Genomic DNA, 72,089 nt, shown 5'->3' with positions numbered 1-72,089 from the left:
AAAGTAATGCCATGAGTTGCTTCTGTTCTCCCTGGTCTAAGCTTTTAGGAGATTTAATATTTCAAGAACAAGTCATTATTAGAAATGTATTAAGAATTTGATCCCACTGTTAAAATCAATCTGATTACCAATTTGAACTTTTAAGTGCTTTATTGTGTTTTTTCAAATCTACCACACAGAATTATAAAGATAGAATGAGATACTGTATGTAAACCATATAGCACAACACATAACATATGTTCAACAAAACATAGATAATATTAAAAGGCAATAATGTTCAAAACTTAGTACAAATAGTAAAAGTATTAATTTTATCTAACTTTAGAGCTAGATTTATATTCACCCTGAAAGCTAGCAAGCCAGTTTCCCTAGATTAGAAGTAGAGGTAGAAATTTGGTAACATCTAGCATCCAAGTACCATTGGAGTAAAGTTGAGATAGAGATGGAGGCAGGGTCTGGGACTGACCTTGGGACTGTTCTCTCCTGAATAACTGGCAGAAGCAGGGGAGCCAGTGAAATAGGAAAAAATTATAGGTCTATGGCGTTAACAGCCCTTTGATTTATTCATATCATTACAGACTCCTGGAATAATGTTCACCTATTGGTCAATATTATTATTGGAATTTGGTCAATGTTATTATTGGAATTCTATCTTCTTTGTACCTCAAGACCCACTCTGCCTGCAGGGTAACATTAATCCCACTGGTTAAAACCCTCGAAACAGTTGCTAAGGAAGCTTCTACCTTCCCAGCGTGCTTTTGCCTTTCTCCACCCCCTTTCCTAGCCATTTCCATTTCTGACTTGCCACTTCCAGTTTTATCCTATAAAAGCATTGGCTCTCTGATCAATAAATCCTTTTTGCATTAGCACACTGCCACGAGTTCCTGAGTCATCTATCTCCTGCATCTCAGAGTGAGTAGCAACCCAGGCTGAGTCCGGTTGAGTTCTCTCCAACCCAGAGAGCACACACCTGGGGAAGAGGCACCCCCATGCTAAGCCGGCATTTGGCACACCAAAGTGAGACCTACTCCCCACCACCCCCAGCTTCAGGCAGACGAATGAAGGTGCCCCAGCCCCCAGATAAGTATACGGCTGCTTGACTCTCTGTAGCCTCGTGTTTAAGGAAGGCACTGCAGTTCTTTTTCTCCCTCTTCTTATTTTCTTGAGACCTCTCTGTCATGGACAACCTTTCTCCTTATCAAGAGGATTCCCAAGCCCTCTACTCCTTTTTCTCTAGACATTTTCTCTGTCTCTGGGATATTTTGCTATGGGCCACACCTTGGTTCCTCTTGACTGTGATCGTAGTGCTTGGGAGATGCCCAGGGGCCCCATCCCATACCTCATGCAGAGAATGGCGACTCTAATTTGGGAAACAGCCTCAGTCTAAGGGACCTTGAGGCTGCTATCCAAGATTTAAGGGAGCAGATTATTCAGCTTGCCCAGAACCATACATACTTTCTATAGAAAGCAAAGCCTGCCCTGATCCACCCTAAGCCCTCTTCATTTCATCCAGTGACTCCCGTTTCGGCAGACACGTCTCTGGCTGTTGTTGCCACTGCTGCGGTACCCCCCAACCACTTTTGCCAGAAGCAGGATGTCATCCAAGACCCATAATGCGACATAGCGGGATCTGAAAAATCTGGTTCACAGAGCCCAAAAACAAAACCTCTCTACCGTTTCTCTCTTCCCCCCTTGTTCTCTTTGAATATCTTAAGCTAGCTGTCTGCCCCATCTGCCTCCAGTTGTGTTTTGTAAGAGTGATTTGAATGACTGATTTTTTTGTGCAACCCATTTTGCTCAGAGTACGTTGAAACTTAATTGACTTTATATAAGAATGCTGGCCATGATTTCTGAAGACAATCCTAAAAAAAATTTTTTTTTCTCTTTTGATTTTTTTTTAAGTCTTGGTATAAATGTGAACCATTTAGTCTTAAACTGTGTGAGTAAAAATGTTTCAATTAAGACAGTACAGATCTAAATTTGTGTTTCACTTGATATGTCTTCATAACAAAAGTTTTTCTCTTCCTGTGTGTTAAAGACTACATTCATGTTTATGTGTGTGTTTCAAGTTTGGTAAACATTAACTTTAAGGTTAAAAGTGTAACGTCGAAGCTACATTCTTACCAGGCAGAATTCAATGAAGGAGTTTTCAACATGATTCTCATAAAGATATGCTGGCACTCGCGTGGGTTGGCTCTCAGCTAGAAAGGTAAACTTTACTGAGTTCCCATTACCAGTTCAAGAGACTGCGTGAAAAGAAAGAAACTCAGGGAGGATTCTGGTATGAACACACTCGTTTATTGGGGAGTGGGTTTGGGTTAATCTAGAAGGCTAAACAGAGAGCAGTTTTCACATATGTCAGAATTCACAGGTTTCTTAAAGGTCAGCATGCCCCTATGGTAGGGGGCTGGTATGACAAGAGTTGGTACATAAAGATCAATACAATTGGTCTCCTGATGCAGGCATTTAATTATCCAAAGGCATTTGAGAGAAGAATAGTGGTCAAACCAGTAAGGGGAGATAGAGAAGGAAGAACAAGGCTTTAAAGACATCAAAAGGGCTCCAGGAAATAAGGTCTTGGGGGACTTTTCACTTGTCTAGTGTTAGGAGTGTGTGACAGGATGTGCTCTTCCTTTGTGATCAAAGGTGAAGTGGAATGTGTGAACTTTGAGTGAGTGCAACCATTTGGCTGACAGCAGGGACATAGGCTCTTTGTGAAGAGGGAGTCTTACAGAGGCAAGCTGAGTCTGATAGACTTTTCTCTCTTGGCTCATTTCTATGGAGAGAAGCTAACAAGAAAGGTGTCTTTTCAGAACTCCATCCCTGAAGATAAGAGGAGTTTCCCTAAGCTCTACCAAACTTCCACATAGTACCACAAAGATAAAATTAATTTTCTAAAATAACTGAGTATTTAAGGTAAAAGTCTAAATATATAATGTGACAATTCATCATCTCCAAAATTAAAATACAAATTCTCTATACAGGACATTTTTGGAGGGCCCCCAAAATACCCTGTGGAATTAATCCACAACAAATCTGGCATCAATCTGGCATTGTAAATGTTCTAAAAAAAAAAAAAAAAAACACTGTCACTAACATGTGTTAACTCTCTAAGTAACCTGAGTTTGTTTAAAGTCTAAGGTAAAAATTAGTTAAAAATCAATATATTTGAACTAAATCTGGTCTGAAGATCCTGCTGTACAGGATAGAGAATATGCTATTGATATGTAAAGCTCTCATATACCTTCTCAATTAAAGAGGTAGAACCAGCCGGGGTGAATGATATATTACACAATGGTTATGCAAATGATTCTCATGCTTGAGGCTTCTAACAATGGCTTTTCTCTTTACCTTTCCACATTTTATTGAGCTTAAATTGTTTAAACAACCTTAAAAACATACTAAAAAGGCCTTCCAAAATCAGAAAGGTACTTAAACCAATTATAATCATCTAGTTATCAATTGTAGTAAACTTCTAACTTGTTACAAGTTTTTTTCATCACAAATAAATGTTTACAGCTATGTCAAGCCTTCACATGAAGAAGCATCTGCTCATACGGTAAGGTATTAAACTATATAGAAGTCCCGCTATATACAACTTATGTAAATTAATGACAGCATTCATATATTTTTCTACACTTAATTGGTGTATCTCGTTTTGCCACTATACGCCTGCCTTTTTCAGCCAACAATTTAAAGATTTTTTTCTTTATAACATCACCCATACTACAGACATCCCTTACAACCCCCAAAGACAAACACCCCCCCAATATTTAGTTGTCTAAGGCACTAACTACATTAAACCTCTTTTAGTATTTATAAAAATTTGAATCAGATGTCCTGCTAAGCATGGGAAGTAGATTTTTATGTGTTTCTTTCACAGGAATCTCTGGAAATCCATTTGGACCCCTGCCTTCTGATATCGCCCACAAGATGACATGACTACAGTACCCCCCACCCCTGAAACCCCTGATGTGACCTGACACGATCTGGAAAACCTGATTCGAAGACTCCAAGGACAGAACTTTCTTACTGCCTTTCTCTTGCCCATCACTGTCTGCCCTTCCTGCTTCTGCTTCACCTGTCACCTTTTGGCTGTTTCAGCTCCCTCTCTAAAGCAAAATTCCAGTGGCTGTCCTCCACCATTGATATAGACATGCAGCATTTCTTCCCCCATTCATTGGCATTGGACTGACACTTCTATTGGACTTGCTGGTATATCTCTTGGACACTCCCTTTACACTGCTGGGCTTCTGAAGGACTGACTGCAGCAGTCAATGGACTTTGCAGCCAACTGTCTTGGGACTCTACAGTGCCAAATAGCCCCTTTTCCTGGCAGGCCACAAACCCCCTCGCCTGCAGACCCTGCCCCTGGGAGGCAGGAAACGCCCCCTCGCTGCTAGGCTCTGCCCCTTGGAGGCAGGAAACGCCCCCTCACCATCAGCCCCTGCCCTTTGTTGGCAGGAGATGCCCCTTTGCCTTTAGGCCCCACCCCCTCTGCCTGTCAGATAGCCTCCTCAGCCCACCAAGCCTGCCCTTTGACATCACACTAGCTCTTGCTGCTCTCCTACTTGTCCCTTCCCGTCTTGTTCCAGTTCTTTTGAAAAAGCCTGCACGATATCATTTAGGTTTCTGTCCAAAAGGTTTCTGTTCATCTCTGCACTGCTAATCCTCTGTCAGAGATAGAGTCTTTTATAGATATTGACCCATTTAAATATGGCAGTTAGATAAGATGATAGGGGAAGATGCAGGGAATTTGTGGGGAAGTGGGGAAGCCTGGCAGAGCTTAACCTGAGAGATGAGTCCCTCCAGGTAAGTCTCTCTCTCTGCAGAGGGGTTGAGCAAAAGGAGACACACATAAATCTCACAAGGTTGGTGGCCTTGTGAGTCTTCCCTGCCCCACAAAAATACATCTTCCTGCCGGCCCGACAGCTTTGCTAAACCTGCTTCTCCCTAAATTTCCTGATACTATGACCATTAGATAAAAGGAAAGGGGGAGATGTTGGGAATTGTGCAGATGTGGTCGAGCATGGCAGGGCCCACAAACCACCCTATTTACATGCTAGTAAGGCTCACCCATTTATCTACATACCAATCTTCTGTTTTGTCTTATAAATGATTAAAGGTCTCCCTCCTAAGTCCCCACAGGGTATTGCTAATTCCCACCAACTGAATCCCTGGCAACAGTTGCTAGGGAAGGCCCTACCATTTCCAGCCCCTCCCACTTATGGTATTATAAAATACACTTTCGAGATCGCTTTCTCTCCTCTCCTCTCCTCTCCTGGTTCAACTAGGAATACCAAAGGAGACCACCCGGGACCAAAACAAGACAGGACTAGAATGACCACAGGAACCCAGTAAATCACGGTGAGTACAAACACGTGTGGCTGGTGACAGGAGAGAGGAGCCTAAGGAGAGATTAAGTGACTGCTAACAATTCAGCAGTTTATCAGTTGAGACACCACTTCCAGTCTGCTCCACCAACAAGGGGATAGCTGAAGGGAGGAGAGGACTCCCCAGAGACTCACCAAGTGCAACTCTGAGTCTCCATTGCTACTACCCTCAGAATCTGGAGCAGTGACAGGGAGGGACACCAGGGGACAGAGATATAACCAGGAAACTCAGGAGAAGACCTATACCTCAGTGGCAAAGATGAGGGGCTGTGAAAGTCTCTTTGCATAACCACTGGATTATCTCTGCCACACCCTGCTTTATCTCTTGGTCAGGAGTCAGTGATTAAGCTGAAGCCTATTGATAGCTTAAAAGCCCTGAGGCTCCCATAGCCTACAGGGGGAAAAAAGAGGCTTTTAAACCACTGAGCTCCAACTCATAGATTTAAATACTATTGAAACAACTGTTAACTTCCACCACTGTGAACCCTTTAATTAACTTACTTAGACATGAGTCAATCCAGGCAATAGTGATCAATAATTTGAAAAGTACTGATAAAGGGAACTCATAACATAATATATAAAATGGTTAAAACAACAAGAAAAAATATTGGAGAATCGAACCAGGACAAGAGTACAGCTAAAAGTCCTCCAGAGGGTGAAGCACAAAACAACGAGTTCAACATCCAAACATTAGCTAAGGAAATAATAACAGGAGTGAGTAAAGAATTTGAAAAAATTGTAATCAGAAATACAGGAACAACAAATGAGAATATGGAAGAAAATACTAATTATCTCATGGTTATTAGAGAGCTGAAAGCTGAAATCGCTGAGCTAAGAATGCAACTAGCTGAACAAGCTAAAACAGTATCAGAGTAAGGCAACAAAATAGATGAACTCCAGAAAACAGTAGAGGGCAGAGAGAAAAGAATCTATGAGGCTGAAGACAGAATTAGCAAGATTGAGGATGAATTAGAGACAACTAAAAAAGAAGTAAGAGATCTCAAAAAGAGATTAATAGATGCTGAAAACAACAACAGAGTCCTATGGGATGACTTCAAAAGAAACAATATACGCATTATTGGCATACCAGAGGAAGAAAGAGAAGGAGAGGAAGAAAGGACTTTCCAGGTCATAATAGCTGAAAATTTCTCTAGTCTAGACAACATCAAAGACATAAAGATTCAAGAAGCCCCGAGGGTCCCAAACAGAATTAACCCAGACCTAAAGACACCAAGACATATCATACTTAGAATGGAAAGGAATAATGATAAAGAAAGGATCCTCAAGGCTGCAAGAGAAAAACAAAGAGTCACCTACAAAGGAAAACCCATAAGATTAGCAGCAGACTTCTCCATACAAACACTACAGGCCAGAAGAGAATGGCAAGATATCTATCGAGTGCTCAATGAGAAAGGTTTTCAGCCAAGAATACTGTATCCTGCTAGACTGTCATTCAGACTAGATGGAGGCATCAAAACCTTCTCAGACAAGCAACAGTTGAAGGAATCAACTATCACCAATCCTGCCCTGAAAGAAGTTCTGAAAGGTCTCCTATAAGTAATCAGACCACCACAAATAGGACATATATCAAAACACTCTAAAACTCTACAAGAATGGCGTTAAAATATCTTCAATCTTTGATATCAATAAATGTCAATGGCCTGAATTCACCTATTAAAAGACACAGAGTAGGAAGATGGATCAGAAACCACAACCCAACAATATGCTGTCTACAGGAAACCCACCTAACTCAACAAGACAAACACAGACTTAAAGTGAAAGGATGGAAAACTATCATACAAGCCAATGGCCCACAAAAAAGGGCAGGAACAGCTATTCTCATATATGACATGATAGACTTTAAAATAGATAAGATTAAAAAACATAGGAATGGACACTACTTAATGCTCAGAGGATCAGTCAATCAAGAGGACTTAACAATTATTAACATCTATGCACCCAATGAGAAGCCATCTAAATACATCAAACATCTACTGATAGACCTACAGCAATATATTAACAGTAACACAATCATAGTAGGGGACTTCAACACCCCACTCTCTCAACTTGACAGATCATCCAGGCAGAAAATCAATAAAGACATAAGGGAGCTAAATGAAGAGATAGATAAACTAGAACTATTGGACATTTTCAGAGTCATTCATCCCAAGAAACTGGAATACACATTTTACTCAAATCCACATGGGTCATTCTCAAGGATAGACCATATGTTAGGCCACAAAGACAGCATCAGCCAATTCAAGAGCACTGAAATCATTCCAAGCATCTTCTCAGACCACAGTGGAATTAAACTAACACTTAACAATCAACAAAAGATTAGTAACAGTCCCAAAATGTGGAAGCTCAACAGTACACTTCTTTTTTTTATATATATATATTTTTATTTATTCCCTTTTGTTGCCCTTGTTGTTTTATTGCTGTACTTATTATTGTTGTTGTTGTTGTTGGATAGGACAGAGAGAAATGGAGAGAGGAGGGGAAGACAGAGAGGAGGAGAGAAAGATAGACACCTGCAGACCTGCTTCACCGCCTATGAAGCGACTCCCCTGCAGGTGGGGATCCTTATGCCGGTCCTTATGCTTTGCGCCACCTGTGCTTAACCCGCTGTGCTATAGCCCGACTCCCCTGACAGTACACTTCTTAACAACTTCTGGGTCAAAGAGGAAATCAAGGAAGAAATCAAAATGTTTTGAGAGTTCAATGAAAATGAAGACACAAGCTATAAAAATATTTGGGACACAGCTACAGTAGTCCTAAGAGGGAAGTTCATAGCTATACAAGCACACATTAGGAAACAAGAAAAGGCACAAATAAACAGCCTTATTGCACATCTTAAAGAACTAGAAGAACAACAAAGGAACCCTAAAGCAATGAGAAGGTTAGAAATCACTAAAGTTAGGGCAGAAATAAATAACATTGAGAATAGGAAAACCATACAAAAGATCAACGAAAGTAAATGTTGGTTCTTCAAAAGAGTAAACAAAATCGACAAACCTTTAGCCAGACTCACAAAACAAAAAAGGGAGAAGACCCAAATAAATCAGATAGTAAATGAAAGAGGAGATATCACAACAGACACCGCAGAAATTCAACATATCATGCGAGGCTTCTATGAACAACTATATGCCACCAAGCTAGAGAACCTGGAAGAAATGGACAATTTCCTAGATACCTACCAACTTCCAAAACTAAGTAAAGAGGAAGTGGATAACGTGAACAGACCCATCACAGCTAATGAAATTGAAACAGTTATCAAAAATCTCCCCAAAAATTAAAGTCCTGGACCAGATGGTTTTACAAATGAATTCTACAAAACCTTCAAAGAAGAACTAATACCTCTACTTTTAAAAATCTTCCAGAAGATTGAAGACACTGGAATACTCCCTGCCAGCTTCTATGAAGCCAACATCACCCTGATACCAAAAGCAGACAGGGACACAACCAAAAAAGAAAACTACAGACCAATATCTCTGATGAACATAGATGCGAAAATATTGAACAAAATTCTAGCCACTGGATACAGCAGTATATCAAAAAGATTGTTCATCATGACCAAGTGGGGTTTATCCCAGGCATGCAAGGTTGGTTGAATATACATAAGTCAATCAATGTGATCCACCACATCAACAAAAGCAAGACCAAAAACCACATGCTCATATAAATAGATGCAGAGAAAGCCTTTGACAAAATCCAACAGCCCTTTATGATCAAAACACTAAAAAAATGGGAATAGATGGAAAATTCCTGAAGATAGTGGAGTCTATATATAGCAAACCTACAGCCAACATCATACTCAGTGGTGAAAAACTGGAAGCAATTCCACTCAGATCAGGTACTAGACAGGGCTGCCCACTATCACCATTACTATTCAACATAGTGTTGGAAGTTCTTGCCATAGCAATCACACTCCCAGATCTCAAGCTATATTATAGGGCTACTGTCATCAAAACTGCTTGGTACTGGAACATGAATAGACACACTGACCAGTGGAATAGAATTGAGAGCCCAAAAATGAGGCCCCACACCTATGGATATCTAATCTGTGACAAAGGGGCCGAGACTATTAAATGGGGAAAGCAGAGTCTCTTCAACAAATGGTGTTGGAAACAATGGGTTGAAACATGCAGAAGAATGAAACTGAAACACTATATTTCACCAAATACAAAAGTGAATTCCAAGTGGATCAAGGACTTGGATGTTAGACCACAAAATATCAAATACTTAGAGGAAAATATTGGCAGAACTCTTTTCCACATAAATTTTAAAGACATTTTCAATGAAATGAATCCAATTACAAAGAAGACTAAGGCAAGTATAAACCTATGGGACTACATCAAATTAAAAAGCTTCTTCACAGCAAAAGAAACCACTACCCAAATCAAGAGACCCCTCACAGAATGGGAGAAGATCTTTACATGCCATACATCAGATAAGAGTTTAATAACCAACATATATAAAGAGCTTGCCAGACTCAACAACAAGACAACAAATAACCCCATCCAAAAATGGGGGGAGGACTTGGACAGAATATTCACCACATAAGAGATCCAAGAGGCCGAGAAACACATGAAAAAATGCTCCAAATCTCTGATTGTCAGAGATGCAATAAAGACAACAATGAGATATCATTTCATTCCTGTGAGAATGTCATACATCAGAAAAGGTAACAGCAGCAAATGCTGGAGAGGGTGTGGGGTCAAAGGAACCCTCCTACACTGCTGGTGGGAATGCAAATTGGTCCAGCCTCTGTGGAGAACAGTCTGGAGAACTCTCAGAAGGCCAGAAATGGGCCTACCCTATGATCCTGCAATTCCTCTCCTGAGGATATACCCTAAGGAACCCAACACATCCATCCAAAAAGATCTGTGTACACATATGTTCTTGGCAGCACAATTTGTAATAGCCAAAACCTGGAAGCAACCCAGGTGTCCAACAACAGATGAGTGGCTGAGCAAGTTGTGGTATATATACACAATGGAATACTACTCAACTGTGAAAAATGGTGACTTCACTGTTTTCAGAGGATCTTGGATGGACCTTGAAAAATTCATGTTGAGTGAAATAAGTCAGAAACAGAAGGATGAATATGGGATGACCTCACTCTCAGGCAGAAGTTGAAAAACAAGATCAGAAAAGAAAACACAAGTAGAACCTGAAATGGAATTGGCGTATTGCACCAAAGTAAAAGACTCTGGGGTGGGTGGGTGGGGAGAATACAGGTCCAAGAAGGATTTAGAGGACCTAGTGGGGGTTGTATTGTTATATGGGAAACTGGGGAATGTTATGCATGTACAAACTATTGTATTTACTGTTGAATGTAAAACATTAATTCCCCAATAAAGAAATAAATTAAATTTTAAAAAAGCCACTTCCGTTTCTGGTTTCTCTTCTCTTCCAAGTCCAGACCTAGAGGAGGTCAGGCGTGTGGACCGGGAGGCAGACGCTGGCCATTGCAGCTGGCTCCACATGGCTTAACCTGCTGCACTCATGCCCGATTCTGTGGCTCTCACATGAATAAAGATTTGTATTGCTACCACCACAAACTTGGTTCCTGGATCATCTCTCCCTCCCGAGATGCTAGCCCAGCAGATCAAAAGGCAAGAAATAATATCTCATGGATGTGGAATGGAAACTCTTGTAGACCTTGAAGTTTCTATGCTGTAGTCTCTTTCTGTGTATGTCTCTTTGTCTCTCTCCATATGTATTTCTGAAAAAAGTAGGCTCAGGACAGTGAAGACTTAGCAATGATCAAAATATAAATAGGCACATTTTAAAAGGAGAACTCTCTGATGACAAGGAGCAATACAGAAGATTTGGAAACTGTATAATATTAACATATTTACAAAAAAGGAAAAGAAACTACATCTATGGGGGAAAACAGCAATCTGCAAAACTAAAAGCATCTAGAAAAAAAGTTCTTGAAATATAAAAATCTGAGAGTCAAACCTTTAAATATGCAAAATATAGAGAAAGAACAGCAGGGAAGTAGTGCCATGGATAAAGCATTGGATTGGAAGTATGAAGTTTGGGTGCAATCCCGGTAACTCATATGACAGAGTAATTCTCTTTCTCTCTTTCTATATGTATATGTATACACATATGTATATGTATATCTCAGTAATAAATATATATTATTAAGTAAATATAAGATTCCTGAAAAATTACATTTAAGAGAAGTATCTTTAAAAGCAGATCACAGGGGAACTAGCAAATACCTTGCCTAGTCAAGTGCATACATTACCATGCAAGAAGTCAGCAGGAGAGAAACTTCACCAGCAGTGAAGTGGTGCTACAGTTTCTCCTCACTGTGCCTCTCACCCTCTATCTAGAGGAAAGAAAAGAAATTGTCACCAAGAGAAATGGAGTCCTGCAGGCAATGAGCACCTGCTTTAACCCTGGTGGCAAAGAAGAAGGAAAAAGTTGGTTATATCGAACTAGCAAAATAGCTCACCAGGGAAGGTACTTGATTTGCCATGTGCATGACTTAGGTTCAGGACATCACTCTGAGGGAAGCTGTGGTGCTGTGGTGTCTTTCTCTCTGTCTCTGTTTCCTTTCATCTGAGTGTAACCCAGATTGTAAAGCCCTGGCAACACAACAGCAAAAGTAGAACACAGATAATATAACAAATAAAAGTTAGAAGATGAACATGAAAACTAAAGAATTAATTCAAAAAGTACAAGAGTTAAGAAAGACAAAATGATTTTCTTAAGTAAAAGATAAAATTGTCAAGAAAGTGCTTGAAAAAAGGTTTCACAAAGTGAAGATTCTCAGATTGAGAAAGTTCATTAAAGGGCTGGCATACAAGATGAGGAAAAAAAAAAAAAAGGCTGACTAAATCGTGGCAGTATTACATTTCAGATCACTAGGGAGAAAAAAAGACCGTAAAATTTTCCGGAAGTGGTGCACCTGGTTAAGCACACACAGTAGTACTATGCGCATGACCAGTGTAAGAACCCAGGTTCGAGCCCTTGCTCTCCACTTGCAGGCAGGCACCTCATGAGCAGTGAAGCAGGTCTGCAAATGCCTTTCCCTCTCCCTATCTCTCCCTCCTCTCTCAGTTTCTCTCTGTCCTACTGAATGGAAAGAAAGGAAGGAAAGAAGGAAGGAAGGAAGAAAGGAAGGAAGGAAGGAAGAGAGGGAGGAAGGAAGGAAGGGAAAAAAGAAGGAAGAGTGAAAGAAAGAAAGAAAGAAAGAAAGAAAGAAAGAAAGAAAGAAAGAAAGAGAAAAAAGCTGCTGAGAAAGGTAGGAAGGAAGTAATGAAGAAAAGAAAGAGAGAAAGAGAAAGAGGAAGGAAGGAAGGAAGGAAGGAAGGAGCTGCTGGGAGCAGTGCCTTCATAGTGCAGGCACCAATCCCTAGCAATAATCCTGGTGGCAATAATTTTTATAATTAAAATAATATTTATAATAATAAATCTAAACTTTATCTCCACAACTTCCCTGCTGACTAGACTAGTGGTCTTCAAGAACTTATTGAAAGCTGCTTTTCCAGTTTCATCTCTTGTTCAATGTCCTTTCTTAAGTCAAATATAATCCCTTACCATATTAAGATCAACTAGACTTGCCTTCTAGTCTCAGCAAAGGGCACAAAGGAAAAGATAAGAGGTGCCAGTGAATTTTTATTAAAATTGAGAAACCATAACTCAGTATTGGAGCTATCATGTACATAAAAGTCAAGAATAGAAGTATTAGAGTGAAACTAATCTATGCTAGAAATCTTGCTTTTCTGGATGAGGGAGACAGCATAACTGTTATATAAAAAAGCTTTCATGCCCAAGGCTCCAAAGTCCAGGTTCAACCCCCTGTACTGTAATCTGAGCAAAATTAAGTAACTTAAATTAAAAACAAATTAACGAAAAACACTTGTTTTCCTGTCCCTTACTAACTGCATCTCATTGGACCAAGTTACCTATTTGAACCACAATTTCATTTTGGCAAATTTCAAACAGTAATAATACCTACTTTCTTTTTTTTTTATAAGGATAAAATAAGTTTTTATTTATAGTCTTATAGTAAAGGGGGAAGCCTTAACTTGTAAGACAATTCTTCGGCAGTATGTACAACATACTTTTTATTTCCATGGAATGGAATCAAACACGGACTGAGACTACAGAGTATACACTAGAAATCAGCAAATACCAGAACAGAGTAGGAAAAAGACAAAGAAATGAGGCCTAAACACACAAAACCCTTCACTGGGATCTGCTGACCACAGCCAGAACCAGGGCTGGATCATATAACCGGGACAGGTTCCAGGGCAGTCAGAAAGGGAGTGGGATGAGGGCAAGGAAGGGTCCGCACTGAAGTGCGGGTTTAGTACCAGGTAAATCGCTCTTGGTATTTACATACAAAATCAGTTGGCTTTATTTCTTAGAAATACACACGGAAAGAAAGAAGATTTGATCATTACTTTATGAATCTGTCGCTTTGCAATAACCGACATCATCAGAGATAGGGACAATTCACTCGGATTCGAATTTCAGTAGCAGGAAATAAATATCAAAACATCATCACTGGCCCTCAATATAAAACTTCTACCCCACCCAATCCTCCCGCCCTGACCCAACCTCTTCCACCCTCTGGTGGCTACCGCTTCACTGCTGCCTTCTGTACCCATCGCAAACCACATGAGCATCATGAGGCCCTCCCTAAGCCTGGCTGAAGAAGCAGGAGTGAAACAGGCCAAAGCCTGCTGCAAATCTGTCCCCACTTCCTTTTACACAATAATGTTCTGCAAATCTGTCCCCACTTCCTTTTACACAATAATGTTCTTCAAGGATCTGGTCTTTCAAGGAGCAATAAACAGCTTTTCAGAAGGAAAAAATCCTGAAGAAGGGGGGCTATTCTGATCACGCCAAACTGGTTGTCTTCTTCAAGTAGAGCTGTCCAGATTCACAAAGTCTATCAAACAGAGGTGAGGGTGGCCCAAGAGGAGAGGTCTGAGAGGGGCAGGAGTCCTCCGGTCCTGTGCCCGGCAGCACAGGAGGAGCTGGTGGGTGGTCAGGACACCATGTGCTCAGAGGTCCGGCCGGCTGTCTGTCCTCCACAGAAAAAAGCTGCCAAGTTGGGGTGTTTTGGTTTAAAAATTCCTGGTGGGGACAGGGAATCCCTGAAGGGAAATTAAAAAAAAAAAAAGTGAAACATGGGAAGGAGAACGAGAGCTGTTGTCCAAGAGCTTCTATGTAAAAATAAAATTAAAAAGAGAGAGAGGAAAAAAAACCCAAAAAACAAATAGTCTCTTATATAGGTTTGAGGGTTCTAAGGATGAACCGAAAGGAGGATGAGACGACGGAGGAAAGAGAGAGGTTTTTATTGCTGGCCTGCCCCACAACTTAGCTGGCCTCCATCAGGAGCTTCTTCCTGCTTTGGGGCTCTTCAGGCTCTGACTCTGAGCTGGAGTCTGAGCCTCCATCAAAGGCAGAGATGGTGCTGCCCTTGGCGTTGGTGTAGAGGCTGTTGTCTGAGGAGGGGTAGTTGGTCTGCAGTTGGGCACTTGACCTCGCCTTCTCCAGTGCATGGACTTGCTGCTCTAGAAGAGCATTCTGCCGCTTGAGGTCGTCAATATCTTGCTGGTGTGTGTGGTTTTTCCTTCGCATATACTGGATATATTCTGTGGCTTTGTCTAGGATTTGGGCCCGGGTTGCCTTTTCTCCTTGGAGTGATGGGACCAAGTCCCGCAAACTGTGAAAGCTGTCTTTGATGTGGTCCCTACGTTTTCGTTCCAGTGCATTATGATGAGCCCGTTTGTCGCTCACCACCTGGATGTCCCAGGGAGCGGCCACTGCAGCGGCAGTTCTTCTTCTTCTAGCATTTGCCTCAGCAGCGGTGGGGGGAGAGGGAGGGGTGGAGGGGAGGGGGAAGTCCCCCCACACACACTCACTTCTTACCCACTCACTCACTCACTCACTCACTCACTCACTCACTCATACACACAACACGGGCGAGAACCACCTCCTCACTCAATACCTACTTTCTAATGCTGTTGTACACACATATGAAATAAGGTACATGAAATGTCTTTGGAATGTCTAGAATACATTGTATGCACTCAGTAAATGATAGTTTCTCTTTTTATTATCAGTGGCATTAAGTTGAATCAGAGAGATCATGGAAATTATTTTTTAAAATATGAGAGGGCCAGATGGTAGCACAGTGGTTTAAGTGCAAGTAGTGTGAAGTGCAAGAACCAGTGTAAGGATCCCAGTTGGAGCTCACGGTTCCCCACCTACAGGGGGGATCACTTCACGGGTAGTAAAGCAGGTCTGCAGGTGTCTTTCTCTCCCCTTCTCTTTCTTTCCCACCTCTCTCCATTGTTCTCTGTCCTATCCAACAACAGCATCAGCAATGGCAACAACAACAAGGACAACAAAATGAGAAAAATGGCCTCCAGGAGCAGTGGATTCCTAGTGCAGGCACCGAGCCCCAGCAATAATCCTGGAGCCAAAAAAAAAAAAAAAAAGATGAGAACACATCCAAACTCGTTGTACTAGGCCAGAATTAAATTCATGTCCAAGAAAGATAAGCACTTTACAAGTAAAGAAAATTAAAAGTCAGTCAGTACCCCCTGATGAACATAGATGCAAACATTTATATAAAAAGCTTAGCAAACTGAATTCAGTAGTGCACTAGTAAAATTATGCATGTGATGTTTACTCCTGGGATACAAAGATGACTCAACATACTCTAATAAATAATACATCCCAATAATAATAAAGGATGAAACAACTGATAATCAGAAGAAAAGAAAAGAGTAAATTATTGTTGTTTGCAGATGACATGATCTTACATTTAGAAAACCCTGAAGCATTCACTCAAAACTTTTAAAGTCAATACATAAATTTTGTAAAGTTTCAGGATAAAGGGTCAATATACAAAATTCAGTTACATGCTATACATTGACAATTGACTATCTGAAAAAGAACATAAAGTAAATCTATTCACAAGAAAATCAGTAATAATGAAATGTTTAGGATAATTTTAACCAAAGAAGTTAAAGATCTGTATCATAGAGAATCTATAAAATAGAATGTGAGCTCTTATCTACAGGAATGCAGAGGTCACATAGGCTCCTAAGCTGAATATGGACCCCAGATCACATCAAATCAATGGATTTTTTAGTCAACAATATTTACACCCCTTTCCCATATTTGGGAGCTACTCTCTTTCCTGATCCAGCTTTCTGGTCCTTCTGCCAGCCATGACATCATCTCTCCAGACAATAACTTAGATCCACCTGCATATCAGATGTCTGGTAAGGAAAAAAAAACCTAGTATAGTCATGGGCTTTTCAGAATATAACTAAAATAGTCCTACTAGTTATCTAAAAAACGGATACCCCTGCCCAACTCTTCATCTACACTATTCCAGCCTTTAGGTTTATGATTAGTCAACAATTTGGCTTTATATGTTAACTCTTCTTTCAGCCACCAGGTTCCAGATGCTAAGATGATGCCAACCAGACTTCCCTGGACAGACGACCTAACCAATGTGTCCTGGAGCTCTGATTCCCCAGAGCCCTGACCCACTAGAGAAAGGAAGAGACAGGATGGGAGTATGGATTGACCTGCCAATGCCCATATTCAAAGGGAAAGCAATTACAGAAGCCAGACCTGCACCTTCTGCATCCCATAATTACCTTGGGTCCATACTCCCAGAGGGATAAAGAATAGGAAAGCTATCAGGAGAGTGTCAGACTCTTCGGTGGGGGAGGCCTCTTTCCCAGGCACAAACTCCTGGCTTACCTGCTCTGTTGCACACCAGATGCAGGGGCCTAAGAGAATGTTCCAGTACAGCAGGGGTGGAGCCGTACACGTCTCTCTCTATGCCTGATGCTAGTGTCAAGGTGAGAGAAGACCTGGGGACTTGTCTCATGGGCAATCTGTTTATTGAACAGCAAAGCAGGGTTTATAAGGGGTAGCAGGAGGAAGTGGCATGTGTATACCATATAAGGTAGAGAGGAAGGGGTCACGGGAGGAAGTGACATACCATATATGGTAGAGAGGCAAAGGGTCAGGGGGAAGGTCAGGACTTTTCCAGTAATTGCTGAGCAAGAGGTTTAATCGGTTAAAGGAACAAGAAATCAAGATTATCAGTAACCAGCAGCCAGAGCGGGATCCTGAGGGCAGAGAGAAGATAGAGATAATAAAGGAGTGGGCTATTATAAGGCAGGGAGGTTGATAGGCGGGGCAGACCCTGGAGGCTGTGTCCTTCCTTGCTCAACCTCTTAGTAGAGAGAGACTGATAGGACTGGCCATGCCCTTCAGGCCCTCACTTCTCAATTGGGGGGGGGGGGGGTTGTCCCACCAAGCTCTAGTATATCCTTTATTCTAACAATTCCCTACAGGAGAGGATAGGATACGGAGTTCTGGTGGTGGGAACTGTGTGGAGTTGTACCCCTCTTATCCTAAGTTTTTGTCAAGTGTTCCCTTTATATAAATAAAATTAAAAAAAGAAACTCTTAAGTTAATGACTGAAGAAGACAAAAGCAAATGGAAAGATATATCATATTTATGGATTGGGGGGAAAAAAGCTATTTTTCAAAAAGCTATTGTCCATGTTATCCACAGCAACTAGTTTCAGTGCAATACTTATCAAAATCCCAATCACTTTTTACACAGATAGAAATAATATCATTTTTTCTTTATTGATAGTCTTAATGATTTAAAGTCAATAGTAAAATATAGTAGTTCGTATGTGTGTAACATTTCTCAGTTTTCCACATAACAATCTCACCACTTCTAGATCCTCCACCATCATGGTCTAGGTCCTGAACCCTCCCCACCACCCCAGAGTCTTCTATTTTGTTGCAATAGAAGTAATATCTTAAAATTCACACGTAACCACAAAATATCCTGAATAGCTAAAGCAGGGGCTGGGAACTTTTAATGCCAAGGGCCATTTGAATATTTATAACATTATTTGTGGCCCATATAAAATTATCAACTTAAAAATGAGTATATATATTGACATTTATTTCTTTATGTTAATGATTTAATTATCATTAACAAGATTGTGGGATAAGAGGGGTACAATTCCATATAGTACCCATCATCAAAGTTCAATATCCCATCTCCTTTACTGCAAGTTTCCCTTTGGTAGTATGAACCAGGATCATTATGAGGTGCAGGTGGGAGGTCTATCTTCTGTAATTGATTCTCCACTGGACATGGGTATTGGCTGGTTGATTCATACTCCAAGCCTGTTTCTTTCCCTAGTGGGCAGAGATCTAGAGAGGTGAGGTTCCAGTGTACATTGATGAGGTCATCTATCCAGGCAAATCAGGTTGATGTCATGGTAGCATCTGTAACTTGTTGGCTGAAAATCATTAAGGTATAAAGCAGAATATGTTGTTTAATAGTCAGGAACCTAAAGGTAAAAATATAGCAGATGACATTTAGGGTCTTCCTATTGAAAGAAGCTAGGAAGTCTATGTTAGATTTATTTCAAGGGACTCATGACTTTACTAGTTTTTGCCTGAGCCTGACAGCAGGTGGGTTAAAGGTATTGTCTGGGAAGATGGTGTCATAGTTGGAAATAGGACTAGAAACCTGGACCAGGGAAGAGAGTAGCTCCCAAATATGGGGAAAGTATATAAATATTATTAACTATAAACTCCATCTGACCTAAGGCCCATGTCTGTTCATATTCAGCACAAGAATCTGTATAACCTCTGCATCCCTGTCAGTCTGAGCTTGCATTCCATGGTCACAGCTAGGAACATTCTAGACTGTACTCATTTCAGGACCAGTCTTCCTCGAGTGGCAGAGTATGTTGACCCAGCCTCCCTTTGGAGAGTGGGGCAGTTTCTATCACTGTTGTTCCACATTGAGGGCAAGGTTCTGTAGAGACTCACAAGAAGATTTATGATGTTGTTCTTGATGGAGATGACCAGTGATGGTGGAGAGAGAGATCTGTTAGAGGTCTAGGCCCATCTTATCTATATGGAAATCCCAGGGTTCCTTGACTAGAGCCCCAGATATTGGGGTGGCCTAATAGTGACCAAAAGGGCCTTCATTAAAGTGGGCCATTTCTTGCCCTTATCAAGCTTTTGTAGTCCTTATTTCATCTGACAGAGTTAGACTTAGAGTGTTTGAGGGAAGTGAAATAGGAAGTAGGTGAAGACGGTATCTAGGTCTAAGAGGAGTATGGGATGATCCCATTCATAAACAGAAGTTGAGAAAGAACAACAGGGAAACATAAAGCAGAATTTGACTGAGTGGAGTATTGTACCAAAGTAAAAAAAATTCTGGGGTGGGGGCAGGTAGGCTTATAGCTTCACTGTAGGGGGGTGGGTGGGAGTAGGCACACAGACCTTTGGTGGTGAGAATGGTGTTAATACTTCCTATTAACTTATTATCTTATAACTCACTATTTAATCAATATGAGAGGAGAAAAATAGATTGAATGTCTTGAGCTGTTAAATGCATAGACCCAAGTTCTCAGTATATATTCATTCATTCAAAAAACTTAAGGTTTCAATTAGTAAACTGACTGAATTTTAACACTGGGATTAAACTGTTAATGCATTTCTAATAATAACTTTTTTGAGATATTAAATAACCTATAATCTTAGAACAGGGAAAACAAAAGGTCTTGTATGATACAGTAAAACCTAACCATAGGATTTTCAAAGTAAACCAAGCTCCCAAATAACCTGGTTATAATAATAATTATCTATTGCCTTCTTAAACTCTAAGACAGCAGGGACCTTCCTCATTCTCTATAAAACCCACATTTCTCCCAGTCCTGGAACCTATAGGGCTTGGCTCATTTTCCTTCATGCTTCCTTTGATCCTTGCCATTTGATACTGCATATGCTGAGCTCAATCTAATCAATGCAACAGTACCACGCTTCACTTTGGATGGTGTCCAGAGACACCATGCCAGGGATGTCAACCTTACAGCTCCATTACTTTAGTGAGACCATTCCTAGCTCATAGGACTTCTTAATTTCATTTTGGGTGGTGCACTCCCTAACAAAGCCACAGAACCTAGATATAGTCCAGGGCCCATGAGGTAGAGCACACGTATCCATAAGCTAGAGGAAAATATATACCTTAAAGTACAAGTGCACAATTGTCTGTAGTGACTCAATAAGTGCAGCAAACAAGTAGGAAGACCTAAAAAGACACCATAAAGTACTTATGAATATATTTATTATTACTGATTTAATAATAATCGAGAGGTTGGTATATTTATTTGTTTTTACCAGAGCACTGTTCAGCTCTGGTTTATAGTGATATGAGGGATTGAACCTGGGATTTTAGAGCCTTGGGCATGAGAGCATTTTTGGATATCCACTGTGTTATCTCCCCAAAGACATTTAGTTCTGCAATTAGGTTTATCTAGAGACAGCAAATAGATTAATTACTGCCTTAATGATTGCCTTAAGTATACTCGGTTGAAAAATATTGCTGCCTGAGAATTCTTGCTTATATCTTGACTTCTAGCAAGCAGTCCAGGTTCCAAGTTCTGCTTTTATATTCATGTGGTTTTTCCACAACTTTCCTTCTGTCTCTTGGAAATACATTTACTGTTGAATTTAAGGACTATTGAGGAATCTGGATTAATCTGACCACAAGTTTCTTAACTTTATTACATTGGCAAAAACATTCACAGATTGCAAGAATTCTCCATGTGAGCTTTGAGATCAAGAGTACAAGGATACAAAACTGTGAGAGAATAAGTTTCTGTTCTTTTATTTTATTTTAATTTTTATTTATAAAATGGAAATATTGATAAGACTCTAGGGTAAGAGGGGTACATTTCTACAAAAGGTTTAACACAGGGTTGTTAAAGCTTACTTGTAGCTACTGATAAAAATATCTTAGGCCCAGTTACTTAATCTGACTTTGACCTTGAAATATTTAAATGCTGACAGTGTGTTTGGAAACCTAGTAACAGTTTTAACTAGCATTTTCTAAGTAGTGTTGGATAAATAATTTGTTGTTCTTATTTATAATAGTTCTTCCTTTTGAGTAATCTTTGATGCATAAGCTCAAATATAACTGATAAAGAGATAAGGTATTTTTTCAGAAGGCAGATATATTATTATTTCCTTAATGATTAAAGTGTAATTACTGAACTCCATATTCTTCCAGTGTCTAAAGTAGCTCCTAATGAAGGATTAATGTTCCACCTTTGGAATCATTATCCTTAAGGTTTCTATTTGATAACAGTAAGGCATAATTTAAATCTATGAAGGAGTCAAGTAGTCTAAGTCTCAGAGGTCAACTGTAAATCAATCAAACATATGTACCAAATTCCTGTGGTTTAATAAATCCCTTGAGTGTATAAATTATACTTCTTCTATTTGTGGATTACAAATTATCTGGAATATACTAAGTGCAGTGACATGTCTTCAAAATTGTAAAAGCAGGATAAGAAAACCCTAAATTATAGATTATTTTAGTTTTGCCTCTTAAGTTTCTCTAAAAATATGTGTATTCCTATATAATAACTAAATATAAATAGTAGTAGAATTATACTAAAAATCATAAAATATAAAAGTATATACCTATATGTTATTAAATATATATGTGCTGTTTTCTTTTTTTCCCCACTTGAGTGCTCATGCTACAATACATAAGGACTAGAGTTCGTACCCCCTAATCACCACCTGTAGGGAGGATACTTCAACAGAGATGAAGTGTGCTGCAGGTGTCTCTTGTCATGTCTTCTCCATCCCCTCTTGATTTCGGCATCTTTTGCTTCCTTGGTGAAACTGTAACTGGAGGGAACGATGCTATCCATGTCAGCCAGCAGTATGTCTAATTCTGAATATATGTGCTATTTTCAAGCTAACTCATAAATTACATTTGATATGGATAGGTAAATAAATTTTTTAAAAAAACTTAGATAACATCAATGTGGTGTCCATTGTATATGTCCTCTTTTTTTAAACACGTTTGCCATAAAAGCACAACATGGAATATGAGTTAAAATAACATTGTAATAGCTATAGAAACATAAACTATTTAAAAATAAATTTAATGAGAAACAGTCTCTACACTGAAAATGACAAACATTACTTACAGAATTAAAGAAATCCTAGCTAATTGGAGTGATGTTCATGAATTACAAGGTTAAATATTAAGATATCAGTTCTCATCCATTTTTTTACATCATGTCAGAGTTTTATTTAAATGTTGACCCTTCAAACAGCAGAGTTATTTAAATCTGTTAGAAGCAAGCTTAAATAGGGTAATACAAAAGATCGTAAGTATATTTTTGTCTAGAAAGCAGAAAATCCTGCATTTCACTTTAGAACATATTTACCAACTTTATTCTTACAAAACCTTCTCAGTGCACGTTGTTTTGAGAGCAAATATAAGACTTTCCACCTGGCCTCTCTTTCCTCTTACAGTAAGATCCGTGTAATGTCTGTTCTCAGCACTTACTCCTCACTGATCTCTGGCTTGTGTAGAGACTGGGAGCTAATGCCCACAGCTAATTCCCACAGTCTCAGAGTCCACACTCCAGTGGGCATCTCACTTCTCTGCTACAAGCTTGATGAATTGAGCATGACTAGCATATGGCTGAGCTCATCATGATGTTCACCCATCTCACTTTTCCAGCTTCTAGTACAGGGATATCCGTTATCTCACCTGTGTCATTATGGTAGTTCACAGCTTCTGTCTCCATCGTTGCATTGTTAGTATTCCGAGGGTCATCAGCATTACCAGTTGCTCCTGGCTGAAGAGTTTATGTAATATCTCTAGATTTCTCTTCTCCACACTGCACTTCTATAAGGAATTGATAACTTCTTCACCAAATTCTCTTTTCAACATGATATATATCCCTCTCTAACTCCCACTTTCCTCTCCCTACTTCTGTTTGTCTCTAAGAAAATGAAAAACAAAAGGCCACCAGGAACAATGGAGCCGTTGTGTAGATACAGAAACCCCACAATAACCCTGGTGACCAAAAAAAAAAACTTATGAAGAGAAAAACAGTCTTATAAATAAGTGGAATTCGGTGAGTAGAACATTTGAAGGAAGCATATTAAAGTTGGCAGACTCAGAGATTTGCTCATTTGTGTTTTTGCTTTCCCCCACCCCCTTTCTTTTCTTTTTTCAAGAAAGCACAAACCTTCTAATAGTGATATAATATTTATTTACAAAATTATAATATAACAGGGGTATAATTCCCCCACCATTCCCACCACCAGAGTTCTATGTCCCCATTCCCTCCATTGGTATTTTAAAACAACAGAAAGTCATTCTCCCATAGTTCTGGAAGCTAAAAGTCCAAAATAAAGGTGTCATCAAATCCATACTCCTTTTTAAGGTTCTAAGGAAGAATTTTGCCTTAGGTATCCTGACTTATAACTGTACTACTCCAATTTCTGATTCCATTATCACATACCTCCTTCCTTTTATATGTCTTTATGTCTCTTCTTTTTAATTTTTTTTAAAAAAATTCATTAGTAATTTAATAATGATTAACAAGACTTGTGGGATAACATGGGGTAAAATTCCACACAGTTCTCACCATCAGAGGTCTATGTCTCATTGTCTCCATTGGAAGCTTCCCTATTCTTTATTCCTCTGGGAGTATGGACCAAAACTGTTTATGGGGTGCAGAAGGTGAAAGGTCTGACTTCTGTAATTGCTTCTCTGCTGGACATATAGGTGTTGACAGGTTGATCCATACCCCCAGCTTGTTTCTTTCTTTCCCTAGTGGGATAGGGCTCTGGGGAGGTGGTGTTCCAGGACATATTGGTGAGGCCGTCTGCCCAAGGAAGTCAGTTTGGTGTCATGGTAGCATCTGCAACTTGGTGGCTGAAAGGCAATAAGATATAAAGTAAAGAGTTCAATAAATAGGAACCCAAAGGTAGGAATAGAGCAGATGAAACTAGTGGGGAAAAAGGTGAGAAGTCTATTTTAGGTATGCTCCAAGGGTCCCATGACTTTAGTAATTCTTGCCTGAGCCCAATAGCTAACATGCAGGTAGACTAAAAGTATTGTCTGAGAAGATGATGTCAAAGTTGAGAATAGGACTAGAAAGCTGGGTTAGGGCAGAGAGTAGCTACCAAATATGAGGAAAGTATATAAATAAGAGCAAGGTCCTATAGAGGCCCACAAGAGGGCTTATAATGATGTTCCTGATGGAAGTGACCAGTGATGATGGAGAGAATAATCTATTAGAGGTCTAGGCCCATTCTATCTTTGTGGAAATCCAAGGATTTCCTGGTATTGGGGTGGCCTGGTATGGACCAAAAAGGCTATCATTAAAGTGTACCAGTCTCTTGCACTTAGACTTAAAGTGATTGAGAAAAGTAAGGTAGGAGGTATAAGAGGGTGCTAGGCCTAAGTAGCATTTGAATAGGTACTTTATGGTATTTTCTTTAGGTCTTTCTACTTGCTTGCTCAACTTATTGAATCTACTTACAGAAGACTACTTCCACTTTGAAGTATGTATTTTGATCAATTTTAGTTTGAAGTATGTATTTCCCCCCTAACTTGTGCACATGTACCCTGTCCCTTAGGCCCTGGTGTTGTATGCTTTACATTGGGTTCTAGTTCTCCCCCGCCAAGAGAATTTCGCGGGCCCGCTTGGCCCCGCCCCTAGGAAACTCGCCAGAGTTCCAGAGGGCCAGAGTTTCAGAGGGTTCCCCAGTACGAGAGTTGGAGAGAAAAGAGGGTTCCTGAGTTCGAGAGTAAGAGAGAGAGTGCTTGCGCCGCCACAAAGAGACAGCAGAGTTCTGTTTGGTGATTAGTTTGTCTTAGTTTATGAATCGTTGTTCCTGAATAAAGAAATACAGCTGCCCTGCCCAGCCGTTGTCTCCGCATCTCTGTTCACCACTGCGAAGCCAACCCGGCCGGCAAGAGCCTTCGGAATTTTAACAACACCCTGGTATATATCTAGGGCCTGTAAATTTGTTAGGGAATGCACCATTTGATATGGAACTGGGGAGTCCCATGTGTTAGGAAAGGTCTCACCAAATTATTGGAGGTGGAGAGTTGACATCTTAAGCTTGGCATCTCTGGATATAGTTTGAACAAAGTAAAACATGGCATTGTGGCACTGGGTACACTGATTTAGTTGAGGCCAGCAGAGGTCACATGATAGGGGAAACCTAAAAATAGATTTCCTAGCCTCTTCCCACTTAAGACCCTTAGTTTGATCTGCTCGATTTCTACCTTTGGATTCTTGTTTATTAAACATTTTGTTCTGCTTTATATATTACCACTTTTTAAAAATTTTTTCTTAAAATTTATTTTCCCGGGAGTCGGGCTGTAGCGCAGCGGGTTAAGCGCAGGTGGCGCTAAGCTCAAGGACCGGCTTCAGGATCCTGGTTCGAGCCCCCCGGCTCCCCACCTGCAGGCAGGTCCCTTCACAGGTGGTGAAGCAGGTCTGCAGGTGTCTGTCTTTCTCTCCCCCTCTCTGTCTTCCCCTCCTCTCTCCATTTCTCTCTGTCCTATCCAACAACAACGACATCAATAATAACTACAACAATAAAACAACAAGGGCAACAAAAGGGAATAAATAAATAAAAAACTATTAAAAAATTTATTTTCCCTTTTGTTGCCCTTGTTGTTTTTCATTGTTGTTGTAGTTATTATTGTTGTTGTTATTGATGTTGTCATTGTTAGGACAGAGAGAAATGGAGAGAGGAGGGAAAGACAGATGGGGAAGAGAAAGACACCTGCAGACCTGCTTCACCACTTGTGAAGCAACTCCCCTGCCAGGGGCTTGAACTGGGATCCTTTCGCCAGTCCTTGTGCTTCGCGCCACGTGCGCTTAACTCGCTGCTGCTACTGCCTGACTCCTCTTTACCACTTTTTAGTCACCAAGTTGCAGATGCTACCATGATGCCATCCTGACTTCCATGGACAGATAACCTCATCAATATGTCCAGAACCTCATCTTTCCAAAGCCTTACCCCACTAAGGGAAAATAAAAACAGCCTGAGGGTATGGATCAATTGGCCTGACAAGGTCAGCAGAGAAGCAATTACAGAAGCCAGAACTCCCACATTCTGTACCCCATAAAGAATTTTGGTCCATACTCCCAGAGGGATAAAGAATAAGGAAGCTTCCAATGGGTAGGATATGGAACTCTGGTGGTGAGAACTGTATGGAATTATACCCTGTTATCTTACAATCTTTTAAATTATTATTAAATCACTAATAAAAATAAATAAAGTAAATAAAATATTTCTTTAAAAAAAAGCAGTTTGATCCAAATTGTTAAACTTTTCATAAGAGATTGTATGCCATCTGGTGGTCAAACTACAAAATTTCTCTCCCACTACTACAGTTTCTAATGGAAGGATTGGGGACACAGAACTCTGGTTGGTGGTGGGTACTGTGTGGAATTATACCCCTGTTATCTCATAATTTTATAAATCAATATTAAATAACTAATAAAAGAATTAAAAAATAAGTATGAAGAAATACAAGCTAAGGAGACTTCTGGAGGTGGGGCTACAGAGCAGCAGCAATTATGTTTCTCTCCTCTCCTCTCCCAGATAAACTAGGAATACCAAAGGAGACCACCTGGGACCTCAACAAGACAGGACTAGAACAACTTCAGGGACCCACCAAATCACTGGTGAGTGCAAACACGTGTGGCTCATGGACAGAGAGGAACCTAGGGAGAGATTAAGTGGCTGGTAACAGTCCAGCAGTTTACCTGTTGAGACAAAACCTCCAGTTTGTTTCACCAACAAAAAGACAACTGAAGGGAGGAGAGGACTCCCCTAAGACTCACCAAATGCAACTATGGGTCTCCATTGCTACTGCCCTCAGAATCTGGAGCAGCAGGGATGGGGGTGGGGGAGAGGCCCTGTGCTGACACCAGGGGACAGAGAACTAAAGAGGAAACTCAGAAGATCTATACCTCAGTGGCCTAGCAGTGGGGCTGTGAAAGTCTCTTTGCATAACCACTGGATTATCTCTGCTCCACTCTGCTTTATCTCTTGGTCAGGAGTCAGTGATTAAGCTAAGAAGCCTACTTATAGTTTAAAAGCCCCCAATCTACCATAGTTTACAGGGAAGAAAAAAAGGGGGGGGGCTTTTAAGCCACTGAGCTCCAACTCAGGGATTAAAATACTATTGAAACAACTGCCAATTTCCACAACTGTGAACCCTTTAAGTACCTTACTTAGACAGGAGTCAATCCAGGCAAGAGTGATCAGTAATTTGAAAAGTACTGAGAGAGGGACCAGGTAACATATGATATAAAATGGTTAAACCAACAAGAAGAAACATTGGAGAAATGAACCAAGACAAGAGTCCAGATAAAAGCCCCCCAAAGTTGAAGCACAAAATAATGAGGTCAACATCCAAACACTAGTTAAGGAAATAATCACAGGAGTGAGTAAACGGTTTGAAAGAGTTTGAAAGTTTGTTAGCAATTAAAGGGATACAGATTGGAAGAGAAGAAGTCAAACTCTCCCTATTTCAGATGACATGATAGTATACATAGAAAAACCTAAGGAATCCAGCAAGAAGTTTTTGGAAATCATCAGGCAATATAGTAAGGTGTCAGGCTACAAACTTAACATTCAAAAGTCAGTGGTGTTCCTCTATGCAAACACTAAGTTAGAAGAAGTTGAAATGCAGAAATCAATTCCTTTTACTATAACAACAAAAATAATAAAATATCTAGTAATAAACCTAACCAAAGAAGTGAAAGAGTTGTATACTGAAATTTATGAGTCATTACTCAAGGAAACTGAGAAACACACAAAGAAGTGGAAAGATAATCTGTATTCATGGGTTGGAAGAATTAACATCATCAAAATGAATATACTACCCAGAGCCATCTACAAATTTAATACTATCCCTATCAAAATCCTAACCACATTTTTTCAGAGAATAGAAAAAATGCTACAAATGTTTATCTGGATCCAGAAAAGACCTAGAATTGCCAAAACAATCTTGAGAAGAAAGAATAGAACTGGAGGCATCACACTGCCAGCTCTCAAACTGTATTATAGGGCCATTGTAATAAAAATTGCTTGGTACAGGAACATGAATAGACACACTGACCAGTGGAATAGAATTGAGAGCCCAGAAGTCATCCCCCACACCTATGGACATTTAATATTTGACAAAGGGGCCCAGACTATTAAATGGGGAAAGCAGAGTCTCTTCAACAAGTGGTATTGGAAAAAATGGGTTGAGACATGCAGAAGAATGAAGCTGAACCACTATATTTCACCAAATACAAAAGTAAATTCCAAGTGGATCAAGGACTTGAATGTTAAACAAGAAACTATCAGATACTTAGAGGAAACTATTGGCAGAACTCTTTTTCACATCAATTTTAAAGACATCTTCAATGAAATGAATCCAATTACAAAGAAATCTAAGGCAAGCATAAACCTATGGGACTATATCAAATTAAAAAGCTTCTGCACAGCTAAAGAAACTACTACCCAAACCAAGAGACCCCTCACAGATTGGGAGACGATCTTTACATGCCATATATCAGACAAGAGGCTAATGACCAAAATATGTAAAGTGCTTGTCAAACTCAACAAGAAAACAAATAACCCCATCCAAAAATGGGGAGAGGATATAGACAGGATATTCACCACAGAAGAGATACAAAAGGCCAAGAAACACATGAAAAAATGCTCCAAGTCTTTGATTGTCAGAGATGCAAATAAAGACAACAATGAGATACCACTTCATTCCTGTGAGAATGTCATACATCAGGAAAGGTAACAGCTGCAAATGCTGGAGAGGTTGTGGGGCCAAAGTAACCCTCCAGCATTGCTGGTGAGAATGTAAATTGTTCCAGCCTCTGTGAAGAACAATCTGAAGAACTCTCAGAAGGCTGGAAATGGACCTATCCTGTGATCCTGCAATTCCTCTCCTGGGGATAAATCCTAAGGAACCTGAACACACCCATCCAAAAAGATCTGTGTACACATATGTTCTTTGCAGCACAATTTATAATAGCCAAAACCTGGAAGCAACCCAGGTGTCCAACAACAGATGAGAGGCTGAGCAAGTTGTGCTCTATGTACACAATGGAATACTACTCAGCTATTAAAAATGGCGACTTCACCGTTTTCAGCCAATCTTGGATGGAGCTTGAAAAATTCATGTTAAGTGAAATAAGTCAGAAACAGAAGGATGAATATAGGGTGATCTCACTCTCAGGCAGAAGTTGAAAAACAAGATCAGAAGAGAAAACACAAGTAGAATATGAACTGGAATTGGCATATTTCACCAAAGTAAAATACTCTGGGTTGGGTTGGGGGGAGAATACAGGATAATAAATAGGATGACAGAGGACCTAGTGGGGGTTGCATTATTATATGGAAAACTGGGAAATGTTATGCATTCACAAACTATTGTATTTACTGTCAAATGTAAAACATTAATTCCCAATAAAGAAATTAAAAAATATATAAGCTAAGTACCAGAGGTTCCAGGTTTATGGCCCTGATGACACTAGTCATTGGATTTAGCACTTAAGGTAATTCAGTCTAATTAAACCTACTAAGATCCCATTTCCGAATAAGGTAAATCTCCAAGATTCCAAATGGATAGGGATTTGGGAGTAGGAGAGGGTGCTCTTCAACCCACTACTTTTGCTTATAGGATGTTCTTTGAAGAATATACTTTGCTAATGTGACTTAACCATATTTTCCAAAGAAATCTTGAAAGATACACAGTTTCACAAGCTGTAGAGAGGCAAGTGTGATGAAGAAATATAACCTGGAGAACAAGACACAATTTGGAGTGTGGCCATGTAACCCACTTCAGTTGTGGTTGAAGCATTCTGGAACTGTGAAGAGTAATCCATGGCTCTCCACTCTCCCAAATAAATAAGAATAAGATAATACCCAGGTTTTCATAAGTACAATTAGGTGAAATCCCAAAACTGCTAAGTTCTTTAAAAACTGTGTGTATAAATAACTGAGACCTACTTGGTTAGAATTTTCCTTAGAGTTTTGATACAAATGTTTCCCTAGGAGAAACTAGGGGAAATTTAGGCAGTTAGAATACCTCTGGGCTCAGTAACTTGCAAAAGTTGTTTACTAAGAGTTAGTATACATTTAAGTAAGTGGTATCTGAGACAATAATATTAGGGTTTGTAATTAAAATATCTGCTCGCATCTAGTGGTTCCTTGCTGTGCACTTGCTGTTTCATTAATTGTTTAAACTACCACAGAAGCAAGGAGGATCTAAGGAGAATTTTCTTTCAGTTTTATTGAGAAATTAAAAAAAAAATGACAAATTGGCAGAAATTATGCCATTTTAAATGGAAGTAGGAAGTTCCATGTGTTTGGAAAGATCTCACCAGATTATTGGAGTTGGAGGGTTGACATCTCAGGCTTGACGTCTCTGGGTATAACCCAAAGAAGAAAGGCAGTGGCAGCCTAGTGTAGCCTGGTTGCACTGGTTGCATTGAGTTACTTGAAGTCAGTAGAGGCAGTAGTATCACAGGATAAGGGGTCAAGAGAAGTATCAAGAAATACAAGCAAAGTTTCAGAGGCTCCAGGACTGGGCGAAATACAAATATTAAAGAGAATGAGAAAGGTTCCTTGCAGTCTTAAGAGTTTAAGAGGGCAAAAGATAATTATTATTATAACTAAGTTACTTGGGAGCTTGTTTTACTTTAAAAATCACATAATTAGGATTTACTGTACCATACATGACCTCACCATGATTTATATCATTTAATACTATTTACAAATAACTATATCTTAGATATTGACAGGACCAGATGATCCTGAACTACTTGGTCTAAGGCTATAAGTAACAGTATTTCAAAAAAAAAAAAAAAAAAGGTTATTTTTAACAATTTAAGTCCAGGGGCAGAATTTAATCAGTTTACAAATTTGAAACATTAAGTGTTTGACTAAAAGAATATATACTCAGAATTAAAATCTAGGTAATTAGCAAACTTGAGATATAGCCAATCTATTTTTCCCCTGACATATTGAATAAGTAGTGATTTATAAGATTATAAATTAAGGGACCAGGCGGTGGCACACCTGGTTAAGCACTCACATTACAGTGCACAAGGACCTGGGTTCAAGCCCCTGGTCCCCATCTGCAGGGGGAAAGCTTCCTGAGCAGTGAAGCAGGGCTGCAGATGTTTCTCTGTCTCCCTCTCTATCACCCTCTCCCCTCTCCATTTCTCTCTGTCTCTATCCAATAATAAACAAATATATTTTTAAAAGATTATAAATTAATAGGAGTGTAGTAACACTGTTCCCGCCACCAAAGGTTTGTGTCCCCACCCTCATACCCCACAGGGAGCCTGAAAGTCTACCCTCTCCACCGAAGTTTTAGGGCCTAGAGGACTGAATACATGTAGGAGCAACTATATTCCTCACAGTGAAAGTGATAAATAGTCCTTTGTGATTAGATTTAGAACTAAGAAACTCAGCAAGCAAGTAGAAAGGCTTAAAGAAAGCACCATTAATAATCTAATCAAGTATTTACTACTTGGGTCCAGACACCTTTCTCTTCTACACCCCACTTCACCATGCTCAATCACTTTATCTTTCTTTTTACCAGAGCACTGCTTAGCTCTGGATGATGGTGGTGCAAGGGATTCAACCTGGGACTTTGGAGTCTCAGGCATAAGTCTCTCTTTGCATATATGTTCTGCTGTGTTCTCAGTTCTGCCTAGCCAGTCTGGGCTTTCTGGCTAGTTCCTGACCCGCTGGGTATCTGTAAGTAGATTGTAGGTGAGGGTGGCTACCTAGCAGCTATGCTGAGATATTAGAGGAGGTGAGCTCTGAGCATTCACACACACACTGTCATGGTATGGTAGGACAACAGATGGTAGATTCTGAGGGTATATCTGGGGACCATAGCCCAGAGTGAGTGTCAGCTCCTGGGGAGATGAAGACAAAAGCATCAGCACAGAGCTTGGTGTCCAGTGTCTCTTGAGTTTTTTTTTTTTAATAAATTTATTTATTTGTTTTTTTATTTTTTCTTACCAGAGCTCTGGTTTACAGTGGTACAGGGAATTGGACCTGGGACTTTGGAGCCTCAGGCACAAAAGTCTCTTTATATAACCATTATGCTATCTACCCCTGCCCCTCTTGAGTTGTGATCATAAAGTGGCAAGGAGGCTGCTGCTACTATTGTGTTGCTAAGTTAGTTCATTTACCAGTGTATTTTTTTAAGTGCCTAAACTCTTTTTTTTTTTTTCTTGAGAGAGTAGAAGTGCAGAGCACTGCTCCATGAAAAGTCGGCCATGTCCTGGAGGTCTACATTTTGCTCACAACATGTGTGCTCATTCTTTTAGAAAGGTCTTTAAGGGGTTAAGGCCAAAGGTACCATGGAAATTGTATGGCTGCTGCTTTACCATCCGTACAACCCAGATGTGAATCTGTGATTAGTTACAACTTTGCAGGAGGTTTTGGTGCTGTGGTCTCTTCCAGCGTCTATTTCCGCTAGTCAATCTCTCTCTCATTAAAATTTTATTTATTTATTTATTTACTTATTTATTTATTTATTTTACTGACAGAGACACAGATAGAAAGATACACACAGAGAGCTACCAGAGCAGTGCTCAGCTCTGGCTTATGGTGGTCCTGAGGATTACACCTGGGGTTCTGGAGCCTCGGGTATCTAAATCTTTTGCACAACCATTATGCTGTCTCCACAGATCCATGCCTGACTCTCTTTAAGGAATTAAAATAAGGTGTATATAGACATCTATTGATCAAAAGGCAAAAAGAGCACTTAGAGCAGCAGTCAGGCCTAGAAGGGCTAGGAATCAAACCCACAACTCCACAGACCAGAGTCTTACTGTCCATTACCAAAATTTTAACAAATTATACTGCAGTTTAAGAATTGTTGAGCAATGCATTTGATATTAATTCAGAATTATCATATCTTTATCTGACTCTGTTTTCATAAGCTCTTGGCCACATACCTGGACCAGGTTTTTACTACATGTGATAAACAAAAGAAGCATTTCTCCGGATTCTGTGTTTAAAATATCATCCTTATTGTATGCACATAGCTTGCCTCTTTGTTTTCTAGTCTAAATTTTGATAAATTTGCTTTAATTCTCCACAAATCTTAATTTCCATGAACACTCAAATGTCAGTGAATATCTCAAGCAGTCTTTGCTTGATCAACAGTCTGTCTAGATGATTCTGCCATACAGTGGTCTACCTATAGTTTCTTTTTGTTTTTGTTTTGTACAAGTTTTTCCTAGATCCTGCCCATTTGGTTTTACAGACGTCCCATGTGAAACATCACATAGCACACTCCATGGGCTGGGCCCCAGAGCTGATGGGGGCACTGGGAAAAAGGAAAAGCATGTCAAAAAGGATCATTCTTTTTTTTTTTTTTTTAATATTTATAAGAGAATGAACCAGAGTATCACTGCAGCCTTAGCAGTGGCTGGGATCAAACTCTGGACCTCATACACTCTAGTCCTGAGCTCTGACTGATGCACCATCTCCCTGCTGCAGGGTTGTCTCAGGCCAGGAAGAGATCTCAGTGGGAGAACACAAGACCTGTACACCCAAGGCCTCCCGTGCCAGAGCTACCCTCCCCTACCCCATGACCAGATCCAGTGTTCTCCACCTGGAAGCCATTTAAGAGTCGGGAGAGGAGAGCAGCCCTCGGGGCTGGCTTGTGTGAGATGGCAGACTGGGGGGCCAGGCGGGGATGCACCCAGTTAAGTACATGCTACCATGCACAAGGACCCAAGTATAAGGCCCCTGGCTCCACCTGCAAGGGGAGAAGCTTCCAAAGTGGTGGAACAGTGCTGAAGGCCACTCTCCCCACCCCCACTTTCTGCCCACAGCTCTACTACACCTCTTGTAAACTTCCTCCCTTTCAGGTGGGGAATTGTGGCTTGAACCTGGGTCCTGGCTCATGGCAATGAGCCACCTGGCCTCACTCATCCACATTCTGAACTAATCCCCTCTGCCCCACCCCAGAGAAGCCAGCTGCAGAAGCAGGCACCAGAGTCCCTCTGGAGTGGGGTGTGTGTGTGGGGGGGAATACTGAGGGGCACCCTGTCCTTCAGCTCCCTCTGGGTCTGGCTCACTGGCTGCAAGTTCACGGCCGGCCCCTGAAACTGGCTCTAACCACAAGACCTCAACTCAGTGTCTGTCACTCTGCTAAGCCTGAGGACGTTTTCAGTTTGAGTAAGCAGCCCAGAGGCCCCAAATCTTCAACCCCAGACTCTTGGGTAAGTGGGGCTGGGGCTCCTGAGCCCTGCAAAGTGCATGTGTGGTCAGTGCTAAAGGGACACTGGTGGGCAACAGAGTGGCTTGCTGCTGGGGGCACCCTGAGGTGTCCAGTGCGTGTGCTGGAGTGCTGCTGCCACTCTCAATCTTTCTCTCAGGCAGCTCCCTCCCCTGTGAAGCAAGTAAACCCTGAAAAGGAAGGAAGACCCAGGTGAGATAAGGAATACAGGAGCACACAGTGCCCCAGGAGATGCCATATCCTGGCTCCTGGTTGTTGTTTTCGACGGGTTAGCTTCACGGGAGGGTAACAGATGACCAGGGACTCATGGTTGAGCTGTAGGCAGTATCTCTTTATTCATGCAGGACTCAGCACAATCTAAGACGAGCTAAGCTAAACTCAAGTACCCTAAAACTCACAATGCTGTCTTTATATATACTTGCCAAGTAGGGTGGAAACAGGATGTGACACTTTTCTCTCCACATAGGGTGGAGAGAAAAGTGAAAATCAGAGTGTGACAAGGAGGGGGTGGATCAGGCGAGAATCCTATCACTGAACCACCAATGCCCTGGAGGGAGGGTGGTACTTGTTAACAGTGGTTATGTAAATAGAATGCAGTGGTTATGTAAATAGAATAGTGTTAAGCAGGGGGGATTTAAACCAAATGAAACAGAAGGGGTCTCATACCAACACCTGGTCCCCACCTGCAGGGGGAAATCTTCATGAGTGGTAAAGCAGGGTTGCAAGTGTCTCTCTGTCCCTCTCCCCCTTAATTTCCCCTATCAATTTATCTGTCTCTATCCAGTAATAAAAAAAAACCTCGGGAGTCGGGCTGTAGCGCAGCGGGTTAAGTGCAGGTGGCGCAAAGCACAAGGACCGGCATAAGGATCCCGGTTCGAACCCCGGCTCCCCACCTGCAGGGGAGTCGCTTCACAGGCGGTGAAGGAGGTCTGCAGGTGTCTATCTTTCTCTCCTCCTCTCTGTCTTCCCCTCCTCTCTCCATTTCTCTCTGTCCTATCCAACAACGACAACAACAATAATAACTACAACAATAAAACACCAAGGGCAACAAAGGGGAATAAATAAATAAAATAAATATTAAAAAAAAAAAAAAACCTCACTTGAGTAGTGTGCTGCTTCTCCATGTGTGCCACCCAGATTCAAGCCTGGACCCCACCACAGTGAAGGAATCTTCCATGCTGTGGTCTCCTCTGTCTGACTGCATGCCTCTCTTTATCTTTAAAAATGTTACTTCAGGTGGGAGGGGGCTCATCTTTGGGTCAGCCTGCTTCTAGAGCTGCGTGGTTCAAGGCACATAAAGCAGCCCCAGGTGGCAAGAGCAGATTCTCAGAACAGCTCGAGCACTGGTTCTGTCCTCACCTGAGACCCCAGTCTAAAGTGTGTCTCACACCTGCCCTCTAATAATGATATTTTTTTCCTCTCTCTCTCTCATGTGGAGTTTCAAGCTCTTTACATCAGGAATTTCATACCCAAGAAAGAAATGTCAATATTTTCATCTCTGGTAAAAATAAATAAAGAACTACCTTTAAACACAAGTATTTTTAAACAAAACATTAGAGCAAAAGTACTGATATTTAAAAATCCACTTTATAAAGGCCAGGTGGTGGAGCGCCTGGTTGAACACACATGTTACAATGTGTGAGAACCTGGGTTGAGCCCCCAGTCCCCACCTGCAGGGGGAAGCTTTAGGAATGGTGAAGCAGTGCTGCAGGTCTCTCCTTGTTCACCTCTCTCTCTCTCTCTCTCTTTGAAAAGGACAGAGAGAAAATGAGAGAGAATGGGGAAGATAGAGAAGAAGAGAGAAAGACATCTGCAGACCTGCTTCACCACCTCCCTGCAGGTGGGGAGCCGGGGGCTTTGGACTATGTTCTTCAGACTATGTGTGCTTAAGCTGGTGTGCCAGTGCCTGGTTCCCTCTATCCCTCTCTGTCACCCCCTCACCTCTCAATTTATGGATGTCTCTATCAAATAAATAAAAATAATTGAGAGAGAGAGACTGTGTACTAAATCTGAGCTCTCCTTTACTTAGAAACAATGTGGTTTGTGGTGTTTTTCTGCCACCTTGTGGACATACTGTAGAGTGTATCTGAATACAGGAATTGATCAATTCCCAGTGCAAGCTTTATATATTCAAAGATATAGGTGTCACTGCACTTAAAAATAGTGGAGGGTGGGAGATGGGCGGTAGCGCAGCGGGTTAAGCGCAGGTGGCGCAAAGCGCAAGGACTGGCTTAAGGATCCCAGTTCGAGCCCCTGGCTCCCCACCTGTAGGGGAGTCGCTTCAAAGGCGGTGAAGCAGGTCTGCAGGTGTCTATCTTTCTCTCCCCCTCTCTGTCTTCCCCTCCTCTCTCCATTTCTCTCTATCCTATCCAACAACAATGACATCATTAAGTACAACAATAAAACAACAAGGGCAACAAAAGGGAAAATAAATAAATATTAAAAAATTAAAAAAACAATAGTGGAGGGTGAGAGAGATAGTATAATGGTTAGGCATAAAAACTCTCCTGCCTGAGGTTCTGAGATTTCAGGTTCAATCCCTCAAACCACCTTGAGCAAGAGTTGAGCATTGCTCTGGTAAAATAATAATAACAATAATATAGAAGCTGGGGAGGTGGCTCAGTGGTGGAGAGCAGGTCTTGAACATGTGAACCCAGGTTAAATCCCTGCCCCTCTTGGGTATGGTTGTTCCTCTGGAACCCTTTCTCTCATCACATGGATAGAAAGTGTTTTTAAATGAATGAATACAGATCACAGGCATCTCAGAAGAGGAGAAAGAGTCTGAGACTATAGGGAGGTAGACAAACACACCAGAGAACAGTAATCTCAGGAGAAGGGCAGTTTTCCTGCTCGTTGGGGACTTGATTCCAAAGATTGTATCTGAACTGGCACCTTGTTTGAGCTAGCGGTGCTCCAATTCTGTTATTAAACTGATTATCCCAATTATTTCAAGAAAGTCTGCTCTCTTCCCTTCTGTGTCTGAGGAGCAATCATCTATACCCTAGCACTCTGGAGGCAGGGAAGCCCTTGGTCAGCAGGGAGCTGATGTGGTGTCTGTGGGGAACTGAGGCTAGCTTTCTCCTCTCTCTTTCTCTATTTCTTTCTCTCTCTCTCCTCTCTCTCTCTCTCTTCCCTTTTATCTGATAGGACAGAAAGAAATTGATAGGGAAAGGATAGATAGAGATAGGGAGGGAGAGAGAGAGAGAGAGAGAGAGAGAGAGAGAGAGAGAGAGAGACCTGCAGCCCTGCCTCACCATTCCTAAAGCTTCCCCTCTACAGGTCGGGGGGAGCTTGAACCTGCATCCTTGAGCATGGTAACCTGTGTGTTCAACCAGGTTAATCTCTGCCTGGCCCCAGATTTCTCCTCTGTATGTTCCCCTAGAACTGGGTTTTTGCTAGTAAGATTGTGATCCCTTACTCTATCTCAAGCCATTTTTATTTCTAATTTTTTTTTATAGGACAGAAAGAAATTTAGAGGGAAAGGGTAGATAAAGAGGGAGAGAGCTGCAGCCCTGTTTCACCATTTCTGAAGCTTCCCCCTACAAGTGACAGGGGCTGAACCCAGGTCCTCATGCTCTTTAATATGTGTGCTCAACAGGGTGTGGCACCAACTAGCCCAAGCCACTTTTATTTTTAAAATTACTATTAACTGGATACTGCTTGGACAGTGAGCTTGTTTTGAGTTGTTTTCTGTGGCAGTGCTTACACAGATTATTCAGTCTTGACTGGATAGTTGAGACAGTGATGATCAAAGTCCACTCTGGGTGCCTGGCTTTGCTAGAGGAACCTCTGCTTCAGAGGTGAACAGTTGGGTACTCTAGTACCAAGAGATCTCTAGATCAATGTCTAGATCAGTCTCTAGACCTATGTCTAGATCCATGTCTGTCGTATCCTGTCCTTTTTTTCTTCAAAATTAAATCAAATTCCAAAGAACAACAGCACAGGGGAAGCTTCACATGGGATGGAACAATGTAGTGGTGTCTCCACCTCTTCCTTATCTCTCCCTCCTTCTCTCTCTCTTCATCTACTTGTATCTCCCTAAGTCACCCCCCACCCCTGAATTAAAGCAAAGAGTCCATCATGGCCAGGGAACCCAGCAGACCTTAATAGGTATACTCACAGTTAAATAAACAAAGAAATGCTAAATAAATAAACACATAATAGCATGCCTCAACATCAACTCCTATTAAAGGAAAAGGATGCATTTCATAGATGATCTGTACAGTTCACATGTTAAAATCCAGCATAAGACTGGGCTCTCAGTAGTCCCCGGAATTCAGGAATTCAGAGAAACACCGGGACTACAGTGCACAGGATCCAGGTTTGAGCCCCCAGTCTCTACCTGCAGGGAAAGCTAGAAGCAGGCTGGGGTTATGGATCCACCTGTCAAAGTCCATGTCCAGTGGAGAAGCGATTACAGAAGCCAGACCTTCCACCTTCTGCACCCCAGGAAGAATTTTGGCCCATACTCCCAGTAGGGAAGAAATGTTAGGGGAAGATGATCAGAGGGTTCTGATCATCAGGACCTGGAGAGAGAAGGGGGAAAAATTAGGGACATTCAGAAGTAGCAATAGGTGTAGGTGTAACTTAGGAAGAGAAGGCAGGACTATAGGAAAAGAGAGAAAATATATAAAAGTAGTTACAGAAATAATAGCCCGTCTGTGACTCTGAGAGAACCACTGTTGTTTCCAATGGAGCAAGTAGGGACACAGAGCTCTAGTGGTGGGAAAGGTGTGGAACTAAGCTCCTTATCTTGTAATTACAAGTTATCTTGTAATTTTGTAAGTCAATATAAGTCACTAAAAAAAATCAAATCAAGATGGGCAACTACTTTTTTTTTTTTAGCAGGATTTCAGGCATTTTTATTGATGGCAGGTTGTTTTGGGCAGTGGAGCCTGCCTTTAAAAATCTTTGAACAACTTCATAAAGCCAACTTCTACCTAAATCCCGACCATGCCAACAATAGTTGGCCCTCTCATTTCTGCTTTCACAAGGTTTGAAAACCACCTGCACATGGAGTTTATCTGATCTGGTGAGTCTGAAGGCCCTGGGTTCTCATGGCTAAACAGTACAGCTTGACCAACTGGCTCACTGACGGAGTTTCTGTAGCAGGTAATAACAACAGGTTAGTTCATTGCATTACAGAAGAAACGTACTCCTTTGTGCTCTCCATAGAGTATAAATAGGACAAATAGTTTCTTAATATTGTAAAACAGATGCAATACAAACAATCAAAGTCTGGTTATGTAGGAAATATTACAAAACCATACTGTGCTCATTAATGGCTTTTCCTCTATAAAGACCTAAACTATTCCTCCTCTCCCAAGTCTGGGGTTCATGGTGAACCCCTTCAAGTGTCTGTGCTGGCCTCTTGGCTCACTCCTGACAGTGCAGTTTTGAATAGCAAGAGTTGTTTTATATATTACTCTATTAGATAAGAAAGTTTCAATAAACAGAATTAAAAACTGGAGCAGAGTTGTTACTCATTGTCTAGACAATTGGCCTGGACCTTATTTATATGGCTTGTTTCTCTTTTCTGTTCCTTTTCCCAACTAGCAACTCAAGGATGGAATATCTGAGCTTTAAAATCCTGCCAGATTTCCTATGGGAACTATTATAGGTAAACAATGGAGTGTCTTAGGGAAGTATTTCAACTTCATACAAAACTCTAATGAGCAAAAGCCTTATTATATTAGGCAATTCTGTTATTTTCTGTATTCATAAGTTCTAACACACTAAATGGCAGTGGTTACTTTATAACTTTAACATCTGACCTCTGGGACTTAGACATGAAATCACAGTACAGTTATGACATTTGGCAACAGAGTAGTGTTAGATATCTCTAAATTTTCTTAAACATTTGAAAAGTATCCTCAATACATTATTTGGTGTTAGTTCAACATTCATTCCGTACAGAGAATCCTAAGCTCGATAAATGTCTTCCTTCACAAGGTATGATATAATCAAAGGATTTACTCTTTGCTTAATAAGAAAATTACACAGGGACTTTTATCAAATAGCAACTACTACAAAAGAATGGTAGTGAAAAAAAATGACTTCACAAAAATACACTAAAAGATTTGACAATTTTATGCAGAAACTGCCAAAGTTTTAGTGTTTAGTATATTTAATAGCACAAATGACCAAGGCCCAAGATGTAAAGTTTTCATATTTAAGAAACCAAGGATGAGGAAAAAAAATCACTCTATAAACTAACTATATAGTATGTGACAGAACAACACCTTTTATAATATAAAACCTGTCTACAGATAGTAGTTAGGCGCAAAAAGCCATTTGGTGTTCTCTTGGCTTGTAGAAATGGTATTCCAGTTTTCAGTGTAAATTAGCAAGCTTCAACTCTTTTGTGTGGTGGATATCTTATTTTCACCTTCCAGCTCAGCCTGTCATGAGGTCTGCGATGTTTTTCTCCAGGTCATCAATGCGACTGCTCATGTCATCAGTTCTCCTGATGATCTGGTCTGACATGGTCTGGAATTTATCTTGCATCTGTTGCAGCAGAGTCTGCACCACTGAGGTGAGGTCCTGCACGTTCTTGGGGTCCATCTTGGCCATCTCCCCGGTTCCCAGCTTGGCGGTGATGTCCTCCACCGTCAATTACACTTCCGTTTGTCCAAGCAGACGCCTCCCACCTCCCCACAATGGGCAACTGCTTTTTATCCACAGCGGTTTTATGTACAAAGAACGAGTGGCCCTTGGCTGCAATAAGAACCACTTGCTGCCATTCACTGTAGAAAACATTAAATAATGAGCAAGAGGTGATTTAGGACTTGGATGGTATCTCCCTGTCTCAGAGCACTAACTATTCATCCTCACCACCCCGACCACTGCTAAGGGCTAAATGACATGGGCAATCCCATCGCAGCTTCCATGTGCGGGGGGACTGAGGGACATAGGTGACTTGGGTGGGAAGAAGGCGGAGGACTCCCTAGTACCATGTCAGAGAAATTCAAGGTCACTGTCTCTGCCATAGGTGCAACCCGGCCCTGGGTCCCAGTCCACCTGCTCTGGGCCTGTTCTGAGTCCCCTGCCCTGGGCTGTCTCCTTTGGGTGCACGAGCACAAGCCGGCAGGCACCCTCCCTGTCTTCTTGCTGTCCCTCAGCCCCCTCCTCCCTTGTCTTTGGTGATGCTGAAGCAAACCACAGAGACCCCCTTGCGGTGGTTCAGCCGGAAGCAGGAGCCCAGAGGAGCCTGCAGACCCAGACCCAGACCCAGGTGTGGACCGTGACGTTAGTGACGTGAGTCCAGGGCCACCTGTGCACCCCAAGTCCTAGGAGCAAGGGCTGCCCCTCCCGAACCATGAACCCATAACTCTGAGCCGCACCTGCTGGGATCCAGGGGGCTACAATGGTCCCTGTGGACAGACTCTGAGGGCCTGACCGCGGCTCCCTAGGAGGGTGGGCTCTGAGTGGGGTGCAGGTGGGAGCTGTGCTCTCTACCTCCCTCAACGCCACCCCCACCCTGGCAGACAGGGAGGCCTCCTGCCTGACACACAATCCAGACAAGGCAGGTGTCAGGACAAAGGCTCCGTGGCTGACCACACACCTTCCCTGGTAAACTGAGGGTTGCCGCAGTGAGTGCTAGGGCGGGTGTAGGGTCTGGCTGCTAGGGTGGGGTGCAGGGTGCAAGGTTCGGAGTGCTGGGGAAATTTTTCTGTTTCATGGCCTCAGACTTGCAAGTTGATTGCCCCTCCCCTGTCCCTGGGGCACCATTGTCACTGAATGTCTGAAGCAGAGTCTACTTGGGAGACCAGGAAGATCCCTCAGTGCTACACTTGTTTCCCAGTTTAACCCCAGGCGCTCCTGAGTTGTTTCCTGCTCCATGTCTGCATCTCCCTCTATGGAAGAGGTTGCCCCTCATTCCAGAGGAGGAAGGGATTTACAGGAGAGACAGAGACAAGCTAGAGCCACCCTGAAGCCCCTAGGTGTGTGTATGGCAAATTCTACTCTGACAAATTAGAAAAGAAATGAAAATCACACACAGACAAAAAACATAGCACTGTCTATTCACAGACCTGATACCATCTTATAAATTCTGAAAATCTGAAATAAATTATTGATAGTGCAGTGCACTAAGCATAATCTAATATGAAAAGCATAACCATAACAAATGCAACACTAATAAATGTTTATTTATTACAAGAAACTAGTCAAGAGTCTTAATCTAACAGATATGGTACCAGGAATCAAACTATGCACTTCAAAATATAAAGTTTAGACTGTCACACTAATATAGTTCCCAATACAAAATGTAGTAATATACTTTAACCACCAGTTCATCCTGTGCTGCTTCCTGCTGCAGGTCTCCATGTTTCTCTGTTTATTGAAGAGTTTTCTCTTCGCTCCAGAGGAGACAGCATTCCATGAGAGAAACAGAGAAGCCAGTGCATTCCTGCAGCCCCTGTTGGGTGGGGGTGAACCCAGAGTCTCAGGTTCACAGGCTCTGTTCTCTGCTGGTGCAGCGGTTCTGCCTGCCACTTCCTAGTTCTTGAAATGAAAAGAGGCTTTAAAAAACATTCATTAGCTCCTATGTCTTAGAAAATTCAACAACTGAGCAGGAAGAATAAGCTGTGCATTGGGGGAAGACCTTGTAAAGAATATGAATCATTTTAGGACATTACCCTCACTATAAACTAACCATTATTAGTGGGAATAAGGACTGTAATCCCCCCCCCCCCAAAAAAAAGAGACACTGGGCCAGGGCCATCCTACTCTGCCACTCAAGGAAGACTGGTCCTATAATAAGTGCAGCTTAGAAGGTTCCAGCAGTGATCATGAACTGTGAGCTGTTTCTCATAGGGTCTCAGAGGTTATATAGGTCCCTCTGCTAAATATGAATAAATTTGGGCCCCAGGTCAGATTGATGTGGTAAGTAAATAAGTAAATATGTGTGTGCACGCCAAAAAAAAAAAAAAAAGACACCTTAAAGTACCTAATGAAATAGTCTCTACTTAGACCTAGTTACCCTCCTCACCTACTTCCTATCACGCTTTCCTCAGTCACTCCAAAGCTAACCTTATCAAAGTAAAGACTACAAAAGCTGAATGAGGGCAAGAGACTGGCATACTTTAATGATGGCTCTTTAGTCACTATCAGGCCACCCTATCAGCTGGGGACCTAGTCACGGAGTCCTGAGATTCCCAAACATACATGATGAGCCTAGACCTCGAATAGATCCCTCTCCTCATTATCACTGGTCATTGCCTTCAGGAACAACATAATGGACCCCTTTAGGCCCCCCCATGGGACCTTTTCCTCAATTGTTTCCAACAATGGTAAGAGAATGTTCCATCCTCTGAAGGGGGGTTGGATAACATACTCCACCACCTGAAGAAGATGGGTCCTGAAATTGGTGCAACTCAAAATGTTCCTACCCATGACTACAGAATGCAAGTTTGGACCTACAGGTATGTGGAGGACACATAAACACCTATGCTGAATATGGGCCCTAGGTCAAATAGATGGGGTTTACAATCAACCATATTTATACACCTTTCCCATATTTGGGAGCTACTCTCTGCCCTGATCCAGCTTTCTAGCCCTTTTTCTAGCCATGACATCATCTCCCCAGACTATAACTTGGGTCCACCTGCATATCAGATGTAAGGTTCAGGCAAGAACTAATAAAGTCATGAGCCCTTTGGAATATACCTAAAACAGACCCACTAGATATTTCCAAAATGGAAACCCCCAAATCTTCATCTGCGCTACTCCAGCCTTTAGGTTTACAATCAATCAACTATTTGTATGGCTTTATATGTTAACTCCTTTTCAACCAACAGATGCCACATGATACCATGGTGCCAGATGAACTTCCCTGGGCAGATGACCCCACCAATCTGTCCTGGAGCTCTGCTTCCTCAGAGCCCTGCCCCACTAGGGAAAGAGAGAGACAGGCTGGGAGTATGGATCAACCTATTAATGGCCATGTTCAGTGGGGAAGCAATTACAGAAGCTAAAACTCGATCCACACTCCCAGTCTATCTCTCTCCCTAGTGGGGTAGGACCCTGGGGAGGTGGAGTTCCAGGGTACATTTGTTGGGGCTGTCTGCCCTGGGAAGTCAGGTTGGCATTATGGTAGCATCTGCAACTTTCTGGCTGAAAAAGTTTTAAGATATAAAGCAGAACAAATTTTTAATAATCTGGAACCTAAAGGCAAGAATATAGCAGATGAAATTTGGGGTCTCCATTTTGGAAAAAGCTAGTAGGTCTATTTTAGGTATATTCCAAAGGGCCCATGATTTAACTAATTTTTGTCTGACCCAATAGCTGACATGCAGGTGTACCAAAGATATTGTCTGGGGAGATGGTGTCAGAGTTGGAAATATGACTAGAAAGCTGCATCAGGGAAGAGAGTAACTCCCAAATATGGGGAAAGTATAGAAATATTGTTAACTGGAAACCCTATCAATTTGATCTGGGACCCATATTTGTCACGGGACCCTGTGTAACCTCTGCATCCCTGTAAGTCTGAGCTCACATTCTGTGGTCATGGCTAGGAATACCCTACTTTGCACTAATTTCAGGACCCATCTTCCTTGAGCGGTAGAATATGTTGGCCAAACTTCCCTTCAGAGAATGGGGCTATCCCTACCATTGTTGACCCTCATAGAGGGCAAGGTCCTATAGGGGCCCAAAAAGGGGCCCACTATGTTCTTCCTGATGAAGATTACCCGTGATAGTGAAGACAGGGATCTGTTAGAGGTCTAGACCCATCCTGCCTGTGTGGGAATCCCAGGGCTCCCTGACTAGGGCCCCAGGTGATGGGGTGGTCTGTTAGTAACTTAATGAGCCATCATCAAAGTATGCCGGTCTCTTGCCCTTATCCAGCTTTTTTTTTTTTTTTTTTTTGTAGTCCTTATTTTACCTGACAAGGGTTAATGTTAGAGTGATTGAGGGAAATGTAATAAGAAGTAAGTGAGGAGGGTGTCTAGGTCTTAAGTAGAAACTATTTGATTAGGTACTTTAAGGTGTCTCTTTTTAGGTCTTTCTACTTGCTTGCTACACTTTTTGAGTCACTGCAAACTACTATGAACTTTTGCTTTAAGTATATTTTAAGTATATATTAAGTATATTTTCTTTTTTATGTGATTTTTGAGTGATAAAGACAGCTGCAACTGATGTTGTCTTTGTTACCATTTCTCTGACAAGCAGTGACCTGGAGCAATTTTTCATATGTTTGTTGGCTGTTTGGATCTTTTCTATAGTGATTACTCTGTTAATATCCTCTGCCCATTATTGGATGGGGTCATTTGTTTTCTGGTTGCTGAATTTGGTGAGCTCTTTATATATTTTGGCTATTAACTTCTTGTCTGCTGCATGGCATGTAAAGATCTCCCATTCTGTGAAGGGTCTCTTTGTTTGGCTGATGGTTTCTTTTGCTGTGCAGAAGCTTTTCAATTTGATGTAGTCCCATTGATTTGTTTCTGCTTTAGTCTTCGTTGCAATTGGGTTTCTGTCATCAAAGATGCCCTTGGAGGTTTAGATAGGAAAGTGTTCCACCAATATTTTCCCCTAAATATTTGATAGTTTCTGGTCTAACATCCATATCCTTGATTCATTTGGAGTTGACTTTTGTTTTTGGTGGGATAAAGTGATTTGATTTCATTCTTCTGCATGTTACAACCCAGTTTTTCCAGCACCATTTACTGAAGAGACCTTTCTTCTTCTATTTTATAGTTTGAGCACCTTTATCAAAACTTAGATGTCCATAGGTGTGGGGGTTTAGTTCTGGGCATTCAGTTCTGTTTCACTGGTCTGTGTAGATATATATATTTTTATTTTTTAAATTTATTTTTAAAAGGAGACATTAACAAAACCATAGGAAAAAAGGGATACAACTCCACACTGTTCCCACCACCAGATCTCTATATCCCATCCCCTCCCCTGATAGCTTTCCTATTCTTTATTCCTCTGGGAGTATGGACCCAAGGTCATAGTGGGATACAGAAGGTCACAGGTCTGGCTTCTGTAATTGCTTCCCTGCTGAACATGGACATTGACTGGTCGATCCATACTCCTAACCTGCCTCTCTCTTTCCCTAGTAGGTTAGGGCTCTGGGGAAGCGGAGCTATAGGACATATTGGTGGGGTCTTCTGTCCAGGGAAGTGTGGTTGGCATCATGCTAGCATCTGGAACCTGGTGGTTGAAAAGAGTTAACATACAAAGCCAAACAAATTATTGAGCAATCATGGACCTTGTAGATATTTTTGTCCCAGTACCAGGCTATTTTTATCATGATGGCCTTTTAATATAGTTTGAGATCTGGGAGTGTGATGTCTCCATTTCTTTTTCTTGTCCTCAAGATTGTTTTGGCAATTCTAGGTGTTTCCTGGTTCAGATAAATGACTGTAATTTTTGTTCTGTTTTCTTAAAGAAACCTGCTGGAGTTTTGATGAATACCACATTAAGTTTGTATATGGCTCTGGGTAGAATATTCATTTTGATGGTATTAATTCTTCCAATCCTTGTGCATGCTATACATTTTCATTTCTTTTTTTTAATATTTTTATTTATTTATTTATTAATGAGAAACAGAAGGAGAAAAAGAGCCAGACATCACTCTGGTACATGTGCTGCCAGGAATTGAACTCAAGACCTCATGCTTGAGAGTTCGATGCTTTATCTACTGTGCCACCTCCCAGACCATGATACATTTCCATTTTTATTGCATCATTTTCTATTTCTTTGAATAGCAACTCATAGTTTAAATATACAAGTCTTTCACTTCTTTGGGAAGGTTTATTCCTAGATATTTTATTAATTTTGTTGTAATAGTGAATGGGAGTGATTTCTGGATATCTTCCTCTCCTGATTTACTGTTTGCATAAAGAAATCCCACTGACTTTTGTACATTGATTTTGTAGCCTGACACCTTGCTATTTTGCCTAGTGATGTCTAGTAGCTTTCTGCTGGATTCTTTAGTGTTTTTTTTTTTAATGTATACTATTATAGCATCTTCAGATAGTGAGAGTTTGACTTTCTTCCCTCCAATCTAGCGAGAACTTCTTTACTATGTTAAAGAGTGATGGTGATAGTGGATAGCTAGTGCCCAATTTGAGGGAGAATGCTTTCAGTTTCTGCCCGTTGAGTATGATGTTGACTGTACATTTGCTGCATATGGACTCCACTATCTTAAGGAATTTTCCATCTATTGCCATAAACTACAAAAGTGTTTTGAGCCTGAATGGGTGTTGATTTTGTCAAAAGCTTTTTCTGCATCTATTGAGATAATTATGTGTCTTTTGATTTTGCTTTTATTGATGTGGTGAATTACACTTGATTGACATATATATTGAACTAGCCTCGCATTTCTAGGATCAATCCCACACTTGGTCTTGATGAACAATCATTTTAATATACTGCTGTATCCGTTTGGCTAGGATCTTGTTTAGTATTTTAATATCTATGTTTATCAGAGATATTGGCCTGTAGTTTTCCTTTTTTTGTTTTGTCCCTATCTTCTTTTGGTATCAGGGTGATATTGGCTTCATAGAAGGTGGAAGGGACTATTCCTGTGTTTTCAATCTTTTGGAAGAGCTTTAAATGTATAGGTATTAACTGTTTCCTGAAGCTTTTGTAGAATTCATTTGTAATCCATCTGGTCCTGGACTTTTGTTGTTGGGAAGATTCTTAATAATTGTTTCAATTTCTTTGTCTGTGATTGGTCTATGTAGGTTTTGTAGTTCTTCCTGGTTCAGTGTTGGAAAGGTATATATTTCTAAGAATTCTTCCATTTCTTCCAGATTCTCTAGCTTGGTGAGGTATAGTTGTTCATATGATTTTTTTTCCTGTGGTGTTTGTTGTGATATCTTCCCTATAATGTGCAATTCTAGTTATTTTTTTAAGTATTCTTTCTTAAATTTTTATTACCTTTATTTATTTGTTTGATAGAGAGAGCCAGAAATCAAGAGGGAAAGGGAATGATAGAGAGGGAGAGGGACAGAGAGACACCTGCAGACCAGTTTCACCACTCACAAGCTTTCCCCCTGCAGGTGGGAACCAGGGCTTGAACCTGAGTTCAAGTATACGCTATAACATGCTCTCAAAGAGGTGCATCACCACCTGGTCCCTACAATTCTATTTATTTAAGTCTTATTCCTCCACCCCTTTTCTAATGAGTCTGGCTAAGAGTTTGTCAAATTTGTTTCATTTTTTAAAGAACCAACATTTGGCTTCACTGATCTTTTATATGGTTCTCTTATTTTTGATGTTTATTTCCACCATAATTTTAGTGATTTTAGTCCTTCTGGTTGCTTTAGGGGTTTTCCTCTTCTTCTAGGTCTTAAAGTATGTGGTGAGGTCATTTAATTGAGTTTTTTTCTTCTTCTTAAAGTATGTAGTGAGGTCATTTAATTGAGTTTTTTCTTGTTTTCTACTGTGTGCTTGTATAGCTATGAGTTTCCCTCTAAGTACTGCTTTGGCTGTGATCCATATATTCCGATAGCTCATGTCTTCATTTTCATTTGTTTCTAGGAACAATTGAATTTCTTGGTTGAGTTCCTCTTTGACCCAGCAGCTGTTAAGCAGTACATTGTTGAGTTTCCATATGCTGGGCCTTTTGCTGATTTTCTGTTTGTTGTGAAATGTTAACTCAATTCTACTGTGGTCTGAGAAAATGCTTGAGCTGATTTCAATGCTCTTGAATTTGTTGATACTGTCTTTGTGGCCTAACATATGGTCTATTCTTGAGGATGTTCTATGTGGATTCAAAAAAAATATGTATCCCAATTTCTTGGGGTGTAGAACTCAGCATATTCCAGAAGGTCTACTAGTCTATACATCTCTTCAATTAATTCTCTTGTTTCTTTGTTGATCTTCTGCCTAATAGATAATCTGTCTAAATGTGAGAGTGTGGTGTTGAAGTCTCCTACTATTATCTTGTTACTATTGATGTATTTTTGAAGCTCTTTCAGTAAGTGTTTGATGTGTTCTGATGGGCCCTCAAACTGCATAGATGTTAATAATTGTTAAGTCATCTTGTTTGAATGATCCTCCGATCACTATGCTGTGTCCATGCCTATCTTTTATTACTTCATTTATTTTAAAGTCTATTGTGCCAGAGATGAGAATAGCTGTACCTGCCCTTTTTTTGTGGTCCAATGGCTTGTATGATTGCTTTCTATCCTTTCACTTTGAGTCTTTGTGTGCCTTTTTGAGTCAGATGGGATTCCTGTAGTCAAAATATGGTTGAGTTGTGTTTTCTGATGCATCCTCCTACTCTGTGCCTTTTAATTAGTGAATTTAAGCCATTGACATTTATTGATATTATGGATTTGAGGTCTTGCAGTGCCATTATTCAACACTTTTTGAGTGTTTTTTTGGTGATGTTGTCTATGTTTATAGGAGGTCTTTTAGAACCTCTTTCAGTACAGGATTGGTGGTAGTTGCCTCTTTTAACTGTTGCTTATCTGAGAATGTTTTTTATCCCTTCATCGAATCTAAATGAAAATCTAGCAGGATATACTATCCTTGGTTAAAACCCTTTTTCATTGAGAGCTTGATAGCTATGTTGCCATTCTCTTCGGGCTTTTAGAGTTTATGTAGAAAAGTATGCTGATAGTCTTATGGGTTTTCCTCTGTATATGACTTTTTGTTTTTTTTCTTGAAGCCTTCAGGATCCTTTCTTCATCATTACTTCTTTCCATGTGTCTTGGTGTCTTCATATCTGGGTTTATTCTGTTTGGGATTCTCTGGACATTTTGAATCATAATGTCCTTTCTATTGTTTAGGGTGGGGGAGTTTTCTTTTATTATTTTCTATAAGATACTTTCTTCCCCTTCCTCTCTTTCTTACTCTGGTAGGCCAATTATGTATATGTTACTCCTTTTTTTCTTTTATTTTAAAATTTCTTTATTGAGGGATTAATGTTTTACAGCAAACAGTAAAACACAATAGCTTGTATATGCATGACATTTTCACATAACAATACAGCCCCCACTAGGTCCTCCTCTGCCATCCTCTGCCTGATCCCTCCCCACTAACCCATAGTCTTTTACTTTGGTGCAGTACACCAACTCCAGTTGAAGTTGAAGCAACAAAACTGTGGATTAATGCAGTTCGACCAAAACCAGTTAGTTACGAAAACTCTGCCCTCCAAAAACAAAACAAAACAAAGCAACAGCAACAGCAACTGTGGGTCATCCCAGGGCTCTCCACCTCCCTAGCCACTGGCGGTGGAGACTGAGGAAGCCCCTGGAGGCCCTCGGGGGGCCCTAGTGATGAAAGTGACATGTGGAGAGAGGAAGGAAGCACACATAACCAGCTCTGGGAGAAACCTCATGGACAACTCATTTATTAAGGGATACAAGCAAGTAGATATACCCAAGGTTCAGAAAGAAGGTTGAGGTAACCATTAATCTACACACAATGCATAGTTACATCTTGACCTACCAGGTATTTGATCACAACTGCAAAGTTACCATATAAGGTCTGGTCATGAACTCACAATGCCTAGGTAGGCTTTTTTCTCTAAGGGTAAATTACTAGCACCTCAGGGTGGTGGTGGTGAGGGGAAGCAGTTTGAGCAAAGCCAGGATATTTGTGGTGGGCTTCAGGTTGGCCATACACAGTAATTCATGGCCTTTGTTCAAAAGGGATGAGTGAGCATGTACAGGAAGGTGCCCTGTCTGGAAAAGCCCATCCATCATAAGTTCATGAGGTCAGGAAGGACTGCCTAATGTCTCTTCCCCTTAGGAGGGAGGGATCTAGGGGTCAACCTGCTCAGATTTTCATGGAAATAATGGTTTGGACTTCCCAGACAGTGGGCCCTTTCCCCACAAACAACAACAAAAAACAAAGCAAGAATAGACTATTACAAAAATCAACTATCAAATATAAACTCAAGAGATAGTGGGAAAGAAGAGAAAAGAAAGAGAGATATAAAGAAAGAAAAACATTACTACTTCAGACCTCTTACACAAGATAAATCACAAATAAACACAAGTGAATACAGCAAAAACAGGTGCAAAAGCTAAGGTGTTTTCAAATCAGAATGTGGGGGAGAAAAAGAAAAAAGGAGAAAAGAGAAAGAGAGATTTAGAGAGAATGCTACTACTACAATAGAGAGTACAACCAATCACCAGTAAATGCAATGCAACAACAACAAGGACTAATTTTGGTCTAAGCAGAGAGAAGGGAAAATAAACTAACAACAATGAAAAAACAAACAAACAAAATATCAAAACTCAAAATCAAGAACAACAATAACAAAATCCAAACAACAACAACAAAACAACTACCTAAAGATTAGCCTGCATATTAAACTATTCCAAATTGGCTATACAAAACCTCCCCCACTTCCTAAACAAAGCAAAAACATTGCAAAAAGCAACATAAACTAAAGAGATCAAGGATGAAAGATAATAAAAGGAGAGTTAAAGATTGGTCGAGGAAGTTGACTAATCAGAAACAGCTCCAGCCTTGGGGGTGGGGGGAGGGGAAGCAAACCTCCTTTGGATGACTTCCTGCTAAGCTTGGAATTTTGATGATCACATTAACTCCACAGGAGGACCTCCTTGTATATAACTGGTTCCCTTACCCCTCTGGAGTGTGTGTGTTGGGGAGGGGGGGTATGCAAAGGGAGAAATTGAAACTCACAGCAACTCTGTTATCAGGTATCTGCATTGTCTTTTTTTCCAGCAGCCTGTTGTCAGCCAATATAGGTTGTAATTCTCTGCCTTGGCTCTACTTTGACCCTTCCTGTATAATTCCTCTACCACTGGCCTGGAAATCCTGCCCTCACTCAGAATTCCCAGATTTTAAGCAGCTGCTTTGCAGAGAGAAAACCAGTTATCTTCAGGCTATTACCTTGGTTCCACCCTGACTATTATTTCTATAACTATCTATACTTATATATATTTGTCCATTGTTTCATATAGTCCTGCCTTTTCTCCCCTTATAAGTCACACCTACACATATTATTACTTCCAAGTGTCCTTCTTTCTTTTCTTCTTCTGTCTCCAGGTCCTGATGGAAGTGGAATTCACAACCCTCTGGTCATCTTCCCTCTAACATTTCTCACCCACTGAGAGTATGGACCAAAATTATTTATGGGGTGCAGAAGGTAGAAAGTCTGTCTTCAGTAATTCCTTCCCCACTGGACATGGATGTTGGCAGGTAGATAGATAGATGATAGATAAATAGAGAGAGGACCTCTGGTATATATGTGTGCCAGGGATCATATTCTCTGTAGGTAATTACTGTGCTCCACCACTGAGCCATCATCCAGCCTTCTATTTTTCTTCTAATAAAAAGGCGACTGATATTTATAGTCTGATCATCAAAGATTGAGGCTGATCTTTTAGACTATGGTACCCACACTTCCTTCCCCTGGGTTTCAGTTTGGCAGTGAAAGGCACTGCTAGGGGTGAGGAGATGGCATGTTCATATACACTGGCCCTCTTATCAACTAGCTGTAGCTTAGCAGGAGCTCTATGCCTCTACCTAGAGTCACATCTCTGATTGGATGGTCCCTCTAGCAAGGCAAGAGTTCCTCATATTCTGCTAATGACTATTTCAAATTTATAGGCAAAATAAACAGTTCAATATCTACCTCATTTTGCAGGGTGGAAATAACAGAGGTAATTTCCTGTCTATCTTTGAGCATGCCTTCTGTTTCATTGTGAGACTCTTACTTACAGGGGCTGGGTGGTAGCATGTTTTTAGAGTGCATATATTCCAATGCCCAAGGACCTAGGTTCAAGCTCTCAGTTCCCAGTTCCCAGTTCCCAGCTACAGGAGGGAGCTTCACAAGTGGTGAAACAGAGTTGCAGGTGTCTCTTTTTCTTGATCCCTTTTTGCTTCCCTATTCTCTCTTGACTTCTCTGTCTCTACCCAGTAAATATATATATAATTAAAAGACTCTGACTTATAGAATACTCTCCTCAGAAATAGAACTCCATAAAGAGCTTGTCCATCCACAAAACTGCCTTCATTTCAGACAGCAGTCACAAACTTGGGATTCGTCAGCATTTTGACTAAATTTAGGGGTTCCTCCTGCCTATCAAATTCAATAGTTCACTTGATTTAGAAAGAATATGGGTGCTATAGAGCATCAAAAATGTAGAAATCTAAGAACCCTACATCTTCAACAAAGAAGACTACCTCTATTGAAATAGATGCAAATATTACAGCTTTGTTTGAGTTATGGGAAGGTGGGTAGAGGAGCAGTGGGGGGAAAAACATAGGATGATTTGACTTTGATGCTACAGCAAGTGAAAAGGATTATCATAGCCCTGTCTAGACTGTATCCATATTAGCTCAGGATAGCCCTTTCCTTAGTAATATGAAATGCTCAAGTTTCTAAACTGTCAACCTGTGGCTCCATAGTCAGATGTTTGTGAACTTGCTGCAGAATGCTACAAAGCAACTCAGTCTGGCCTAATCGCAAACAATCTTAATGTAAACATAAAACAATATTTGTAGCTATTAGATTTAGTAAGAATAACCTGAGGATAATAAATGATTTCTAGCATTGATATTCTAATGCAAATAATTCTGGACGTAGTTGATGAAGAAAGAAACCATTGTCCTAGGTGTCAAATACTACTCTCCAGGATATTAAGGGCAAAATCTCCTCCTTGGTGACATATTTTTTGTAAGCTTAGTTTATCTTGACATGTAACCTGCAGCAGCTCAATCTTCCTCCAGAAATCAAAAGTTCAAGATTAAACAAACTGGTCCTAGCTCAAGAAGGAAATTTCAATTCTAGGGCCAGTTTTAGTTCTTGGAACCACAGCCTTCCCAATACCACCAGACAGAAGGGAGCAGAAAGTACCACCACTTGCTATATATATGAAGGAAAGAATTCTTCATCTAAAAGAGTACTTCAATGCATGCCAACATCTGTACTGATTAAACTATTGAACCCTATTTGACTATAGTTGTTGTTAATTCAAAATACTGTAAAAGAGGGTTTTTAAAAAATATAAGCAGGAATTTAAATTTTTATTAAAAAAAAGCAATAAAAAACCATACAAAACTGGCCTCAAATTATGCAGGAATCAAAAAAGGGGGGCACTAGGAAATTTGAGTAAGCATTATGAAGAATAATTAATGGCAAAAGAAAATTTATTTGCTGTAAAAGACCAAATGCTGTAAAGCAAAGTGGCTACCAGTTAAAGCTATGAATATAGTATAATCTCTCCAGGACATCTTTTCACTTGCTCTTTCTGATTTTGTTGGGAAACTGTGAGAGTGTGGTAGAGCCTGGCAGGGTTTGACCTGAGGAATGCGTTTTTCCTTTCAGTCTCTCTCTCTCTGCTGAGAGGTTGAGCAAAGAGGGACAGGAGTAACCCCAAAGGTTTGCCCTGTCTTATCAGATCCTTGCCTCACAAAGCACCCTGCATTCCTGATACTATGCCTGCTCCCTTATTATCGACATAATCGTTTTTTGCCTGAAAGATCCCCACCCATTCCATTCCTTTGATCTATCTTCTGTCCTCAAGACCCTCCTTGTCTGCAGGGTATTATTATTTATCCTACCAGTTAAAACCCTCACAACAGTTGCTAAGGAAGTTACCTTTCCCAGCCCCCTTTTGCCTTTCTCCGCCCCTTTCCAAAGCATGAAACTCCAAACTTTCCAAACCATAGAACTCATCTTTTAATTCCTTTGAGAGTGTCCCACCACCTGAATTGCTCATTAAATAGTGTTATTTTATCCTCCAAACAGAATTCTCTTTTTTTTTGTGAATCTGCGCCCTTGTGACAGGAAGTCTTTTTTTTCTTTTTTTTTTTCTTTTTATTTTATTTATTTTTTTTCATCATTCTTTTTTTTTTTTTAAGAAAGGATTAACAAAACCATAGGGTAGGAGGGGTACAACTCCACACAATTCCCACCGCCCAAACTCCATATCCCACCCCCTCCCCAGTAGCTTTCCCATTCTCTATCCCTCTGGGAGCATGGACCCAGGGTCATTATGGGTTGCAGAAGGTAGAAGGTCTGGCTTCTGTAATTGCTTCCCCGCTGAACATGGGCGTTGACTGGTCGGTCCATACTCCCAGTCTGCCTCTCTCTTTCCCTAGTAGGGTGGGTCTCTGGGGAAGCTGAGCTCCAGGACACATTGGTGGGGTCTTCAGTCCAGGGAAGTCTGGCCAGCATCCTGATGACACCTGGAACCTGGTGACTGAAAAGAGAGTTAACATACAAAGCCAAACAAATTGTTGAGCAATCATGGACCCAAAGCTTGCAAAAGTGGAGAGGAAGTGTTAGGGAGGTACTCACTGGAAACTCTAGTGTACTTCTGCTTTCTTACTTTGGTGCCATATTCCAAACTCAGTCAACTTCTGCTTTGCGTTTCTTCTTTTTTTTTTTTTACATGCCTAACATTCCCCAGATTCCCATTTAACAATACAACCCCCACTATTTCATTCATCATTTTTCATGGACCTGTATTCTCCCCACCCACCCCAGAGTCTTTTACTTTGGTGTAATACTCCAATTCCATTTCAGGTTTGACTTGTGTTTTCTAAACTTGTTTTTCAACTTCGGCCTGAGAGTGAGATCATCCTGTATTCATCCTTCTGTTTCTGACTTATTTCACTCAACATGATTTTTTCAAGGTCCATCCAAGATCGGCTGAAAACGGTGAAGTCACCATTTTTTACAGCTGAGTAGTATTCCATTGTGTATATATACCACAACTTGCTCAGCCACTCATCTGTTGTTGGACACCTGGGTTGTTTCCAGGTTTTGGCTATTACAAATTGTGCTGCCAAGAACATATGTGTACACAGATATTTTTGGATGGATGTGTTGGGTTCCTTAGGATATATCCCCAGGAGGGGAATTGCAGGGTCATAGGGTAGATCCATTTCTAGCCTTCTGAGAGTTCTCCAGACTGTTCTCCACAGAGGTTGGAACAATTGATATTCCCACCAGCAGTGCAGGAGGGTTCCTTTGACCCTACACCCTCTCCAGCATTTGCTGCTGTTACCTTTTCTGATGTGTGATATTCTCACAGGAGTGAAGTGATATCTCATTGTTGTCTTTATTTGCATTTCTCTGACAATCAGAGACTTGGAGCATTTTTTCATGTGTTTCTCGGCCTTTTGGATCTCTTCTGTGGTGAATATTCTGTCCAAGTCCTCCCCCCATTTTTGGATGGGGTTATTTGTTGTCTTGTTGTTGAGTCTGGCAAGCTCCTTATGTATGTTGGTTATTAAACTCTTATCTGATGTATGGCATGTAAAGATCTTCTCCCATTCTGTGAGGGGTCTCTTGATTTGGGTAGTGGTTTCTTTTGCTGTGAAGAAGCTTTTTAATTTGATGTAGTCCCATAGGTTTATACTTGCCTTAGTCTTCCTTGTAATTGGATTCATTTCATTGAAATGTCTTTAAAATTTATGCGGAAAAAAGTTCTTCCAATATTTTCCTCTAAGTATTTGATATTTTGTGGTCTAACATCCAAGTCCTTGATCCACTTGGAATTTACTTTTGTATTTGGTGAAATACAGTGATTCAGTTTCATTCTTCTGCATGTTTCAACCCATTGTTTCCAACACCATTTGTTAAAGAGACTCTGCTTCCCCCATATAATAGTCTGGGCCCCTTTGTCAAAGATTAGATGTCCATACGTGTAGGGCCTCATTTCTGGGCTCTCAATTCTATTCCACTGGTCAGTGTGTCTGTTCATGTTCCAGTACCAAGCAGTTTTGATGACAATGGCCCTATAATACAGTTTGAGATCTGGCAGTGTGATGCCTCCGGTTCTGTTCTTTTTTCTCAAGATTGTTTTGGCAATTCTAGGTCTTTTCTGGTTCCAGATAAACATTTGTAGCATTTTTTCTATTCTCCTAAAAAATGTGCTTAGGATCTTGATGGGGATAGCATTAAATTTGTAGATGGCTCTGGGTAATATATTCATTTTGATGACGTTAATTCTTCCAACCCATGAACATGGAATATCTTTCCACTTCTTTGTGTCTTTTTCAATTTCTTTGAGTAGTGACTCATAATTTTCAGTATACAAGTCTTTCACTTCTTTGGTTAAGTTTATTCCTAGATATTTTATTGTTTTTGTTGCTATAGAAAAAGGAACTGATTTCTGGATTTCAATTTCTTCTAACTTAGTGTTTGCATAGAGGAATGCCACTGACTTTTGAATGTTAATTTGGTAGCCTGACACCTTACTGTATTGTCTGATGATTTCCAAAAGCTTCTTGCTGGATTCCTTAGGTTTTTCCATGTATACTATCATGTCATCTGCAAATAAGGAGAGTTTGACTTCTTCTCTTCCAATCTGTATGCCTTTAATTCCTTGCTCCTACCTGATTGCTATGGCAAGAACTTCCAACACTATGTTGAATAGTAATGGTGATAGTGGGCAGCTCTGTCTAGTACCTGATCTGAGGGGAAATGCTTCCAGTTTTTCACCACTGAGTATGATGTTGGCTGTAGGTTTGCTATATATAGACTCCACTATCTTGAGGAATTTTCCATCTAATCCCATTTTTTGTAGTGTTTTGATTATAAAGGGATGTTGTATTTTGTCAAAGGTTTTCTCTGCATCTATTGATATGACCATGTGGTTTTTGGTCTTGCTTTTGTTGATGTGGTGGATCACATTGATTGATTTACATATATTAAACCAACCTTGCATGCCTGGGATAAACCCCACTTGGTCATGATGAACAATCTTTTTGATATACTGCTGTATGCAGTTGGCTAGAATTTTGTTCAATATTTTCGCATCTATGTTCACCAGAGATATTGGTCTGTAGTTTTCTTTTTTGGTTGTGTCCCTGTCTGCTTTTGGTATCAGGGTGATGTTGGCTTCATAGAAGCTGGCAGGGAGTATTCCAGTGTCTTCAATCTTCTGGAAGACTTTTAAAAGTAGAGGTATTACTTCTTCTTTGAAGGTTTTGTAGAATTCATTTGTAAAACCATCTGGTCCAGGACTTTTATTTTTGGGGAGATTTTTGATAACTGTTTCAATTTCATTAGCTGTGATGGGCCTGTTCACGTTATCCACTTCCTCTTTACTTAGTTTTGGAAGTTGGTAGGTATCTAGGAAATCATTCATTTCTTCCAGGTTCTCTAGCTTGGTGGCATATAGTTGTTCATAGAAGCCTCGCATGATATGTTGAATTTCTGCAGTGTCTGTTGTGATTTCTCCTCTTTCATTTACTATCCGATTTATTTGGGTCTTCTCCCTTTTTTGTTTTGTGAGTCTGGCTAAAGGTTTGTCAATTTTGTTTACTCTTTCGAAGAACCAACATTTACTTTCATTGATCTTTTGTATGGTTTTCCTATTCTCAATGTTATTTATTTCTGCCCTAACTTTAGTAATTTCTGTCCTTCTGGTTGCTTTAGGATTCCTTTGTTGTTCTTCTTCTAGGTCTTTAAGATGTGCAATCAGGCTGTTTATTTGTGCCTTTTCTTGTTTCCTAATGTGTGCTTGTATAGCTATGAACTTCCCTCTTAGGACTGCTTTAGCTGTGTCCCAAATATTTTGATAGCTTGTGTCTTCATTTTCACTGAACTCTCGAAACATTTTGATTTCTTCTTTGATTTCCTCTTTGACCCAGAAGTTGTTAAGAAGTGTACTGTTGAGCTTCCACATTTTGGGACTGTTACTAATGTTTTGTTGATTGTTAAGTGTTAGTTTCATTCCACTGTGGTCTGAGAAGATGCTTGGGATGATTTCAGTGCTCTTGAATAGGCTGATGCTGTCTTTGTGGCCTAACATATGGTCTATCCTTGAGAATGATCCATGTGGATTTGAGTAAAATGTGTATTCCAGTTTCTTGGGATGAATGACTCTGAAAATGTCTAATAGTTCTAGTTTATCTATCTCTTCATTTAGCTCCCTTATGTCTTTACTGATTTTCTGCCTGGATGACCTGTCAAGTTGAGAGAGTGGGGTGTTGAAGTCCCCTACTATGATTGTGTTACTGTTAATATATTGCTGTAGCTCTTTCAGTAGAAGTTTGATGTATTTAGATGGCTTCTCATTGGGTGCATAGATGTTAATAATTGTTAAGTCCTCTTGATTGACTGATCCTCTGAGCATTAAGTAGTGTCCATTCCTATCTTTTTTAATCTTATCTATTTTAAAGTCTATCATGTCAGATATGAGAATAGCTGTTCCTGCCCTTTTTTGTGGGCCATTGGCTTGAATGATAGTTTTCCATCCTTTCACTTTAAGTCTGTGTTTGTCTTGTTGCGTTAGGTGAGTTTCCTGTAGACAGCATATTGTTGGGTTGTGTTTTCTGATCCATCTTCCTACTCTGTGTCTTTTAATAGATGAATTCAGGCCATTGACATTTATTGATATCAAAGATTGAAGATATTTTAATGCCATTCTTGTAGAGTTTTAGAGTGTTTTGATATATGTCCTATTTGTGGTGGTCTGGTTGTTTATAGGAGACCTTTCAGAACTTCTTTCAGGGCAGGCTTGGTGATGGTTGCTTCCTTCAACTGTTGCTTGTCTGAGAAGGTTTTGATGCTTCCATCTAGTCTGAATGACAATCTAGCAGGATATAGTATTCTTGGCTGAAAGCCTTTCTCATTGAGCACTCGATAGATATCTTGCCATTCTCTTCTGGCCTGTAGTGTTTGTATGGAGAAGTCTGCTGCTAATCTTATGGGTTTTCCTTTGTAGGTGACTCTCTGTTTTTCTCTTGCAGCCTTGAGGATCCTTTCTTTATCCTTATTCCTTTCCATTCTAAGTATGACATGTCTTGGTGTCTTTAGGTCTGGGTTAATTCTGTTTGGGACCCTCTGGGCTTCTTGAATCTTTATGTCTTTGATGTTGTCTAGACTAGAGAAATTTTCAGCTATTATGGCCTGTAGAACGCTTTCTTCCTCCCCTTCTCTTTCTTCCTCTGGTAAGCCAATAATGCGTATATTGTTTCTTTTGAAGTCATCCCATAGGACTCTGTTGTTGTTTTCAGCATCTCTTAATCTCTTTTTGAGATCTCTTACTTCTTTTTTAGTTGTCTCTAATTCATCCTCAATCTTGCTAATTCTATCTTCAGCCTCATTGATTCTATTCTCTCTGCCCTCTACTCCTTTCTGGAGTTCATCTATTTTGTTGCCCTTCTCTGATACCGTTTTAGCTTGTTCAGCTAGTTGCCTTCTTAGCTCAGCGATTTCAGCTTTCAGCTCTCTAATAACCATGAGATAATTAGAATTTTCTTCCATATTCTCATTTGTTGTTCCTGCATTTCTGATTACAATTTTTTCAAATTCTTTACTCACTCCTGTTATTATTTCCTTAGCTAATGTTTGGATGTTGAACTCGTTGTTCTGTGCTTCACCCTCTGGAGGACTTTTAGCTGGACTCTTGTCCTGGTTCGAGTCTCCAATATTTTTTCTTGTTGTTTTAACCATTTTATATAAGTTAACAGTTTTTTCAATCCCTGAGTTGGAGCTCAGTGGTATAAAAGCCTCTTTTTTTTTCTTTTTTCTTCCCTGTAGGCTATGGGAGCCTGAGGGCTTTTAAACTATCAATAGGCTTCTTAGCTTAATCACTGACTCCTGACCAAGAGATAAAGCCGGGTGTGGCAGAGATAATCCAGTGGTTATGCAAAGAGACTTTCACAGCCCCTCTGCTATGCCACCGAGGTATAGGTCTTCTCCTGAGTTTCCCGGTTAGGTCTCTGTCCCCTGGTTTCCCTCCCTGTTGCTGCTCCAGATTCTGAGGGTAGTAGCAATGGAGACTCAGAGTTGCACTTGGTGAGTCTCTGGGGAGTCCTTTCCTCCCTTCAGCTGTCCCCTTGTTGGTGGAGCAGACTGGAGGTGGTGTCTCCACTGACAAACTGTTGAACTGTTAGCAGTCACTTAGTCTCTCCTTAGGCCCCTCTCTCCTCTCTGTCACCAGCCACGCGTGTTTGTACTCACAGGTGATTTACTGGGTTTCTGTGGTCATTCTAGTCCTGTCTTGTTTCGGTCCGGGTGGTCTCCTTTGGTATTCCTAGTTGATCTGGGAGAGGAGAGGAGAGGAGAGAAAGCGATCTGCTGCTCGTAGCTCCGCCTCTCTCCAAACAGAATTCTATTGGTGATATTCATTTGTTGCAATGTACTCAACCTAGAGAAGAAACATCTAAGTCTATATGCTTGGGTTTAATAATGTACTGCTATAGGGCTAGTGAATTCTGGAAGAGAGATGATATTACAAGCATTAGCTAATCATAAAGTAGTACATTGGATTTTCATGGCTCAGTTAAGGGAGCATTTTTTTTTTTTTGCCAAAGCAAAACTTAGCTTTGGCTTATGGTGGTGGGGAATTGAACATGGGAACTCAGAGCCTCAGGTATTAGAGTCTATTTGCATAACCACTGTGCTATCTCACCAACATGGAAGTACTTTTCTTATAAAACATCTCATCTCTTGTTAGGAAATGATAACCAAAATTGGAAGACAAACGGACACTGGCAGCAACTTAAAGTAGCAATTGTGAAGCTTCCTCCTTTTGCAGGTAGGGACTTTGTGCATATTAACATGTGTACTCAGCTGAGTGCACCAACACCTGACCCCTATGATCATGTGTTTTAACATCTGCTCTGGGACTTTTCTGAACAAACATCTTATGAAACATCAGGGTTAGTGACTGAAAATGTACATCTTGGGCCAGGTGATGGTGCGCACCTGGTTGAATGTTCAAGAACCCAGGTTCAAGCCCCTAGTCCCCACCTGCAGAGGAAAAGCTTTTCGAGTGGTGAAGCAGAGCTGCAGGTGTCTCTCTGTCTCTCTCCCTCTCTATCACCCCCTTCCCTCTCAATTTCTGGCTGCCTATATCCAATAAAAAATAAAAATAATAAAATAATTTAAAGGAAAGATAATGTCCAGCTTCATGAAGTATGAGATAAATAATTATTAGTAATCATAAAAATCAACCAGGCTCCTTTGGGGTAGATTATATGGTGGATTTTTATTAAGGCAGGACAGGACAGGTGGTTAGGCAGATCATTTTTCTGGGTCATTATTAATATCTCAGTGGTCACTGTAACCTCTGTTATGGCAAGAATTGGCTTCTGAATATAGTCATTCATCTAAAAGTATTCAGTGGTATGTTTAGTAATTACATTTATAATAATGGTACATTAGTACAGAATGGTTTTATGAGTTTAATGTTTTTATTGCTGTCAGAAGTTCATGCAAAACACATGAAAACAGTGCTTGGCATATAATTTGTATGTTGTAAATTTTCTTCTTCTACTTCTTATTATTATTATTTTCTTTTTTAGAATTTTTTTTAAGAAAGTATTAATTAACAAAACCATAGGGTAAGAGGGGTACAATTCCACACAATTCCCACAACCTAATCTCCATATCCCACCCCCTCCCCTGATAGCTTTCCCATTCTCTAAACCTCTGGGAGCATGGACCCAGGGTCATTGTGGGTTGCAGAAGGTAGAAGGTCTGGCTTCTGTAATTGCTTCCCCGCTGAACATGGGCGTTGACTGGTCGGTCCATACTCCCAGTCTGCCTCTCTCTTTCCCTAGTAGGGTGGGTCTCTGGGGAAGCTGAGCTCATGGCACATTGGTGGGGTCTTCAGTCCATGGAAGCCTGGCCGGCATCCTGATGGCATCTGGAACCTGGTGACTGAAAAGAGAGTTAACATACGAAGCCAAACAAATTGTTGAGCAATCATGGACCCAAAGCTTGGAATAGTGGAGAGGAAGTGTTAGGGAGATACTCACTGCAAACTCTAGTGTACTTCTGCTTTCAGGTATATATTTTGCAGTAGTTTATGGATACGTGTGAACATATGCTCTCTCTCACAGAAACTGGTGTATATCTAGGTTTTGGGACTTTGTTAGAAAGTGAACCACCTGAGATGGAATTAGAGTATACTATGAAAGGAAAGGTCTCACCCGAGTAATGAAGCTGAAGGGTTGTCATTCCACACGTGAAGTCTCTGGACACAGACTGAGGTGAAGCATGTTGAGGTGGCAATCTTTGCTTTGGTTAGGTTGTGATCGGCAGATGCAATATTATTTGATATGGATTGGGAGAGGCATACGGGAAAGTGGGCCCTATCCAATGGTTCCAGGACTAGGGGAAGTAGGGGCTCTATAGTGGAGATGTGAGGTTCCTGCTGTCTTAGGGTTCAAAAAGACAATCGATAGTTAATGTTATCATCACATTATTTGGTAATTGGGTTAACTTTGAAAAGTCCTTTTGTTAGGGTTTGCTGTATAGTACCCAGTATCTTGTATATAGCTGTGCTATTGGTTGCTTCTGATCTACTTGGTCTAGGCTTTTGAGAGAGTCTGCATATCAATTACACAGCCTATATATTGAAAAGATTCAGTTTGTGTTGTGAAAAACTTCAAGACATACAATTAATTTTCCCCCTCTCGTATTAATTAACTAGTGATTTATATGACTACATTTTACTTATTATTATATTTATATTATATTTATTATATTATATTATTACATTATATTATATTATATTTATTCTATATTATATAATATATATTACATAATATTATATATTATATTTATTATATTATATTTATATTATATTATATTTATTATTTATATGACTACATTTTACTTATTATTATTATTATTATTTCCCTCCGTGGTTATTGCTGGGACTCAGTACCTGCACTACAAATCCGCTGCTCCTGGGGGCCATTTTTTCAATTTATTTATTTGGAAAGGACAGAGAGAAATTGAGAGGGAAAGGGAAGGTAGAAAGGGGAACAGAAAGACACCTGAAGACCTGCTTCACCGCTTGCAAATCCCCTACCCCACCCCGCAGATGTGCTTGATCCTTGCGTGGGACCTTGTACTTGGCACTATGTGCACTTAACCTGGTGCGCCACCACCAGGCCCCTATACTATCATTATCATATTATCTGATTGTAATGCCTTCCCTACAAAATAGGTTGAACAGATATTATAAAGAAGAAAATTGGGTAAGAATTGTTCAAATTTATTTTCCATTACCAACTGATTTATCTATTTCAGTAGTACGATCCAGGTCAGAATTCTTTGGGTTATGCTGAAAAGGGTATCTTCAGTTCTATGATCTCATATCTTTACCTTGTTAATACAAATTCTCTCCTGGTCCATGGTACAGGCATCATGTTCTGAGAACACTTGGATATTTAGAATGTGAAGCAAGTCTTCTTGCTCTCAAAAATGCATTCACAATCTCAGGCTATAACATGGCCAGTTGATTGGTTGTGTCAGTATGTGCTGTGCCCTGTCTGATCCATCATCCATCACTAAATGCAGTCAAGCAGCTTCCCATCACAGTCTCCAGCTTTGTGAGCTCACTATTCAGCTGTGTATTGCAAAGTCACCAAAGGATTCAAAGGCATCTGTCGAAATACGCTGCTACTACATTAAAAGAAGAAGAAGAAGGAGGAGGAGGAGGAGGAGGAGGAGGAGGAGGAGGAGGAGGAGAAGAAGAAGAAGAAGAAGAAGAAGAAGAAGAAGAAGAAGAAGAAGAAGAAGAAGGAGAAGGAGAAGGAGAAGGAGAAGGAGAAGGAGAGGGAGAGGGAGAGGGAGAGGGAGAGGGAGAGGGAGAGGGAGAGGGAGAGGGAGAGGGAGAGGGAGAGGGAGAGGGAGAGGGAGAGGGAGAGGGAGAGGGAGAGGGAGAGGGAGAGGGAGAGGGAGAGGGAGAGGGAGAGGAAGAGGAAGAAGAAGAAGAAGAAGAAGAAGAAGAAGAAGAAGAAGAAGAAGAAGAAGAAGAAGAAGAAGAAGAAGAAGAAAATAGTCAACAGGCTAGGAGATAATTGTTATGTCTCAGTCACACAGCCAAGCACTGAGAGTAAAAAAAGTAGTTTCTAGGGTATATGTAGACCTAGTTTTCCAAACCCATGCCTTTAGATTAAAAGAAAAATCAAAGAGAAATATCACTATGTTATTGTCTATTGAAAGAGGTCAGACCCAAGGAGGGAAAAGAAAAATAGTGAGTCTGCCTATATTCAAAGTCATCTGAGGATTAGGCATGGAAATAAGAGTAGTGGATGCTTGTGTTTGATTCTGATGAATTTACAATGCTGATGATATCTTGCTGTGAACATTCTTGGCCTAAAATTAAACTTTTGTGATGTATTATTCTATCTATCACCTATAAGTATATATGTATTTGTAATGTACCTCTCTGTATATAGTGTCATATCTTTATTTTCTTTTTTATTTCTATTTTTTTTTACTTTATTTATAAAAAGGAAACACTAACAAAACCATAGGATAAGAGGGGTACAACTCCACACAATTCCCACCACCAGATCTCTGTATCCCACCCCATCCCCTGATAGCTTTCCTATTCTTTAACCTCTGTGAGTATGGACCCAAGGTCATTGTGGGATGCAGAAGGTGGAAGGTCTGGCTTCTGTAATTGCTTCCCCTCTGAACATAGGCATTGACAGGCCAAAGCATACTTCCAGCCTGCCTCTCTCTTTTCTTAGTGAGGTGCTGTTCTGGGGAATTGAGCCTCCAGGACACATTGTTGGGGTCATCTGTCCAGGGAAGTCTGGCTGGCATCATGCTAGCATCTGGAACCTGTTGGTTGACAAGAGAGTTAACATACAAAGCCAAACAAATTGTTGACCAATGATGAACCTAATTTTCTTTCCTTTTTAAATTATTGATTTATTTGTATATTTGGGGCTGCAGTAATGCATGTGTGATTTCACCACTCCCAGGTTTTTTTTCTTTCATTTAGAAAACTGAAGACACTCAGAAGCATCCATTAGCACAGCTATATACAAGATACTGGGTACTGTAAAGCAAACCCTAACAAAAGGACTTTTCAAAGTTAACCCAATTACCAAATAATGTGATGATAACATTAACTATCGATTGTCTTTTTGAACCCTAAGATAGCAGGAACCTCACATCTCCACTATAGAGCCCCTACTTCCCCTAGTCCTGGAACCATTGGATAGGGCCCACTTTCCCGTATGCCTCTCCCAATCCATATCAAATAATATTGCATCTGCCGATCACAACCTAACCAAAGCAAAGATTGCCACCTCAACATGCTTCACCTCAGTCTGTGTCCAGAGACTTCACGTGTGGAATGACAACCCTTCAGCTTCATTACTCGGGTGAGACCTTTCCTTTCATAGTATACTCTAGTTCCATCTCAGGTGGTTCACTTTCTAACAAAGTCCCAAAACCTAGATATACATCAGTTTCTGTGAGAGAGAGCATATGTTCACACGTATCCATAAACTACTGCAAAATATATACCTGAAAGCAGAAGTACACTAGAGTTTGCAGTGAGTATCTCCCTAACACTTCCTCTCCACTATTCCAAGCTTTGGGTCCATGATTGCTCAACAATTTGTTTGGCTACGTATGTTAACTCTCTTTTCAGTCACCAGGTTCCAGATGCCATCAGGATGCTGGCCAGGCTTCCCTAGACTGAAGACCCCACCAATGTGTCCTGGAGCTCAGCCTCCCCAGAGACACACCCTACTAGGGAAAGAGAGAGGCAGACTGGGAGTATGGACCGGCCAGTCAATGTCCATGTTCAGCGGGGAAGCAATTACAGAAGCCAGACCTTCTACCTTCTGCAACCCACAACGACCCTGGGTCCATGCTCCCAGAGGTTTAGAGAATGGGAAAGCTATCAGGGGAGGGGGTGGGATATGGAGATTGGGTGGTGGGAATTGTACCCCTCCTACCCTATGGTTTTGTTAATTAATCCTTTCTTAAATATAAATAAATAAATAAATAAATAAATAAATAAATAAATAAATAAAAAGAAAAGTGAAGACACAGAGGGAGAGATACTACAGTACTGGAACTTCTCCTGGTGCCAGGAACTCCCATGTGGTGCTGGGACTTGAAATGGCAAAACATTTGTCCTGCTCAGTAAATCATCTTTCTGACTTTCTATTTATTATCAGTATGTTCTTTATATATTCAATGCAGCCTATTACACAACCTATACACCTCTATATGGCTATGTATATATAGACATATATATATGTCTATCTACTATGTGTCTAGATTTCTATATATTTGTCTATATATGTAGATAGACACATATATATTTCTATATATATGTGTCTATCTACTATGTGTCTAGATTTCTATTTATCTATTTAAAGAAGCTTATCATAAAGAATTTGGTTCTGCAGTTATGAAGTTTGACAAGTCCCAAGATCTGCAGAGTGATTCAGAAAACTGGAGATATAGAAATTCTAAGACTCCTTAGGCTATATTCCTAGGAGAGGAATTATTGGGTCATAAGAAAGGTTCATTTCTAGCCTTGTGAGGGTTCTCCAGACTGCTCTCCACAGGGGTTGGACCAATTTACATCCCCACCTGCAGTGCAGAAGGGTTCCTTTGTCCCTACTGTCAGTCCCTTTTTTGGGCACCATATGCTGGGCTGAGCTTCACTGACAGGAGACAGACGACCCGGGACTCATGGCTGGGCTGTACGCAGTATCTCTTTATTCATGCAGGACGCAGCACAATCAATGCCAAGCTAAACTAAAACTAAAACTAACTAAAACTCACAATGCTGTCTTTAATATATACCTGCCAAGTAGGGTGGGAACAGGATGTGACATAGAGAGGGTGGAGAGAAAAGTGACTGGTGAATATCAGGGTGTGACAAGGAGAGGGGGCAGAGCAAGTGAGAATTCTACTACTGAACCACCAATACCCTGAAGGGAAGGTGGTGCTTTATGTAAATATAAAAGTGATTTATGTAAATAGACCGCAGCTTTGAGTGGGATCAAACCAATCCCTGTACAGGCATACCGGTGCTTGGTTAAGCAGAAGCCAGGGGGAGCTGGCATACTACTGAACACATACAACCTCTCCAGAATTTTTTGGTGCTGTCATTTTTGATGTATGCCATTCTCAAAGAGGTGAGGTGGTATTTCAATGTTGCCTTTGTATGCATTTCTCTGACAATCAGTGGCCTAGAACAATTTTTCCATATGTCTCTTGCCCTTTTGTATCTCTTCTGTATTGAACATTCTGTTTATATCCTCTGCCCACTTTTGGATTGGGCCATTTGTTTTTTTCGTTGCTAAGTTTAGTGAGCTCCTTATATATTTTGGCTACTAGCCTCTTGTAGGTCTGAGCTTGCATTCTGTGGTCATGAGTAGGAACATTCCAGCCTGCCCCCATTTCAGGACTCATCTTCCTCAGGTGGTAGGTAGAGTATGCTGTCCAGCTTCCCTTTAGAAGATGGAACATTCTTTACCATTGTTGATCCATGTTGAGGGCAAGGTCCTATGGGGGCCCACAAAAAGATCCATTGTGGTGTTCCTGGTGGAGATTACCAGTGACAGTGGAGAGAAGGATCTGTTAAAGGTCTAGGCCATCATGTCTGTGTGGGAATCCCAGGACTCCCCTACTAGGGCCCCAGCTGATGGGGTGGCCTGATAGTGACTAGAAGGATGGCAGTCTCTTGCCCTTACTTAGCTTTTGTAGTCCTTACTTTGACAAGGTTAGCTTTAGAGTGACTGAGGGAAGTGCAATAGGAAGTAGGTGAGGAGGGTATCTAGGTCTAAGTAGACACTATTTCATTAGATACTTTAAGGTGTCTTTTTATGTCTTTCTACTTGCTTGCTTCATTTATTGACTCACTGCAAACTATTGTGCACTTTTGCTTTCAGGTATATATTTTGCCCTAATTTATGGGTCCATGTGTACATCTGCCCTATCTCATGGAACCTGGCCTATATTTAGGTTTTGAGGCTTTGTTAGGAAGTGGACTACCTAAAATGGAATTAAGGAGTCCTATGATAAAAGAAAGGTCTTGTGCTCACTTAGACAGCACACATAATAAAATTGGAACAATACAGAGAAAGAAAAGGTCTCCTCTGACTAATGAGGCTGAAGGGTTGACATTCCATGCCTGACATCTCTAGACACATTCCAAAGGGAAACATTCTGAGATGGTACTCATTGCATTGAATAGGTTGGTTTTTGATGTTGTTGTTGTAGTAGTTGCTTGGTTTTTCACCAGAGCACTGCTCAGCTCTAGTTTATGGTGGTACAGGGGATTCAACCTGAAACCTTTGAGCCTCAGGCAAGGGAGTCTATTTGCATAACCATTGTGCTATCTTCCCCACCCTGATTTCTTTAGTTACAAATTTACTATATGCTTATTGAAAAGCAAAATAAAAACAGTAAGAAACTTACAGATAACCCCAGTTCTTATGCCAGTTAACATGTCACAATCTCAAAATGTGATTAAAAGTAATTTATGATTGGCTTTTGAGGGGATAGGTGAGCACAACAGGACTATTCTTGAAGCACCTATGAAGGAAGCAGCTAGAGAGTAGCTTTCTCTGTCACATCTCTCTAAAGGGTTACTTTGGACTTCCTCATAATATGGTGGTCTCAGGGTACTGAGACTTTTTACAAAGCACTGGGCTTTCCTCAGAGAAAGCACTTCAAGTTTTCTTAGGACTAGGTCTCAGAAGTCACACAGCATGACTTCAATTGTATTTTGTTGGTGAAAACCATTGTCAAGGGGCTCCTCAATCGCTATCGAACAGGCCATGGCCCGTGCGCCGCTATGTTCCACCGCTGGGGAGACAGAGACGACCCGAACTGCCCCTGCAGCTACAGACAGACTATGACCCACATAGTCAACGACTGCCACCTCTCCAGATTCAAAGGAGGTCTTGAAATTTTACATCAGGCTCAACCTGACGCTGTTAACTGGCTACGGAAGAAGGGCAAACGCTAGAAGAAGAAGAAGGGGTGGAAAAACAGACTGTCACTCAGGCTTGCAAATATAGGGCAGCAGAAGAAATCCATGGTGGCCAAACATTTTGAAAACAAGTAACCATGATTATTTATCTTTGTCAGTGTGACTTTTCAATAATTTTATTATAACCAAAATATAAACATTAAATCAGAAAGTTAACATTTATGATTGCTACTGTCCATTCCTCAGAATTCATTCAGGTTTTGTCAGTGATGCCAAATAAGTAATGCAGTTTAAAAGCACACATTGTATTTAGTTGTCGAGACTCTGGTTTACGTCTGCTTGCAAGAATTCTCTTGCTGACTTTCACAATCTTGACACCCGTGAAAACTGTGGGTGATTTTCCTCAATTTGGGTTTCATATGACATTTCCTTATGATTTGATTCAGGTTGTCCACTTTGGATGGAAATGTTTCAGAAATACTATTTTCTCTTTGCTACTATCATCTGAGGGATTTGGTTTGACTTGCTACTGCTGATAATCATTTAGATAATTTTACTTGAGTGATATTCACTCGGCTTCTTTTAGCAGATAAGTAGGAGTAACTTCTAAGTTTCATTTAAAGCTTTGTAACCTGAAACTATTAATTTTTCTTCATGTTCCTTTTTTCTTTCTTGAGATTGTATATTTTCCATCAAGTACTATTCAAGTTTACTCATTCATTCTTCTGGTAATTCCAAACTACTATTGATCACTTCTAAAAAAAATAAATAGAAACTTGATATTTTACTTATCATATTTCAAAACTTAGTTATTATATAATACTTTCTATTTCTCTTTTGACAGAACCATCTTTAATCATAATTTTCTCTAGTTCTTTGAAAATATTTGTAATGAGCCACATGGTGGCGCACCTGGTTAAGTGCACACATCACCAGGCACAGATATCAGGGTTCGAGTCTCTGCTCTCTACCTGGAAGGAGGAAGCTTCATGGGCAGTGAAGCAGGTCTGCAGATCTCTCTCTCTTTCTCTCTCTACTTTCTCCTTCCCTCTCAATTTCTCTTTGTGCTATTAAATTTTTAAAAAAGGAAGAAATAAAGAAAAGAAAAGAAGGATAAAGAAAAAAGGTGGGGAGATGTTCACTAGAAACAGTGGATTTGTAGTGCCAGCACTGAGTCCCAGGAATAATCCTGGTAGCAATAAAATTTTTTAAAAAATGAGAAAAAGAAAAAATTTGTAATGAATGCTTTGAAGTCTTTGTTAAATCCAGTATCTAGTCCATCTCACAATTCACAATTTCTGCTGCTTGAAATGTGTGTGTGTGTGTGTGTGTGTGTGTGTGTGTGTGTGTGTATCACACTTTCCCACTTCTTGTGGTTCTTTGTTGATAACTGTATTTCTCATAATTTATATGACAATTCTGGATTAGACCTTCTGAACTTGCTTGGTTGTTTAATGATAGCTTGGACTATTTTATTATTTAATTTATATTTTTATAGAGACAGAGAAAAATTAAGATGGAAGAAGGAGATAGGGAGAGAGACACATGCAGTACTGCTTCACCACTTGTGAAACTTCTTACCTCGCATGTGGGGACTGAAGACTTGAATCAGGGTCCTTACAAACTATCATGAATGCTCAACCCAGTGTGCCAGTGCCTGGCCCCAGAGGTTGTATGTTTTAGATGATTATTTCCTTCACAGTATGGTATGCTCCTCAAAAGGCTCAGCCTTAGGCCTGTATCTGGGATGACTGCATTTTCCCCCAAGATTCTCTTGTCTTTTTACCATTTCACATACCCTGTTTTTTTAATTAGTGATTTTAATAATTATTGACAAGATTGTTGAATAAGAGGGGTACAGTTCCATATAGTTCTCACCATGAGAGTTTCCTACCGC

At 40.6% G+C, this 72,089-nt stretch overlaps 1 protein-coding gene and 1 pseudogene across 1 annotated transcript; both read right to left on the bottom strand.

The window, feature by feature from the left end:
* Positions 1–14,146: 14,146 nt before the first annotated feature.
* On the bottom strand, positions 14,147–23,055 carry LOC103111531 (protein max-like). The gene is made up of 3 exons (XM_060202040.1): positions 22,981–23,055; positions 16,307–16,322; positions 14,147–15,193 (listed from the first exon to the last, which is right to left on the bottom strand). Exons 1-3 carry the CDS (start codon positions 23,053–23,055, stop codon positions 14,745–14,747), a joined length of 540 nt encoding a protein of 179 aa, XP_060058023.1. The 3' UTR covers positions 14,147–14,744.
* A 17,744-nt stretch (positions 23,056–40,799) lies between these two features.
* On the bottom strand, positions 40,800–41,224 carry LOC103111507 (heat shock factor-binding protein 1-like; annotated as a pseudogene).
* Between the last annotated feature and the right edge of the window lie 30,865 nt (positions 41,225–72,089).

The sequence above is a fragment of the Erinaceus europaeus genome, chromosome 1 (assembly GCF_950295315.1).
Source record: "Erinaceus europaeus chromosome 1, mEriEur2.1, whole genome shotgun sequence".
NCBI classification, from domain to species: Eukaryota; Metazoa; Chordata; class Mammalia; order Eulipotyphla; family Erinaceidae; genus Erinaceus; species Erinaceus europaeus.
Note: the sequence above shows the minus strand (reverse complement) of the source record. Positions and strands in the feature narration are given on the sequence as shown.

Coding starts and splice junctions, on each gene's coding strand:
- LOC103111531 (XM_060202040.1), bottom strand. CDS start 23,055: ATGGAGACAGAAGCTGTGAACTACCATAATGACACAGGTGAGATAACG.